We start from the raw sequence: 72,089 nt of genomic DNA, 5'->3' as shown, positions 1-72,089 counted from the left end.
TAGACCCATTTGGAGTCTATAGCACACTTTCCTTTTGGCAACTCCTCAAGTGACCAAGTTCCATTTTCTTCAAGAGCATTTATTTCTTTTTGCATTGCTTCTCTACACTTAACATCCTGCACAGCTTGATTAAAATGTTTCGGCTCATGGTTTGAGCTAACTGAAGTTAAAAAAAGCTTTGTGCGAATGGCTAAACCGATCATAAGACAAAAAATTAACCATAGGATGTACCGTTGAAGGTTGTTGATTGGTGGTGGGTGATGCATGGTCTACCAAAGATGGCAAGTCCACAATGAAGTCATCGAGATATTTGGGTCCAGACCTGCTTCTTTTATCTCTCTGTTCTTCAGTGGGTTGCATTTGATCAGTTGTGTCTTCTGTAACATGATCTGCTGGATCTTCAGACAAGTTTAGATCAATGGTGGTCTCGTCTCATCACATGTACCCAGGTCTAATTCGGGTTCGCTCAGTAAACCTTGATCAGCCTCCCTTCGTGTCAGTTCATCACTTTCTTCGACAGTGTTGCCTAGAAAATCATCGAGCCTTGCTTCGCTATTATTCCTTTCTATATTATCAGTGAAAGGAAAAACATTTTCCACAAACTTGATGTCTCTAGAGACAATGATCTTTTTATCGGTAAGGTCAAATATTCGATATCCTTTCTTTCCTTGTGGATATCCAATGAACATGGTCTCCCCCTCACTTCAAACTTATCTCCCTTGGTTTCCATGTTTCTTGCATAAACTAAGCATCAGAAGACTTTCATGTGGTCATAGTTAGGTTTTTGTCCAAAACAGGACTTCATATGGGGTCTTATTTTTAATGACCTTTGAGGGTAATCTATTGATAATGTACATGGTTGTGAGAACACACTCTCCCCAAAACTTGATTGGCACATTGGCCTCAAACTTCAACGCTCTTGCGATCTCAAGAATGTGTCTATGTATTCGCTCCACAACCCCGTTTTGCTATGGGGTATATGGGCATGTGGTTTCCAATATGATTCCTTCCTTAGCATAAAAATCTCTCATGGAGCCTGATATGAATTCACATCATTATCTGCTCTTATTCACTTGGTTTGTTTTTCAAATTCCATTTTCAGCATGTTGTGAAAGTCAATTAAATAGCTGCTTGCTTCATTCTTGTATTTAAGAAGATAAACTCAAATAGCCCTACTGAAATCATCTACGATGGTAAGGAAATAAGAAGCACTGGAAATCGAAGGAGTATGATACTTGCCCCAAACATCAACATGTAACAAATCAAAACAACTATTTGTTTTTATTGAACTAAGAGTAAATGGAAGCCTAGTATGTTTAGCTTTACACATGAATCACAAACTCTTTCTTTTAATTTCCTAGAATGATTCTCCAAAAAATCGACTTGGCTCAACTTTGATTCGGAGGCATGACCCAACCTCTTATGCCACAGCTCAACATCAACAGTTGTCATCATAACACTCTTCTTTTCTGCTGCCAAGCCCATTCGGTAGAGACCACCTTTGCACTCACCCGCGCCAGTCAATTTCTTCGAGTGTAAGTCCTGCATGTAGCACAAATCAGGAAGAAAAGTTATGGCACATTGTAAATCTCTAGTCAGTCGACTGACTGATAATAAATTGCAATTGAATTGTGGAATATGCAAGACTCCTTCAATTTTGATTCCATTCTGTAAAGTGCAATTTCCTTTTCCATCAACGAAAACAAGATCTCCATTGGGTATTGTAACTGATGGTTCCAATGGGTTTCTCGTGTTGTTTTCTAGCAAATATTGTTTATATGTTATATGTTCAGTAGCACCAGAGTCAACGACCCAAGAGTCAACGACCTTGACCATACCAGCCATGTTTACTGTGGGTATGGTGTTGTTGTTTCACCCATCTTTAGAGAAATGTTTGATCAGGTTCTGGTATTGCTCATTCGATAGACCTGGAATAGGACTAGTTCCTGAATCAACGAATGCTGCCTTTGTTTTATTCTTTTCCTGTTTCGCCTTATTCGGCCACCAATCGGGATACCCAATTCTTTTGAAACATCCGTCTCTGTTGTGACCATTCTTACCACAGTGGTTGCAGTGCTCTACCTCTTCTCCTGTGACCTTCTTAATGTCTTTTGATGCAGACTTCTTCCTTTGTTGGCTGAAATTTGCAGTAATTTCTTTCTTTCCTGGAGTGTAGGTCTAAAGTGCTGCAGCCTCTGTTCTTGTCTTCTTAGATACCGAAACTGCCCTTTGCTGTTCGTCATGGCAAGAATTTGTGTCTTGATTGTAGAGTATTCACTGTCAAGGCCCATGAGGAATTCATAGAGCTTTTCTTTTTCTTTGAACTCATTAAGCCTTTTGCCAATATCACAGGTACAATTGGAGCATGAACAGCGTGGAAGAGGTGATATGGTCTGGATCTTGTCCCACAGTCCCCGTAGCTTGGTGTAATAAGCTGAAACCGATGTTCCTTCTTGTCTCGTGATGGTGAGTGACTGTTTCAACTCATATGCTCTTGGAGCACTTTCTTTTCCAAACCTCTCCTCTAGATCATCCCAGATCTCCTTCGATGTGTATGCATATTTGACGCTTGTTCTGATATCCTTTTCCATGGCTGTAGTTATCCATCCCTTGATCATCGCATCTGCACGCATCCAAGGCATGTATACGGCTGAATCTTCTCCTGGTTTCTTAATTGACCCAGTTATGAACCCAACCTTGTTCTTGGCGAAAAGAAAGTTCTTCATCTCCTGGCCCAGTCATTATAGTTGCTATCGGTTAGGATGTCGTTAACGTGCATCTGCCTGGGGTACTCTGACGCATGGATGTAGTAGGGAGAATTAGAATTGAGGGGAGTCCCATCAGGTTCCTTCAAGGATTCTGGTTTCTCACCGGTCATCTCCGGTTAGGTTCGTCGCAAGCCTGTGAATCCTGCTTTGATACCATGGAAATTTCAGTGGATTAAAAGGTTTTCGTCTATTCAACTATCAAAATGGTTTAAATACAAGGAGTTCTTGATTAACAAGAAAACAAAGATAACGACAAGCTAATGGATAATAACCAAATAATCTAACGAATAAATCAGATATTCCAGGAGAGGATAACTCTCTGTTTTTCAATTCCTTTAATATTATGATTCACTTTGTTGTTTTTAAAATTTTTGGTTTCTTCTTCCAGGTTTCTCATTTCATCAAATTCAACAGAAGGGAAAAATAATACGACTTCTCTGTTTTCTCTTTCCTTCCTTTCCAATTTCTCAAGGTATGGTTTTTTCTACTTTTCCTTTACTGATTTTTTATTTCTATTTGATTTCTTCCTACTATCGCCTCCAAATTTTTTCCTTCTTAAAAACCTTGGATTTTCAAATGGTGTTTGTTGAAGATGATCTGTTTGGGCTGGCGTATCGGAAATGTTTACCAACTAAAGTGGGGTTTCCCTCTCCTCTCCGCTCCAATAACCTCATCTCTCTGCCCTGGAATCGAACCCTGATTACAGAAATGTCAACATGTGTGATTGCGTCTTTTGTTTTTTAACCCTTCTGTTATGTTTATTTATGAATGTTGTAATTTTTTTCTGCTGATTTGCCTTCTTATTTAGGGCTTATCGTCCCATTTCTGACAAGCTTCTTTTGCTGGTAATGAAAAAATATCTTTTTTTACTGTTAAAAGTTGGTTTAGTGGAGAAACGGGAACGAAAGTGCTTTTGTATTTTTTTTCTACTGCTTTGCCTTTCCAAGCCTTTCCATTTTGGGCTCATCATGCAATTGTTAACAAGCTTCTTCTACAGGTAATGAAAAAAACTCTATTTTTCCCTGTTAAAAGATCATTGAAATTTAGTGGAGAAATGGGAACAAAAGTGGTTTCTATTCTGTCAAATGAAATGCTCACTTGACGTGGTGTTTGGGATCGGTTTATTTGGTCATGAGTACTACACAGTTATAACATAGGTAAACTCCACATTTTAGCATTAAATTAAAACTATAACTCACACATTTATGATTTTTTTCTTTCTTCTACTACAATTTTGTTCCTGCAATGGCAGAAAATGGAACTGGTGCTGATTGAAGATATAAAAATCAAACTTTATGTATGTATATGGTCATTGAGTTTTGTTTCTCTCTCTTTTGAGATTATGTTTAATTACATTTTTACGATGGTTTGAGGTATTTTGGATTTTAATTGATATGGTTTTGGTGTTGTTTTGGTTTTGATTTATAGAGGAGTTGGAAATATGGATCTGGTGGATTTGGAAAATGCAAAGACACGCGATGAAAAGAAGAATATCGAGTATATTTAAAGTAGACTCAATTTCAGACTTCGTTCAAATAAGTAATGACCATATTAACCTTTTAGAATAAATATCATATTTCATATATAACTAGATTTATAAGTTTATGTTTCTATAATAAGTTCTACCTTTCTTTGATGTCTTTAGGACTATATTTGAAGTGCATATTGATGGGTTTGAGGAAAAGCCATGGAGACTTCAAGATATTGATTTATCATACTTTTCCAACTTTGGTATGAATATGGAACGCTGGAAGGACAAGTCCTAAAAACATTATTACTTTTATTTGGAAATTTTTGTTTGTATTTTCAAGAAAGAATAAGGTTCGTATAATTGGAATAGCCATCAATAGAAAAAGATGAGCTTTATGCATTACGTATTAATCAAACGAGATAAAACAATATAATTCAGGATAGTAGCAAAAGATCCGTGAGTTTGTTGTATTCCTATAATAGCATAGTACTTATAGCTTTTAACCATAATAAGAACCTACTTTATAGGTATGAATTTGTTTGTATTTGTCACACCTCCAAACCGGAACGGCAGAAACGTTCGGGGGTAGAGGACATCATGTTTAGTATCACAACACATGCATCATAGTAATCAAAGTAACAAACGACCATTGCATTCATATGACAGTGTTTACAATGTATGTGATTCACAAAAGTTAGACTCCAAAAGTAAATAACAAAACAAGACATAAAGCTACTATACTCCATCTTCTGAACGCCAATACGCGTACCTGCCTACTAGTTTCCTGAGAATACAAGTTATTTCGAAAGAGTAGATCAGCATTTAAGCTGGTGAGTTCATAAGTATTTAAGTGATGAAAAGTAAGTTGTAAGTTCTTTTTAGAAAAGTCCGTCTGTTCCTACAGAAAATCCTATATTTTCTGATATGATGAATGAAAGTAAAAATGACTCTACAATTTCTTCTATAAGTACTAAATGGATATAAGTTATATACAATTTAGAGTAACCAGACAATCGATTGTGTGAATCTTCCCTAAGCCTACAACCAAACAAGGAACAGGAAATGAAGCGGAAAGCACACATTCCATTGTTTGTTAGATCTTCACTGTATATAACCCTGACGTATTCATTTGGTACTTACGGAGTAAACTGTCATAGTTCTTTATATTTGATGAAACCATTCATTAAGAAAATCATATTCATATATTTCCTTTAGTAAAAATGGTAACCACAATAGTTCCTTCTATAATCACTTAGTTTATACTATATATATATATATATATATATATATATATATATATATATATATATATATATATATATATATATCTAACATCGAACGGAAGTTAAATGGGTGAATCTGCCTTAAGCCCACAACCAAACAAGGAACAGGAAGTAAGGCGGAAAGCACACATCCAACTGCTTATTGGATATTGATTATATATAACTCTGTTGTATAAACTAAGGTATTATAGAATTAATCACTAAGGTACTTTAAGTTATACTGGTTTAATAAAATGAATTAAACCCTTCTACTGATAAGTTTCTAGTTTAGTCTACTAAATGTTCTATCTGAAAAGTATGTTTTTGTACGAGAAAATGGTATATTGAATTTGTATTCTATGACCTGACCCGTACCTGGTACTCCTTATGATTACTTGGTGTATACGGAATATATATATATATATATATATATATATATATATATATATATATATATATATAGCTAAGATCGAATAGATAGTAGACTGGGTGAATCTGCTCTAAGCACACAACCAAACAAGGAATAAGAAATGAAGCAGAAAACACACATTCTACTGTCTACCGGACCCAATTAATATATATCCTTGATGTATCTACCGATGAATCATAAAGTTAGCATTATAGGCCCCCTTCTAACTAAATGTATTAAGACTCGACTGTTCTGCTTGTCTTTTGTAATGATGTAAGTTTTTCCCAAATTTAAGATTATCTTTACTAGAAAATAGTTTGCATTACCTTTTATGTGAGAACATCACTATATGAATGTAATGGGAAAATGAAAGTATTTAATAATATTGTATAAAGTAATTACTGAAACACTAACTACCTTAAAACCAGTTTTTTAATTAAGGTTAAGATGTAATGAGGTTATAACCATACTGATCAACAAGTGTTTAACACGACGACCTGCTGGCGTCGAAACTGATGTGACATTTGTCACCCCTTGGCCTGTCGGCCAAACTGTTGCGAACAGTCGGGATGCGGGCTTGTTAGTCCCGTATAGATCTATACACACAATGTCCGTTCTCCTTCCAGGAGACTCTGGTTACAAAACGCGACCTAACAAGTATATTGCTAAGTCGTGAAGTAGTCTGACATAAATGTTATCTTGTTCTTGTTATCGTATGTTCCTTTCTGTTCTTGTTATCATATGTTCTGAACTCCTAAACTATACTTGTTATAGTTTATTAGTATCTTTGTTTTGAACTGTCTCTGATTTGTAGAAAAGACTCGATTATCTACTGAGTTATGATTGTACTTTAAAAACAGAGCTTTATAAACAACAAAGTAACATAACTTTCAAAGAGTTTTTGAAATGATTTGATCACTTATAAAGCATAATAAATCCTTTAAATGATGATTATCACAGATAAACACTTACACAATATCATTGTGTTCAATTTGTATTCCCCCGCCCCCGCCCCCGCCCCCCCCCCCCCCCCCAAAAAAAAGCATTTAAAACATTTAAAAGATTGATTATAGGGGTATGAACTCACCTTATGTGGGTGATTCAACTGAAGGTTCGTGTAAGGATGAGAAGTTCCACGAATGAATTCCCGAGACACAAACGAGTCCTAAATGACATATAATGGCATATATAGGCATGTAATTAGTGTTTAAAACAACTAACATGCAAGGAAACAACATTAGGGACTAGGAAACATTTGCAATGAAGTGTTACAATCACATGTGATTGTATGAAAGGGAGTTTACGGCCACATTAAGTGTGTTTACGGACACACACTTGAGTTTACGACCTCAAGAAGTGTTTACCGCCATAAACACTTGAAGATTATGCATTTTAGATATTGATTCATGCTTATAGGGTGTTTGTATCATGAGGATACAAGAGTTTCTAACGGATAACAAGTTGATAGAAGAGATACTCACACTTTGGATGAGTTTAGGGTGTTTATGGCCCAAGAACAAGTGGGTGTTCTGGGTGAAAAGATGAAGATTTGAAGATCTTGAAGGAAAGTGATGAATTCAAGGATGTGATTCATAGGATTCATATGATCAAGAAGATTAACTAGCAAAATGGAGGAATTACTTACGTTTTTGAAGAGAAATGATGGTTCCCTTGATGATACTTGAGAGAGTTTGAGTGTTCTTGGTTGAAAGAGGTGAGAAATGAAGGATAAATGAAGGAAATTTATACTGATCATGGGAGTTCACGGCCACCAAGAGTTTACGGCCGTAAACTCTAGTTTGCGGCCGTAAACTCCTTGTGATGGAGTTTCCGGCTCTTTTGCAACCCAATGAACTTAAGCTGACACACCCATACACACAATCCTTAAGTGTACTAGGCTTGGAACACTCAAACAGACCCTTAACAATGCTAAAAGATAGCAGAAATAAGTCTGACATTTGATTGGATTGATTGGCTTTACCGGATAGAAATTTTCGGGTTGTCACAGTATTTTTCTTCTACATTTAAAGAAACATAGATAAAATACTATTTATTGGCAAAGTACCAATGAAGCCAACCTGACCCATGCAGAGCATGTGTCTTTTCCCTAGTTTGACTTAAAAGTTAAAGTATGTTGCTTTTTATGTTTAAAAATATAAGTACATTATTGTTTTAGGTTAAAAATGGTTTTTCATTAAAAATAATTTGTTGTTTTGTTTTAGAAATATAAATTCGTTGTTGTTTCGGGCTACAAGAAACCACCGGAGAGAAAAACTACATCAAACAAAAAAATTCAAACAATTTCATTAGTCTACCTCTTAAAAACACATCCATAGTTAACTACCTTGAACTATTGACGACTGGTTTAAAAATCGAACCGGTCGGACATCAAACATACAAAATCAACCACTGCTAAAAACTCGAACCGGTCGGACATCAAACATACAACATCAAGGATTTTAGATGAGTATATAGAAATTAATACAAAAATAAGATAAAAATTAATATCAGAAAGAAAGAAAAACTATTGGAGACTTTGAATAACATAATCTTGACATTTAAGCCTCCTTGTTGGTACAAACTACATTTATTTTAATTTTATTTTATCTTGGTATAGTTCTTGATCTTGGTATAATTTCTCTAATTTTCTCTCACACGAAATACCAAAACCACCCTACTTTTGAAAAATGTTACATAAAACATCCAAATTTAAAAAAATTGTTATAAGAACCGTCTAAACTCCATAACCATTATAGCAGCCTTTTAAATTTGTGCAGGTTTCCTATTTGAGATTTCCAAAAAATGTAGAGTGGTTTTAGGGTTAACCGATCATATTAAATATATTTTAATATATGATGTGAAAATATGTTGCTATTTATTGTAGTTTCCCCAAAGAATGCCAAAAAATACAAAGTCCACAACTCCACATTGTGCTACCACTTTGTTTATTTCTTAATAGCAGTACACCAATTTAACAATCACTAATGTATAAGAATTTTATTATTTCTTTCCCCATCGAAGAGTACATACCAACCCTGAAGCTTGGTAACATAGAACTTGTATGATCATGGTACATGTCAAGATAACACCGATGTCTTTTTTTATTCATATCAAAATTAGAGCTTTCAATCTTTCCTTGACCGGTATTCTTACCTATAGGAATGATTCCATGAGAATTCCAATATTACATACATCACTATATGTATCTTGTATCCAAACCAACCAAAGATCGGATATATTCATGGTTTTTGTAACCTTAAACCTTCAAGGTTTTAGCTTAATACATCTACTATTAAAACACCACCGCTTATTTATACAACAATCGTGTGTGTGTGTGTGTGTTTGTGTATATATATATATATATATATATATATATATATATATATATATATATATATATATATATATATATGCTTAAGTTATTTTGTTTTTACTAACTATTGTGTACCATAATGCACAGATCTAGACCATCAGATGCAATATAATCAATGGTCCGAGAGTCTATCATATTATAGTAAGGTAGCATGTACCATATAATCACATAATTTTCAGCATAAGGGTATTTTGGACAATTAACTATATTTAAAAAAGGAAATTTTCATAAATTTAGGGATAATTAATTCTCCTAATTTTTAAAATTTGAATTTTTTAAAGTACTTCAATATTAATTGATTTAATTCTAATGTGTTTTTTATAATAACCGAATTTCTTCTGTCAGAATGACCTTTAGTTAGAATGATATATTCTATGAGAATGCCAAAATTCGTATTAAATGCTAGAATACATATTCCTATAGAATGAATAACAGCTCATATCTTGAAACATTCTTTTATTTCAGGTCATTCTAACAGAATATATTTATGAGTATCTTGAAACATTCTTGAACCATAAAAGAATAAATATTATGACAGAATACATATTTTGACGGAATGAACTTCTTGAAAAATAACAAATTCTTGAACCATCAATTGAAGAATAAAAACAAAAATTACACTAATTCTTAAAGAATATGGGTAACAATTCCTAGGAATTACATTTATTGTTAAAAAATAAAACTAAGAACGGTTGAAAATTGAAAAAAAATCAAAATCTAACAAAAGACACTAATACATTCTAAAAGAATATTGTTGTTGAGAATCACTTTCAATTCTGCAGTCCGTTCTTCAAGCATCTGTGAAACGAAATCCAATTGTAGTTTAGAACCCAATAATACATTACCAAATGGAAAATAAAAAAACTAAAGTCTTTTGTACAAATCTGAAGACATGTGAATTGCATCAAAATCTATAACCAAGAATTGTAGAAAATGCACAAATTAGTGATGAAATATCATGATTCCATTCCAACAGAATTGAAATTCTTTATTCGATTCTGACAGAACTGGATTCAATTCTGGCAGAATGACCCCTCACTAATATTATATATCAATGCCAAATGAAAATTTAGAATGTTAAACAAACCAAAAAAAATAGATTCAATCATCGAGATGTGAGTGCAACAGAAAACTACTATATTAAAATTAAAAAAAGTGACCAGAATTTTATTGTGAATCATTAGGTAAAAAATGAATTCTTAATGTAAAATCATTTTGATAATAAAAATAAAATTCATAATTTGAAGGATGAGTATTTAGCAGTATCGGGTTTATGAACGAAGACTATAAAGCTTCCATGGATGATGTTCAACAACACCTCGGGGGCATGGGTGTTCAACATCTAGCAACGGAACTAACATATTAACGATTTAGTGATATTACGCAATTTAACACTTTTGACAACCAAACAAGGCAGACCACCTAATTAAAGATGTATCAACACAAACAAACTTGTATAAGTAAATTGTTGCAGAACAACTAACGATTAAAGCACTATCACTTAAATCAAGACAACATGAAGAATACTTATTAGAAGGTTTAGGCCTCATATAGAGAAACTACAAAAAAGAAAAAGTAAATATACCTAGTTGCGATTGCGACTTAAGAACAACATATTCTGGACTCGTCGGTAGTAGAGTTGTCGATTAAGAAAGCGAGGGCAACCGGTGTAGTATCCGAACCTATAAGTATTTGGTACCTGCATAGTTTCTTGAAGCCCTTTGATTCCATGAAGAACGAAGAATTTGGTGGTGGTGTGTATGTGTGTGTGGTGATTGGCGATGGAGATGATGGTGAAACTGTGAAGACGACTCATTTGATTTCTTTTTCTTATGTAGGCGAAGAAGACGTGAGATAAAATAGAGAGATTAGGTCAAGCCTAATTATTTTGTTTCCTTAATTGAAGGGATTTATTAAATGATCACATTAATTAAATGTGTCAAAAACCCAAAAATATCCTTATTCGTTTAATAAATTATTTAATTTTTTGCTAATTTGTAATTGGTTCATTCATGCATACAATAATTGTTAGATACATTTGAACCTATATATATATATATATATATATATATATATATATATATATATATATATATATATATATATATATATATATATATATATATATATATATATGCAAAAGTTCAACAAGAAAACATTTTAAACCATAAAATCAAGGAACTATTATTTTTTCAAGTTTTAGATCTTATTATTTATCGAAAAAAATTCTAAAAATATAGAAATTTATAACTTTTTATCTTCTTTTAATTGATATCAAATTTGATATTTTTTTACTTTTTTTATCTGTTCAGATTCACATTATGAATCTCCACTATAAATTATTAATTTTCTATAAATTCACCGTATAAATCTGTATAGATTCACAGTGTAAATCTGTACAAATTCAGAGTGTGAATGTGTACAGATTCAGAGTGTTATAGTGTATAGATTCACAGTGTGAATGTGTACAGATTCACAATGTGAGTCTATACAGATTCACAGTGTGAATCTGAACAAATTCATAGTGTGAATCTGAACATATCAAATATTTTTTTTTATCAAATTTGATATCAATGGATGGAGGATAAAAAGTTATGAATATCTACATTTTTAGTTTTTTTTTTTGATGAAAATTTGGCTCTAAAAGTTGAGAAAAGATTGGTTCCTTGGTTCTAAGATTTAAAATGGTTCCTTGTTGAACCCAACCCTATATATTTTTAGTTATGAATATCGATATTTGTAGTTTATTCAAATCACATGTGATTCACATGTTAATAATATTTCAACTACATTTGATTTTTTGTTAATTTGGGAAAACTTTAATGAATTTATAATTTTTCCAAAAATAATAGGACTTTCCAGCTTAAAAACCTATGATTAATTATATATAAATCAAAATGAATTACACCTACATGTGAAGAAGATGTGATTCACATATGAATCATATTTGATTAACAAAAAAATAACACATATGATATACTCAAATATATGTGAATCACATATGATTAACAAAAAAAATCGAGTTTATTATAAAAATTTTGTGAGTATCATATTTAATTCTGAACTCAAACACATGTCAATCACATATGATTAACAAAGAAAATATCGAGTTTATAATATATAAAAACAAAAACAAAAAATTCAATCACATATAATTATAAAAGTATTAACTAGAAAAAAAAGTATTACTATGTATCTCATGTTGCTTCTTTTTATGCTTCTTGCTTCTTTCTTAATTCATCTTTAATTTTTTTTTGGACAATTTCTTTTGTCATGTTTTTCATTTGGAGCAATTTTCTTTTCACAATAAGTACAAAATCATGAATTCTTCCTAACATTTTCCATTGCTATTTCTCTCTGAGTTTAACTCTCTTTCCTGTTGCCCATCCTTTGTTTGTAATATCTTTTGGATTCTTTATTTTAGGTATATCTGGCTTTGATACTCTAATCTTTGAATCCAAATTTTGCTTTATTGTACGATTATCTTTTGTTCAACTTTTGTTCGAATTTCCTTTTGCCATTGAAGGAATTGAGCCATTGCTTCAGCATCATGTCCAATAACATTAATACAATCTGTGATTATAGAATATGCATCTTGTATCACTCTTTCACATCCACTAATATTGTCTGCAATACAATTGCAATGACTTTTTAGCAACTCCTCATGTCTTATTATATTTTTCTGTCATCTTCTCAACATATACTTTGATGGTATATTTCTTACAAAATTTGATTTCATAACACATAGTATATGCTTGCATAAAATTCCATATTGTTCGAATACCAAAAAAGTACATTTATATGTTTCTTTATTTGGAAAAACGTTAACCTGGAAAATATTTTACAAGACAGATGTTAATCACATTTTTTTCATTTAAATTTATACTATATTAATCATTTAAATCAAAAATTAATTACATGTTAATTACATTGTTTTTCATAACTTAATCAAATAACATTTTCATTTTAATAACAAGTGAATTAATTGTTCATCAGATTAAATTCACATTGTAATCACACATGAATCAGATTTGATTCACATGTAATTTATATAAAATATGAATAAGATACAAATCAAATGTGAATTACATTTCATTCATACGCAAAGTTATTTAATAACATTCATATCTAGTATTGAAATTGCTTTCTTTTGTGACTTTAGAAATAATATGAATTTTTGTTGAAGAATACGCTTATGTTTTGTCTATCTTCATCCATTATTTTCTCAATAATAAAGTATGTTTTATGATCTTAAACCCTCTCATATGGTGCGGCTGAGCATGTCCAGACAGAATCCTCTATTTATTTTTGAAATAATTTAAGTATATTATGTGTGTAAAACTTTGATCCTTGTACTTCAAATTGAAGATTTTTTTGAATTGGTGGGTTTTTAATTTTGCAATTAACGTCAATTGTTGATTAAACATTTCTTTGCACGTCCATTGCAGATTTAAACTTGCAAATAAACATAAGCAAATTGGATTTTTTGACATGTATCTTTTGAAGAAACTATTTACACTCTATGATGTTGATGTTGTCCTCATCAGCCCTGATAATTCAGTGTCTCTAAGAAAAACCTGGAATCCAAGTTGTTCGAATATTATACATCTTTTTCAGCAATTTGTTATCTTCTAGTTAATATCTTTTTATTAGATATTTCCACTTTTCTTCAAATATATCTAGATCTATACAAGAATTTTAAATTACACCTTGCAATCTTTTTCGAAAGTTAGTCTCATTTATTATTTTTGCTTAAACCTACAAAAGAAAAAGTTACATTTAATATACAAACGGAATACATGATATTTAATGTTCACATGTGATTATTACATGATATATTCATATATGAAGATAACATAACATATTCACATACTTTTATGTGTTATTCACATGTGAATCTTGTATACGATATAATAACACATAGGATCAAATCCACTTTTGGTGACAATATAGAGTAAGCTCTAAAGTATGTTTTATTTTCATATTTTGTCCCTTTTATACAACTTGATTTTCTTCCTTACTACATTATCAAGTATGTTGTGATTCACATGTAAATCACAAGTGAATCACATATGAATTACATGTGATACACATGTAAATTAAATGTGATTCACAAGTGAATCACATGTAATTCATATATAAATCACAAGTGAATCATATATAAAATACATGTGATTCACATGTAAATCACAAATGAATTACACGTGATTCACATATAAATTAAATGTAATTCAAATATGAATCACATTTATTCACATGTAAATCACAAGTCAAGCACATATGAATTACATGTGATTCACATGTAAATCATATATGAATGGCATTTAATTCACATGTACATCATAAGTGAATCACATGTGATTCACATGTAATTCACATGTAAATCACAAGTGAATCACATATGACTTGCATGTGATTCACATGTAAATCACATATAAATTACATTTGAATCGCATGTGATTCATATGTGAATCACACGTGATTCATATGTTAATCACATTTCAATCACATTTGTATTTTTGTGAGTGTTTTTTCATCAATTAATTTTTTTTTAAATTTGGAAGAAATTGGTCATAATACATTGGTTGCTTTCTTTTTTATTATTTTTATTGAAAAAATGGCTTATTTAAACAACTACTGCCCAAATTGCCCTTGTTTTTATTGAAAAAAAATACTAATTTTAGTAACCAAAGTGTTATTGAAATCCGCCCCTTCATATAGGTATGTATACATGTTTGTATACAATTATGTAAACAGATCCCAAAAGTACAATGCTTTCTTGTGACTGATTTTAACATTAAATAAAATACATATATTGCTTTGCATACATCTTGTGCATTTAGTTTAAATTGACTGATTATTGAATGCAATTTTTTTGTTCATATTTAAGTTTCTAAATAAATGGGACAGTAAAAAAACTTTTTAATCATATTATAAATGAAAATTTATTTAAATCATATAATACAATTTTACCTTATCTGTTAATTTCTGTCTAATGTGTCGCATGCAAAGACGATGAGTTGATTCTTTAAAAACGGTTTCCACAACTTTAGCCGTAGCTGAATCTTGATCAGTGACCACAACATTAGGTTGTCTACCAAAGCAATTGAGAAAGCATTTTAGCAGCCATGTATAGAATTCTGTTGTTTATTTAGCTAGGAAACCAACACCAATTGTGACACATCTTTTGTGGTTATCAATTGCAGCAAATGGAACAAATATCATATTATATCTGAAAATAATTAAAATATTCAACGTAAATACTAGAGAAATATTTTAATATGTAAATAGTAAAGAAATTAAGTATTACTTACTTGTTTGTTTTGTATGTAGCATCAAATGATACGACATCATATAATTCTTTGTAGTTCCTTTTTGCTATTGCATCTGCCCAAAACAGTGCCCTTAGCTCATCCTCCTCCAACAGGTAATGAAAAGTGAAAGAAGGCACTTTTTTACGTCGAAGTGTCAAAATATTTATCAACATATTTGCATAAGTATCTCCTACATAACAATTTAAGTCTCTTGAAAAAAAAATTGTAGTCGATTTTCTTTGCACCTTGTTTACTGTAACCACCCTTTAAACTAGTAACCATGCTATGTGCTTTTATTACTCATATATTTGATGTGCTTAAATGAGCTATAATTGTATTGTCATAATGATCCAACTTTCTTTTTGACTTTGACATGTGCACTGTACTGTTTGTGTAGAGCTCATGGTTGTGTTTTTCAACAAATGTATTAATGAAAAAGCGATCAATATCTTTTATAAATTTAAAACATATCTTTACTTGGCAAGACATCATTTAACTTTTGGTAATGAATACTGAATACCTTCTACTCATTTAAGGTAACTAAACATATATCAATACAGTCATAGATACATCAAATGGATTTGAGAACGAATTATATGAAATTAAAATAAGATGATCACTTTGTAAGATCGATTTTGTTTTGAAATCAATGACGATTTTGCGTTAACAGCGACAACCATTCGATCGATATGGAATTTATATGATTATCGTCGTCGATTTGATAATTTTGAAGTCAGAAGATGATATCTTGGAAAGAAAATCATAGAGATTTTTTTTAATGAAATGATGTTATAGTCATGTAATTAAATTAATAAAAAGGTGTAAAAGACAATCTTACCCTTATGATCTTAAATCCAATCCAACAGTCTACTTTTAGTTCTTGGGTTCTCAGGAAACTATAAGTTCTTAACCGATCTCAATGATATATATATATATATATATATATATATATATATATATATATATATATATATATATATATATATATATATATATATCATACCTAATAAAAGAATCCATTTTCTTATGTGGCAGTCTTAAGATCCTTAATTTACAAAGTAAAGTACCTATTTTGCCCTTCTACCGCTTAAAACTCAAAATTCAAATTTAAACTCTCCTAAAATTCATTGTCGTAATTTGCACATCGAGTATCTCTATATTTGTAAATCTACTAGATAAATGGATTGATTTGCATCCCTTCATATTCGTTCTTTCCATTCGTCTTCTCTCTTTCTGCTATTTAAATTACAAACACCTCCATGAGGATTGCTTGAAACTAGGAAGCAAATCATCTACTTTATTCAGTTATCGACGTCCTCTTATTTATTCTTTGTAGTTGATTATATTTCTAAGCTATCGGCAAAAATTTAAGGGCATCAGAGGAATGAAGAAAAGATCTGATCAAACAACAATTTTGTTATAGATGTTGGCAAGTGATGTCCTTTTGTCCCATAACCATTCAATTTGATAACCATTCATCATCTTTCTCTTCAAAATGCATTACAATGTCAACCATATCTTATTCAAGGTAAAAGCTTATACCAATTTCATTCATTTAAAATCATTTAAATGTAATACTTATTTTGTGTTCAATGTTTGTGATAAGCTTTGTTAGTTTTCTTTTTATATATTGATTCAAAGTCAAATTCGAAGGCACCTGATGATGCAGTTCTTGATGATGTAGTTCTGATCAACCATAGTTGTATTCACCCACAGATAGCATTGGATCTTCTGGTAATGTTTTCCAATAATGTTAAGGGTAAAATGCTTTCCGTAACATGTAAGTGTGTATTTCAGTATTTGGTATTTTCTGTAGGTTTTGATGCATGCCAAGTGTTTGATGAAATGTTTGGTTTAATAAACAGGGAAATAAGTCAAATGTGTTTTGTTTTTGGCATTTTTGTTATGTAACTTCAGTTTACTACCATATATGTATTCAAATTCTTTCAGGAATGGTTGTTAATGGGTGAGAAGTAATGGTTTAGTTTCCCAAATACACGCCTGATGCTGAAAGAATGTTACTTATCTATTCTTATGACATAAGTAGACATAAAAAGTTATGATTGTTCATCTAATATTGTTGCTGCTATTTTGGTTTCCGTCATAAGGGGAGAATGCTTAAACCAGCAGAAAATTTGAAGGTTGGTCATGGAGCCGAATCTTATCGAAGCGATGATTACCAACAAAATTTCATGCTATCTGGAGCAAGAAAGTTTTATTTTATAACAACAAAAATCTCATTTGCTACTGGTTGAAGAGCATTTTCACATTGCAGAAATGTCCATTGCCAATCAAGTTCCTTTTATAAAAGGATTATGTTTATGAAATAAGATTTTCATTATATGTTTGGTGTTATTTCTAATAATTTGAAATTTCAAACATAATGTTCATCATTCCACTAAATTTAGCAGAAGTTTTAGAATAGTAGAAAAGGAAATGTATAAATGCATACAGTAGGTGGTTATATCTAGATGGGGCTATATTTGTAAACTCTATTTTGTTATATTTTATGGTACATTTAGTTGGTGTTATGAAGAAAGAAATGTATAATTTCATTGACTAAATCATTGTAACTTAGAGAAAAAACTTGTATCTTTTTAAATTAGTAAAATTTTACAAATCTTTGATTAGTTATTACTATTTGAAATTAAATTGTGTTTTTCTTTTTCACTGGAAACCACGGATACTAACTTAGTCTCTGTGTGTGTGTGTATATATATATATATATATATATATATATATATATATATATATATATATATCTCCCTTTCTAATAAATAAATAGATTGCATATAAAACTGCCATGTGTCAAAGTGTATACATGCCACATGTCACCATAATAAACTTCAACAATTCGTTTACATTCATTCAATTCAAATTAAAATTCAAAATATACATTTACATTCATTCAATATTCAAAATCGGATATAACCTATAACCTATAACCGAGTATAATATCATTGATTCCATAAAATCAGGTCCTAAATTTTAGTAAATCAATTTTAATTTTACAAATTTACATGCATACAACTATAGATAATACAGATACAAAGACATGTATATCATATCCCTAAAAATCAGTTATTGATATTCCAATTTCCCTCTTTTAAACCCCTTTAATTCCAATATTCACTACCATATATACGATTTACCTTATTTTCCCGCTGATTCCTTGCTGTAAGTCTTGAAATTATCATATCAATTCTAAGAAATCAGCAAATCAGTTTTAATACTCCAGAATCTCACCTGCATTAAAAAACATTTGGTTTATACTTATAGATAGATATATAAAGAATATAAATATAAATAAGTCATATCCCTGAAAATCAGCAAATAATTCATGATTACTTTATATTTATACCTATAAATACCAGCAAATATCGATTGATGGTCATTGTTTTCTTTACTGTTGTATTCAAAACGTTTTCAGAGGCTAATTCTCTTCCACATCTCTGCATCTACATGGCTGCTGGTGATTTTACTCTCATACGAGATCTCGATGTCTTGAAGGACATCTTCACAATGAAGCTTCGTGTTATCAGATTATGGACACTTGACAATTACTACAACAAAAATGAACTTTTCTCTATTGAACTTATTCTAATGGGCGAAGAGGTATATTTCATATATTTTTTTTTATTATTTATATATTTACTTTTTATAGTAATCTTTATTTTTTTTATTAATCGTATTTGCACCACACTTTTTCTTCACACTTTTTCTTCATTCAGGGTAACAAAATCCAAGGTTATGTCCCTAAAGCTTACATTTACAAGTTCAAAAAACTTCTAAAAGAAGGTGAAGCTTTTATCATCAAATCTCCAAATTTAGCAAAGATGCAGGAAAGAAGCTTTCAACTTACCAATCAACTACAAAAGCTTGCTTTGAATCTGGACAGTATTGTTACTCCGTGTGACAATTTTTCGGGATCAGTAAATGGCTTTGATTTTGTTGAATATCGGGCGATTATCGATGGCACTGTTCCAGATAATATGTCATTGGGTTAGTATTTTCTATTTAATAATTTTTATATTATCTTTCAAACATGCACATATAAGACATTAACAATTAACAACTAACAATTACATATCGTTTTTATAATGACAGACCAAGACTAATTCAATATTAAAAACTGACATATTTAACTATATTTTTCAATATTGCATACCAATTAATCACCAGTAAGAATGTGTCACCTGTCACCTTTTTTTTTCACATGTTTGAAAATGCCCTGGTATGGCTTCTCCAAAACCATATCATTACTTTTTACTGCAATAAATAATATGGTATTTTCTAATTTACCTGTCTATTTACATATTTTAAACAAAAATATTATATTCTAACCTTCAAATAAATACTAATTTTATATGTTTATTGATATTTATGTTTATATACAGATGTTATCGGATTGGTGGTAGTAGTTGGGGAAATAGATGCTCGAAATGCAGATCGAAAAAGGCATAGGATCAGAATACAAATCCAAGATGTCAGGTATGTTTTTTTATAACCTACAACTATGTTGTGTATTAACTCTTAAATTGGAATAACATTTTTTTAAATGTAATTTCCGTCTTTTTTGTTAGTGGTTTGCAATTGGATGTTAACCTATGGGGCGATTATGGTTACACATTCTTACATTATATCCAAAAGAATCCAAACAATGTCCGCATCGTCATAATCCTTCAATTTGCAAAGATTAGTGTTTGGCAAGGTATAAAGTTTTTTTTATTATATTTTATATTGTAATTAATCTTAATTATTTATTACTCATTCGGTTTATATACTTTTTTATAGATCGTCGATCCGTCAATACGTACTATGATGTATCGAAGTTCATCATCAATAGTGACATTGATGACATAAATGTTTTCAAAAAAAGGTATAATACATGTTACTATGTTTATTATTAATAATAAATGACATTATATCTTATAATTTCTAAATATGATGTTAACTGACAGTTTGGATCAAGATGGTCCCCATGAAAACTCAAAGAGTACGTTCACCTATATGAAATCTAATCGAAGTTCTGAAAATGATGATTTCCTGCTTAATAATGATCTGAAAACAATTGCTGACATTTTCGAGCCACTTGAGGTAACACAAAATCTGAAAGATATTTATGGAATTATTGCATTTCGTTATTTATTTTTCAATACAACTTACATTCCATTTCTATCGTTTTATTTAACCAGGAAAAAAAATATGTTATTGTTGCGACAATTAAAGGAATTCTTCAAAATAAAGATTGGTATTACCCAGCATGTACAAACTGCAATACCAGGCATTTTCAGACACGCCTTCTAATGAAGACAATGTCATCGGATCATTTCAACACGCAAAATATGAATGTCGAAATCCAAAATGCACAAAAACTGTAACATCAGTTATTCCAAGGTTATTGTTTTTTGGTATACTCATTTTCAGTAAAATATAATTTTACATCTTATGTTGACTAATTTTGATGATTTTACAATTCCCATAGGTTCATGATTCCGGTGCGTGTTCAAGATCATACTGGAAGTATCACTCTAACAATGTTTGAACAAGACGCGAAGAAGCTTCTTAAAATTTCTGTGAAAGATTTAATTGCAAAGACAGCTCGGGTTAATTTTTTTTACATATATTCCTATTTTTTATTGTATTTATATATAATTTCCTCTATTTATGTTTTATTTGCAGCTTGGTTTTGGTACTGGCTTATACCCCTCTGAAATTAATGTCTTGAAAGATATGAAATTAGCTTTCATAGTTTCTATCTCAAAATACAATCTTGAAAGGAACAACAATCAATATAGTATTTTGAGGAGTAGTGATGATGACAACTTGATACAATATTTGGAAAAAAAAACTTTGTCGTTTTAGAGGTGATTATACTTCAATTTATTCTCATTATATACAATACTTAATAAAAATTGTGGTGATCTTCTTATATGTTTTATACAGGGATGTAATTCACAATCGTTTGATGTTGGTACCACTGATTATGAATCTCAAGATAACAAGAGTATAAAGGTGTTGTACAATTTATATAAACTTCTAATTTTATATCTTACACCTTCTTACCCTTTTAATAATAATATTTATTTCTTAAATTAGGATGCCATATCTCAGACTGATGATAATGTTACACTGACCAATGTTTTCAAATCGACAGCCACAAGTCCAAAAAAGAAATTTGACACATCAAAGGGTTTGAAGCGAGCTCTTGAGGACGTATTTGTTTTGGATGTGAACGACAAGATGTCGTCATCAAAGGCTACAAAAGTTGGAGGGGAAGATGGACAGGTGAAATTTTTGAAGGTGAAGTTGGAAAAGTGATTGATTTTGATTGTGAGAAGAATAATTGGTTTTCTTAAGTTTGTTGTTGCGGGTATTAAGACATTTTCTTATTTTCCTTTAAAATTCCATGAATTTGGCTGTTTTTTGTTTAAATTGTTTGTTTCTAAACTACTTTTCGGATGGATTTATGTTATGTGGATGAATTTGATGGTTTTTCTTTTAAATTGTTTGTTTTTTAAACTAATTTTTATTTATGATGGAATGGAATCATAATGAATGGAATGGACAAGGGAATGTATCATTACATTCCTTTACATACCAAATTAATTTCAAACCAGTCCATTCCATTCTTCTTTATAATACCATACTTTGGATTTATGTTATGTGGATGAATTTGATGGTTTTTGTTTTAAATTGTTTGTTTCTTAAACGAATTTTCATTTATGATGGAATGTAATCATAAATGAATGGAATGGACAAAGTAATGGATCATTACATTCCTTTATATACCAAATTAATTTCAATCCAGACCATTCCATTCGTGTTTGTAATTCCATTATATCATACTAACTCATCACTTATACAAATGAATGCTTTCAAACAAAAAAGTATAGAAATTGAAGTATTTTTACCTGTATTTGGTTATCTATAATCAATCCCTTGACTTTTTCTGTACTCCAGCTATAATGGTTTTGAAAGGATTTTCCATATGAATGATGGATTTAATTACGTAGTTGAGTATACACCATCTCCACTACTCGTTGCAAATAAATGTCCACCAAAATGTTTGCTTTAACATTCCCGAAGTTCTCCAAACAAGAAGCAAAATGACTGTAACAATAAATATCAATTCAAGATTAAAACTTCTTAGATTACAATTACATTCTAAATATAAAATCAATTAAAATTAAAATATTCATGTTAATATGAAATACGAAATCAAATATATTACAAGGCTATATATCTTTATATTTTGGAGAAACAAATATTAACACATGAACTTACACCGTAATTAATACAAATGATTTTGTGTTGTATAAATTTTCAATAAGTAAAGTAGCCAATCATTCTAGTAGCATGTGTTCTTCTGCATTTATTTTTATTCTACAATACAACATATTAGCAAATTATCCTATAACATACATGAGATATTTCTGAAAACACAAAAACTTAAACCATGCAGAATCATGTTATGTTGCTGACAAAACTGATAAACATTACCCACCATACAATCGTATATCATTTCTATCTCAACATAATCCCTGTCATTAATAATTTTTTACTAAAAATTAATAACTTTGACATTTTTTCATAAACATAAAACTCATACCTTTATTATTTTAAATGAGAATACAAATATAATAAGAACAAATATTATATGATTAATGTTAAAATTATATCTCATTAAGATTAAAATTAAAGTGAACATGAATTTGTCAAGATACATTTTCTCGCCTGTTTGTTCTTCCCACTGATAAAAGAGGAAACATTGATCAATTATGGTATAAAAACAAATCAGTGATTTCGTTAACAAAAGCTATAGGAAATCAGTTACAAGTTAAAGTCGTGATTTAATTGGCAGAAACGAAATCATCACTTTTTTAAAAATTTTAAATACCCTACATATTAACACATAAATCGATTTTAATACCTTTTTTTTATAAATTATCTTATTAGATTTTTTATTTTATTTGAAGTTGTTTCAATCAAATCTCATTTTCAGGCTTCAATTTAGCTAACCATATATAGAAATCAGTTACTTATCTTTTTTACTTTAAGGTTAATCACGTCTGACTTTTCCATCCACTATTTGACTTCAAGTTTACGAAAAATCCATCCTGTGAGGAGCGTCTTTATTTCGTTGCTAAGTTCCTGATTTGGGTATCATCTAGAAGAGTATAACACCCTGCAATTTAATCATGTAAGTTTTTGTTTAATTTTACTGTCATATTAATGACAACTGCACAATTACTCATTTTTTGTTGTTGTTTATAACTATAGAAATGAATACACATATAACTTTCTATCTGAAACTATACATTCAATAGAATGACTGAATATGTAACTTTGAACGGTGTCCTACCTCGAACTGATACACTCTCATAATGGTAAGAGCAGCAACTGGGTCTTCAACATATAAACCCTAACTTCTTCATCCGTCTTGATGACCATCGAAACTTAAAGTAATATCCTCCTTCTGTCTGCAAATTGTAATTCATTTCGAAATTTCTCCCCCAAATCATCACCGTCACCCGATTAAGATGAATCCAATGATGGATATCAACATGCACGTCTATTGAATGGAGTTTATGGATTATTCGTAGCTTTCTTCGTGATTTATTGGGGATTATGTCGATGATTAAAGCTGTTGATCAGATGCATATATCGATTGAAGAATTTTGGTGGAGGTGGATGAGTTACGGTATGCGAGAGTTAGGGTTTAGATGAGATATTTTGATTTAGGGATGGATAATGTAAAGACTTTTCGTTTGCAATTTTGACTGATATTTTGATCTATTGCCGGCGAACATTATACCCAATAAAAAAAATATTGGGACAATATTTGTAAATAAAAAAAAGATATTAATATATTTTAATGTCATGGAAAAATTCCTTTATATGACCCATAAAACTCAAATTCTTACTGTTGAAGGACCATTTTTTTTCATCTATAATTTAAAACTACATTTAAAACCCTTGAATTTTCATATATTGAATAATAAAACACAATATAAATTTTGTAAATAATGACTTATTAAATTTGGTTATATATTATTCTTGTGATTGGCTTATGTCAAATTAATACATATTAAAGTTTAGATGTTTTAAATATGTTTTCATTTTATAAAAAGTGGAATATGTAAGATAACCTAAAAGGTTATAAAAATATTAGTTTATTATATATAAAAAAAACTAATTTTAAGATAAAAATACAAAATATACAATTCATGGATATCTTCATAATTATTTTTTTAACATAAAATAAATAAGTATAACTAACGTGATTAAGCTTTATGTATTTATAAATGGATTTACTTTTAAATTATTCATCATATTTTTGTTTTGTTTTATAACATTTCAATTAATTGTAACAATATACATAACTAATTATTTCGCATACAATTTGTATTTTAAATACAAATTCTAATTATATTTATTTTCTTTTTACAGATGATAATAGACTATAATATGGATTCTATTTCTGTTAAAGAACGAAGAAAGTTAAAGAAATTATATTTGGATAATAGAAGGATTAGAATATTATTTAACATATCAGCCGATTTGGGTATCATCTAGAAGAGTATAACACCCTGCAATTTAATCATGTAAGTTTTTGTTTAATTTTACTGTCATATTAATGACAACTGCACAATTACTCATTTTTTGTTGTTGTTTATAACTATAGAAATGAATACACATATAACTTTCTATCTGAAACTATACATTCAATAGAATGACTGAATATGTAACTTTGAACGGTGTCCTACCTCGAACTGATACACTCTCATAATGGTAAGAGCAGCAACTGGGTCTTCAACATATAAACCCTAACTTCTTCATCTGTCTTGATGACCATCGAAACTTAAAGTAATATCCTCCTTCTGTCTGCAAATTGTAATTCATTTCGAAATTTCTCCCCCAAATCATCACCGTCACCCGATTAAGATGAATCCAATGATGGATATCAACATGCACGTCTATTGAATGGAGTTTATGGATTATTCGTAGCTTTCTTCGTGATTTATTGGGGATTATGTCGATGATTAAAGCTGTTGATCAGATGCATATATCGATTGAAGAATTTTGGTGGAGGTGGATGAGTTACGGTATGCGAGAGTTAGGGTTTAGATGAGATATTTTGATTTAGGGATGGATAATGTAAAGACTTTTCGTTTGCAATTTTGACTGATATTTTGATCTATTGCCGGCGAACATTATACCCAATAAAAAAAATATTGGGACAATATTTGTAAATAAAAAAAAGATATTTTTATATTTTAATGTCATGGAAAAATCCCTTTATATGACCCATAAAACTCAAATTCTTACTGTTGAAGGACCATTTTTTTTTCATCTATAATTTAAAACTACATTTAAAACCCTTGAATTTTCATATATTGAATAATAAAACACAATATAAATTTTGTAAATAATGACTTATTAAATTTGGTTATATATTATTCTTGTGATTGGCTTATGTCAAATTAATACATGTTAAAGTTTAGATGTTTTAAATATGTTTTCATTTTATAAAAAGTGGAATATGTAAGATAACCTAAAAGGTTATAAAAATATTAGTTTATTATATATAAGAAAAACTAATTTTAAGATAAAAATACAAAATATACAATTCATGGATATCTTCATAATTATTTTTTTAACATAAAATAAATAAGTATAACTAACGTGATTAAGCTTTATGTATTTATAAATGGATTTACTTTTAAATTATTCATCATATTTTTGTTTTGTTTTATAACATTTCAATTAATTGTAACAATATACATAACTAATTATTTCGCATACAATTTGTATTTTAAATACAAATTCTAATTATATTTATTTTCTTTTTACAGATGATAATAGACTATAATATGGATTCTATTTCTGTTAAAGAACGAAGAAAGTTAAAGAAATTATATTTGGATAATAGAAGGATTAGAATATTATTTAACATATCAGCCGATCGACGATCGTACTTCATCTACCTCACAACCTTTTTACATTACCCAGAACGGTAATTATTTTCCACGTTATCTTTTTACTTTTTTGTAGAATTAACATGTTATGTGTTAAATAATATAAACATTTCATATCTATATAATTAGCTTTAATATTAATATTTTTTTCGTTATTAAATGTATTTCAAATTATATGTAGTTATTAATATACATGAAATCTTCTGTTACATTGCAATAATTATATGAATAACAAGTTATCTTTTTTTTTTTCCAGCTTCTTCTACCAATCATCATAAAAGTCGAGCACTCTCATCAAATCACATACCATATTATACATTTTCAAATGCCATCAACTCAACCAATTCATCAACAATCACTCACAGTTATTCATCCAAGCAGTTTTCTCCAGCAGTGCACAACTTAAAAGGAAATTTTGCAAATGTATCTCCTATACGTATATTTGACCTAACAATAGATGATGCTATTAATGCTCCCAATCCACAGATGGAGGTAATCATCATAAATACAAAGATAAGTTAGATACTTAAGTTATATGTCTTTATTGTTTAATATGTTTTTATTTTATGCATCCTATTTTATATATGTTTATCAACATATAAATCAATACTTAACATGTTGGATTATTTTTTTTAACTTAGGGTTATAGATAAAAATTTAATTAAACTTTGTTTCTATTTTTTAACTTGTAACCGTAATAAAATTTTAATTAAACTTTGTTTCTGTTATAGATTCCAAGAGAAAAAATTATTCCACTTTAGCTAAAGAGCAACGAAAACTAAGGAAGTTATATTTGGATAATAGAAAATTCAAAAATAAATCTACCTTATCAAACGGTCAATCTTCGTCTGCAACGCCATCTGTTAACACGAGCCAGAAAGGTAATTATTTTGTGGGCTTTCATTATTTTTATTATCCATATATATGTTTATTTACATTACCCAATTGTGTTTAAGTTTCATTATTATTAATTAATTTTATTATTAAACAAATTTGTAATTATATGTAGTTGATGTCTTCAATCGTCGTCAACATTTAAACTCTTCAAAAAAGTTCACACATATTTCGTCTCAAAAGGAAAATGTTAGCTATGACAAGACTCCTCAACGTCATTCTACAAACTTCCAATCTCCTTCAAATCTGAATTCTAGGACTCCACTTCCAATATCTCAAATGGTATGCATATTAACTACATTATACATTATCAATTATTTTACATTAAATTAACTACATGATTAACAACTTATTTTTCCTTTAGCAATTTGTAACAGTCAACATAATGGTCGAAAACCCTTATTAAATAACCGACGATATCCTACATCTTCTAATTCCAAGAACTCAAAAAGAAAGTTTGCACATATATCTCCTATACCTATATTTCACTTAACGACTGATGATGATATTAATGGTAGAGATATTATCCAACCAACACATGTTGGTATATCAAAAGGTAACAATCATAAACAACATTTTATATATTCTAAGTTGTTAATTATAATTTTTATTTATATTTATATTTTTTTATAATGTTATATTTAACAGCTTATTTAGATCATGGTGATCAGAATGTTGTTTGTGAACTACGCCATGCTAAATTATGGAAAAACGAATCTTCAAGAGGCAATAAAACAGGGAATAAGATCTTTTCTCTCTGTTGTGGTTATTGGAAGGTAGAACTACCTCCTTTAAAAGAACCACCGCAAAGTTACAAACAACTTTATCATGCAGTAGATTCTAAAAGCAAATACTTCATGAAAAACATCCGTCGTTACAATTCAATGTTTTCATTTACGTCGATGGGTGGGAAAGTTGATTCATCAATTAATAGAGGAAACGCACCATACATATTCAGGCTTAGCGGTCAAAATTATCATAGCATCGGAAGTCTTCTCCCTTCAAATGGATGTCAACCAAGGTTTTCTCAGTTGTACATATATGATACCGAAAATGAAATCTCAAATTGACAGAAATGTTTATGGTATATATTTAGTTATACTCTTACTTTCTATGATCACTTTAACAATATTAATTTTATATAACTGATGTATATATTAAAATAATTTTATTTACAGGGGAAGCAATCATCCTTCTACATCAACTGATGATTCAACTAATCTTCAAATTATAGAAGATTTGAAGCTTATGTTGGATTCAAATAACAATTTGGTCAAGTGTTATAGGATGGTTAGAGACGTTTTTAATTCAAATCCTCATGCTGATCTAAAGTTACGAATTATTGGAAAAAGACAGCATGATGGAAGGACCTACAACCTACCAACTGCTTCTGAGGTCGCTGCTTTAATTGTAGGAGACATTGGTGATTTTGTTGATAACAGAGACATCGTTGTTCAAACTTCGTCTGGATCTTTATGTCGTATCAGTGAATTACATCCTTCTAACCTTGCTCTATAGTATCCTCTACTATTTCCATATGGTGATGATGGTTATAGAGTTGACATCCCCAATAGAGGTGTTACGTCTTCGAGCAATAGCAAGCGTCCAAACACTACAATGAGGGAATTTTTTGCTTAAAGGATTCAAGACAGGGATAATTCTTTCTCATTGATTTTGAATTCAAGAAGGCTTTTTCAAGAGTTTTTGGTAGATGGTTATACAATGATTGAAAGCGAGAGGTTATATTATGTACGAAAGAAACAAAAAGTTCTTCGATGTGAATCTTATGAGAATTTACGTAACTTTCAACATCAGGGGAATAAGAACATTTCGGAATTTGGCCAACGTGTTATATTACCTTCTTCTTTTACTGGTGGTGCACGTTACATGATGCAAAACTACTTAGACGCCATGTCTCTTTCTAAGTGGTTTGGATATCCTGATTTTTTCATAACCTTTACGTGCAATCCAAAATGGCCCGAAGTTCGAAGATTTCTTAAGGACACTACGCTTAATCCAGAGGATAGATCTGATATCCTATGTAGGTTATTTAAGATCAAACTTGATGCGTTGATTAAAGACCTACGCGAGAATTCAGTATTTGGCATGGTTAAAGCAGGTATTTAAATTTATTTATTCATACTAACCATATTATATTATAATGTTGTGTTTTATTTAAAATATAGTTATATTACATACATTATTTAATTTTTTTATTACAAATTTGTTTATTTCGATATATGCATTTGTGTATACAATTGAGTTTCAAAAGCGCGGGTTACCTCACAGTCATATTTGTCTATTCATGCAACCTGATTACAAGCTTCCTACCATGGAACACATTCATCAATTTATTTCAGCTGAGATTCCAAGTATTCACCAAGATCCTGCTTTGTATTCACTTGTGAAGGAGTTTATGATACATGGTCCATGTGGTGCTCAAAATGTCAATTGCCCTTGCATGGTGGATAACAAATGCTCTAAAAACTTCCCAAAGAATTTCTCTGAACATACTTCAATTGATGAGAATGGTTTTCCTACATATAGGAGAAAAAACGATGGATCGTTTGTAGAAAAATCTGGTGTCCAGTTAGATAACCGAAATGTTGTTCCATACAACAAATATCTGTTGAAAAGATACCAAGCACACATAAATGTTGAATGGTGCAATCAGGGATCTTCTATCAAGTATTTATTCAAATATATTAATAAAGGCCCGGATAGAGCTACTGTTACTTTTGTACAAAATAACAATGGTTCTGATAAAGATGATACAGTCGATGAGATAAAAGAATACTATGACTGTAGATATCTTTCTGCATATGAAGCATCTTGGCGAATTTATGGATACGATGTTCATTACAGACATCCTTCAGTGATGAGACTTCCTTTTCATCTACCTAATCAACAACAAGTTGTCTATGGTGCAGATGATGATATCGATGATGTTCTTAACCAGCCTTCAGTTGCTTCGTCGATGTTCACATCTTGGATGGAGTGCAACAAAGTTTACAAACAAGCAAAAGAACTAACTTGTGTTGAATTTCCAACTAAGTTTGTTTGGAAGCTTGATTTAAAGACTTGGAAGCCTAGGGAGGTCGGATATTCAATTGGCAGAATTCATTCAGTGTCACCTAATCTTGGCGAAGCATATTTCTTAAGAATTCTTTTAAACAAAGTGAAAGGACCAAAATCATTTGAAGAAATCCGCATGGTTAATGGTGAAATATGTCCTTCATTTAGAGATGCATGTTATGCTCTCGGCCTCTTAGATGATGATAAAGAATACATCGAAGCTATTAAGGAGGCAAGTCAGTCTGGATCCGGTTATTACTTACGTTTCTTATTCGCCACCATGTTATTATCTCACAGCTTGTCTAGCCCGGATGTTGTGTGGGAAAACACATGGGAATACTTGTCGGATGGAATTCTTTACTATCAACAACAAAGATTAAAATCTCCAGGTACTATAATATTCTTTACTTATTTATTAAAATACATTTTTAAATCAATATACAATATTAATTTATTGAAAAGAACACATTTGTTTATATATTTATTGGTTAATATTATACCAATTTTCTTTCAGTTTTATCACTTAATGAAGATCAAATTAAGAACCTGACTTTGTTTGAGATTGAACAAATTTTACTTCATAACACTTCAAGTCTCAAAAATTTTACAAGGATGCCTTTGGCCGATGCTGATTCTGTATCCTCTTCAAACAATCGTCTTATTAGTGAGGAGCTAGATTATGATATACCAAATTTAAAGAATGAGTTTGATCAGCTTTCTATTGCATTAACATCTGAGCAACAAAACATTTTTGATGATATAATGACTGTAATAAACAATAATGAAGGAGGTGTTTTCTTTGTCTACGGTTATGGTGGAACGGGTAAAACCTATCTTTGGAAGACATTATCGACCGCAGTTAGATGTAATGCTAAAATTGTTTTAAATGTTGCTTCGAGTGGGATTGCTTCTTTATTATTAACCGGTGGAAGGACAACACATTCAAGGTTTATAATTCCTTTGGTTCTTACTGAGGTTTCTATTTGTTCCATATCACCAGATAGTGAACTCGCCAGTCTATTACGAAAAACCTCATTAATCATTTGGGATGAAGCACCCATGATTCACAAGCATGCATTTGAAGCTTTAGATCGAACTTTGAAAGATATATTCAAGTGTCATAATCCTAGAAACGAAACTTTGCCATTTGGAGGGAAAGTAATTGTTTTTGGAGGAGATTTTAGACAAATTTTGCCTGTTATTCCAGGTGGTAGTAGACAAGACATTGTTAATGCTTCATTAAGTTCATCATATTTATGGCAAAAATGCAAACTCTATCAACAAACCAAGAATATGAGGCTAACTGTTGGAAGTGATACATCTGCTTTTCAACAGACAATGGATTTTGCAAAATGGCTTTTGGATATAGGAGAAGGGAAATTTGGTGGTTTTAATGATGGCGAAGCGATTATTGATATTCCGGACGATCTTCTGATTAATGATCCTGATGATCCTATAGGTTCGTTAATCGAGTTTGTATATCCTTCAATTCTTGAAGCTTCTAGCAATCCAGAATACTTTCAAGAAAGAGCAATACTTGCTCCAAAAATGAAGTTGTCGAAAAAATAAATGATCGTTTGCTTGCATTATTTCCAGGAGATGAAGTTGAATATCTAAGTTCAGATAAACTGTGTGAATTTGAGTTTTTCCATGATCACTTTGATGCCAATTTATACTCACCTGATGTTTTAAATGGTCTTAAAGTCTCAGGTCTGCCTAATCATAAGTTAGTTTTGAAAGTCGGGGCTCCAGTTATGTTACTGAGAAACATTGATAAAAAAATGGCTTATGTAATGGCACTAGACTACAGGTGATATCTTTGGGCAAACGTGTTATTGAGGCAGTTATCATAACTGGAAGTAATATTGGAAATCGGACATTTTTCCCAAGAATGACCTTAACACTATCTGAAACAAAAATCCCATTCAAATTCCAAAGAAGACAATTTCCATTAGCTGTTTGTTTTGCAATGACAATTAACAAGAGCCAAGGACAGTCCTTATCTAAGGTTGGTTTGTTTTTGAAAGATCCGGTTTTTACACATGGTCAATTATATGTTGCCCTATCTAGAGTTCAAAGTAGAGAATGATTAAAATTGTTAATTTTAGATAAGGATGGTAAACTTACAAATAAAACTTCTAATGTTGTTTATAAAGAAGTTTTTATAAATTTGTAAGTTGTTTGTAAAATTTTATTCCTCATAACATGTTTTCTTCTTATTATTAATAAAGATTTTGTTAATTTTTCTTTTATAATTTCTTATTTTTTATAATATACGTTTATTTTAACAACTTAAAGTTTTGATTTATTTACCAATTTTAATTTACTTCACTTATTGGGGTTGTTTTATTTTTACAATAAATTTAATATATCATTATATTATATCGTAACGTTTTTTTTTTCACAAATAAAAACTATATAACATATATTGAAAATTAATTTCACATACTTATTTGAATCAATGATTTTAATTTTACATAACTACATAAAATAAGTATTTATTAATAATTTAATTATATGATTTGATTAATAATTACGATATTTTAGTATGAAAATAAAATTAATTTCGCACCCGTGGTTCCCACGGGTTATAAACTAGTATATATATATATATATATATATATATATATATATATATATATATATATATATATATATATATATATATATATATATATATATGATCAAATGTGAATTACAATTATTGTATGAATGTATGACTAATTCTTATGCATTGGATTAAATAAAATGAAGGGTTGTAATCTTAGGTTACATGATATTAACATGGGATGGCATGTGCCATATAATTATCCTTTATTAAATGATATTTAATTAAGAGAGATACAAATGGAAAATACTACATTATAGGCCACTAATTTAAAGTAAATAATAAAAAAATCAAATAATGAAATATCCAAATTAATATTTAAAAAATTAAAGCATTTATCAAAAAACCACCAATTAAATGTATATGTTCCTCAAAAGTTTATACAACATTTTATGATAAATATTCTTAAAGAATATGAGATTTATATGTATATGATATGGATATTCTTGAAAAATTCAGATAAATGAGTCTTGAAAGAATATCCATTCTATAAGAAAAAGGGAAACATATTCTCTAATAATATATATTCTCTAGGAATACATATTCTATAAAAATACATATATCCTTATGCAAAAATATGTATTATCTGAGAATAAGTGAGAGTTTGTGAATTTTTAATGAATTTTAATTCTTATTTTGAGTTTTCAACCAATTACAAAGTGAAAAATATAATATTTTCGTTATAAGTATCAATACAATTTCACAAAACACATAGCATTCTACGAGAATATGAGTATCACATAATCTGATTCTTCATAAATTAAATTTATTTAAAAATAATTCTACATATTCCTATTTATTCATTAAAAATCAGTAAACCTTTTTGAAAGAAATAATAGTGATTCTTTGAGAATAGAAGAAATAAGATACATTCTTGAAGAATAACAGGAATTCCTTAAAGAAATAACATACATTCTTGAAAGAATAAAAAAACTTCAAAGAAATAAGCTACATTCTCTGGAGAATAACAAAACATTCTTGCAGGATAGAAAGCATAAGTAATTAAATCAAGTTCAAAAGTATAAACCTTAATAATAATAAAAAAAGGAATAAACAGGTGATTCCAATTGGCACAATATCAAAGTTTTTTTTTTTTTTACACTAATAACAAATTAAAGAATCTAGGAAGAAGTAGCAGATGTGTGATTTTCCCTCTTTCCATTCCTTAAAGGCACCAAAAGTAACAGATGTGTGATTTTCCTTCTTTCCTTTTCTTAAAGGCACCAACAAGGTGGATTTAGGTTTTATGCTTTTATCAGTGGTAACAGATTACAAAGGTTACAAAAGGGAATTCCTCCTTCAAATGCAGTCCCACCTTTTAGTGTTTGCTTTAATACAACCTGAAAATGCAATTTCATTAATTACCCCATATTCTATGAGCTTGGTCTCTTTGAAAGGGTAAAACTCAAACAAATTTGTAGATTGCATAATATACATCATCGACTAATAGAAAGTGGACTCAAGGTAGAAAAAAAATTACAAGAAAGTGGACTATGTTTAGGACAATATTACAACTATCTCTTGTGCCTCCCCATTAACAATAGTTAAAGACAATACTCATACCCATAAACTACATACAATTTCCAACACAAAATCTGAATAAACTCCATCAATTAAAAAAAAGATCTTATTGCAGGCCATAGAAATTACCATTCTACACCATCTTAATCTCTAGATACATTGTGTCATGTTGGAAGTACAAAGACATTGAGCATGTTAGGGCAAAAAATCGAACAGATAGAATGTTATGAAAAAAAAACACATCGTTTTCTAAGAATTAAAATGTTCTAAAAAGAACATAAGACCCATCACATTAATTCTAGAGCAAAATCTACACCACAAAAATCAAAATCTATCGAATACAATAACATCAGAAATTGTTAGTCGGCATGAAGAAAAATCAACAACAAAATAAAAGGAAAAAATGACTTGCAAATCACCACATTTTCACATCTCCAATAACGTTGTAATTTTTTACTTCAAACACCTGCCAAGGCTCCAAGATTAACTTATTTGGAATCATTTTTTTTTTCAAAAGTGAAGTGGGGGACGGTAGAATAATGTTGATTTTAGGGCTTTTATGTGGAACAATAAAAAAAACTTAGGTTTTGATCAAATAGATTACGGATTCATCGTAGATGAAGAAGAGAGAAAGAAAGAAGATGATCGAAAGGTTATGTAAAACCTTACCAGAGGGTATTGGCAGAAGGTGTTGATGGCGAATCTTCGTGGTTGTGAATATGACATTTAGGAGGTGGCATATGGTGGTGATATGTGACTGTAAGTAATTCTGATTTCTGGTAGTGGAATACAGAATCTGATAATTCCATGATGGTATTGTGTGTGTCGTTCTTCCTCCATTTCTTCTCATCTGTGTGAATCAATTTTACCCTAAAAGAACCTCCTAAAGCTATACCGGTCTTATAGTTGTTGGCAGGGATCGGTCCATTGTTTTTTACTACCCGGGGCGAGAAAAAAATTTCATGCCTCTGTATATGTACTGTATGATAAAGAAAACATATATATAAAAAAATTTATAAAGATAAAAATGCAGTAACTTTTATAAACAAACAAATAATACAACAAAATCTACAAAAATCACGTAAAATGATGTTTTGGTGCATTTTATGAATCAATAAATCTTTTATTTTAGAATAGTCAATATTTTTAAAAAAGTCACTTTCAATACTTAAAATTGATAATACATTCAATCATTTTAGTCATCGTACTTCAAATATATGATTTCAAAAGTTTCAAATTTTAGCACATGATGGTTGGTTGTTTTCGAGGAAGCATATTAAAAACTTAACAAATTTAGTTATAAAAGCTAAATAATGAAAGATACAACATAACTAGATTTTATGAAATAAGGCCTCTAGAAATTAGATCTTTGATTAGAAATGATCTTTAGCAACAAAATCATAAATATAGATCTTCTTTCACATAACATAAACAATAACACAAAAGTTTAGAAATAATATTTAGACAACAAATATTGAACATAAACATATTTCAAAATTAAACTCACCAAAATCTAAAATCTGGTTACTAATAGTATATATACAAATTTGATTGCTGAAACAATAGAATAATCAAATACAAATCCGATTGCAAAGCTTAAACTAAGAGAAATCAGTAGATAAATCACCCAAATCTGATTTCAGAAACGCTAGAGAAATGAGATACAAAAAAACAATAACTATAAATCTGAGAGAAGAAATCATATATATAAGAAATAAATAAGATTTCTGAAACAAAACTACATTAAAACAAATTTGGAGATTAAAACCTACCTAAATATGATTTCTGAAATAACAATATCGAGCACAAACACAATTAGAGAAGTCGGATTTGATTTTCTGAGAAACTGAAACAATCAAGTAACCAACTAGTTTCGAATGATTTCAGAAACAAAAATATGATTTCTGAATCATCAAATTTCGAATGAATGATTCAACTCTTTCAGACTTTGAGTAGTTTTTCCCTGTAATGAAGTAGAGAAAAAAAATCAGATGAAGTAGATTTCAGAAAAAAAAAAAAGCCTAAATAAACACAAGTTTCGAATGAACTCACCCAAATAGGATTTCAAAGCAACTAAAAACGAGTCAAACCCAAATCAATGAATAACTAAATTAGAAATTCATAATCGATTTTTGGCGTATCACATTAGCGAAAATCGGACTGGAATCATACCCAAATCAAAATTGCTTTTTGCTATATAATATCGATGTTAACTGCCGATTGGAATGAGAAAAAAGAGAAACTTCTTCTTACTTTTTTTATGGGAGATGTATTCAAGGTAGCATTGATTTCTCCCATCGACTGCAACGCCAACGAGTTTCTAGGCAGATGCGTTTGGTTTCTCTATGAGTTGATGATCGATGGACGACGATTATGCGTCTAACGCCTTCCCAGCTTCACGCAATCACGTTGTAAGCCGATAACAAATATGTGGGCTAATGTTTTGGGTAATTATTATATATACTCTGGATTATTTTGATGCCCTTAATAATTTGATGCCCTGGGCCTAAGCCCAAGCCGCCCATGTATTGGGCCGGCCCTGGTTGGTGGTTTCGAAATCAAATAACTTGTTAATTTTAGTTACCATAATTATAGGATAATCATTTAAGTTAATTAATTGATTTATATATTAAGTCACGGATATACCATTATGAAATGATTGGCTAAGAATGTGTCATACATTCACACAATAGTTATATGTTATATATGAACCTAAGTCTATATATATATATATATATATATATATATATATATATATATATATATATATATATATATATATATATATATATATATATATATATATATATATATATATAACATTTAATACCAGTTCATTAAAATCAAATGAGCTAGCTCTCATTATTGATATGTAAACTATTTATTAACGACTTCACCAAAAGACGTTAAACGATTTTAATTTATTTTAACAAAGTACGTATAAAAATTCAGTTAAGTAAAAGGAAAGCGCGAGTGACTTTCCTTGGTAAGATCGAAGTCTGTGGGTCAAAGAGGCATCACGTACGCGGAGTGCTCCGACTATGGAGGAATAAATAACGGAGGAGAAGGGAAACAAATAAACTAAAAATCTTCCCAATCATGGCGAGGCTTAGAGGTCGACGAGGAGTGAGAAATAAGAGAATCCGAATTTCAACTGAAGCCGACGAAGGTCTTCAAAAGACCGACAACAGCAGCCATGACCTGAATGTTGAAGCTTTTGATGTTCACCAAGGCGAAAATCTTTCTGCAGATGCTAGTGGTGAAACAGTTAACGGATCATGCACCCAAGAGGATGCTCAAATGATCGTTGACTTTTTCAAAAGCATTGAGGTTGATGATGATGACGGTGGTATAGAAATTGAAAAAGAGGTGTTAACTTTTCCTCCCAGCTGGGATGATCTACTTTTAGATCCGAGCTTCGAAAACCCATATTTTGTTAATGGTGCTGGGGATAAAGATGACCACGATGTTAAAAATGAAGATATGAACGTAAGCTACGGCTTTGTTGATCAAGGTATTCGTATAAGAACGAGAATATCAAATTCTGGATTCAATGGAGTTCCTCAAAGTTCTGGATTCAGTGGATTTGCAACAAGACGATTACGTATGCAGTATAAAGACTTCAACAGGAGCTTTGTTGGTGAGGATTCCAAAAACAAAGAGTTTGGGCGTGAAACAAATAGACTGGATTACTTTAGTGTCGCTGCTTTTGATGTTTATGGAGACGATCATCTCACTGGGGCTGCTAGTTATGGTGGCGGTGGTGGTAGAAGGGATGGTGGCATAGTGTTAGCCCCGGAACAGGAGAGAGGTGGTGCCACTGACGTTGCAGGTGAAGCGGTAGTCCAAAGATTGGAGCAGGAAAGGGGTGGTTGTGGTGATAGTGGCGGTAGAAGGAGTCGTCGTTTAATGATGGGGACGAGATTGGAGGAAGAAAGAGGTAGTGCCACTGCCGGAGCAGGTGGTGGTGATCGGACTCGAGAGATTCCTGGTGGGATTTTTGGTAATAGTGGTGATGATGGTGGTGAAGTGATAGTCAAGAGATTGAAGCAGGAGAGGGCAACAGTGGCTGTGCCGGTGGTGGTGGTGCAGGCAGTGGCAGTGATGATGATGGTGATGGTGATAAGGATGGTATTGGTGATGGTGAAAAAGGAGGTTTGGTGGTAGGAAGAAGGTGGGAAAGCATAGTGGGCCTTGTGGAAAATAGTTTGAGATAATTGTTTAAGTGTGTTAGGTTTCTGTTTGTTTTCATGCTGTTTAATGATGAATTATTATATTAGACACAGCAACATATATATTGGTTGATTTTTTTAGGGATATTGTGGCTTCTAAACCACCACCAATCGGCTTCTATTTTTTGGTTATAGAGGCTATAGAGGCTTAAAAAATGCCCAATCAACCACAAAAATGACATTTACTTTTTGGGAAGAACTATGACCTATATCATTATTTTTTAAATGGTATTATTTTAATTGCTTTTAAGTTTTTATAATGGTATTATAAAAACCTTTTTTATATGGCCTTTATGTATAAGACCATTATTATAACACCAAAACACCTTTTTTAAATGGTATTATTTTAATTGCTTTTTAGTTTTTATAATTATTATTTTATATTTTAAAATATTAAAATATGTTTTAATGTATTTTTTTTAGTTTAGTGTGGTTGAAATTAAAATGAATTTTCGTGTTAGTTTTACAAAAAAATGGTGTAATTACAGTGATTACATTGGAGTTGGTCGAATATGATTATAAGGTGTGATAATAAATGGTACATGGTCACTAAATCCGATTGCCATCAAGAGGGAGGTGCATGGTTTTTTACCGCGAAATTCCACTAGAAATGGCCCGAAAGACCGAAACTGATAAGCAATCTCTTCAAAAACTCTAGGAGTTATGAAAGCATAAGTTTGGATTCTCCTATAACAATAGAAGAGGCCAAGGTTGCTATTTGGAACTATGGCGGTGAAAAAGCACCAGACCCCGACGGTTTCACGTTTAAAGCTCTCAAACATAATTGGGATACCATTAAACATGATGTTTTTTATTTTGTGAGATTTTGAAGCCCATTGACAGATAGCTCGAGGTTGCAATTTCTCGTTTATCATTTGAATACCGAAAATCAAAAAACCACTAGATATTGGTGACTATCGACCTATTAGGCTCATAGGTTGTCTTTACAATATCATTTGCAAGATTCTAGCATCCAAAGTCAAATCAGTGGTGGGAAGTGTGTGTGCGAAGTACAAACTGCATACAAAAATGAGAGGAATATCCTTGATGGATAGCTAATCATAAATGAAATATATTCATGGGCAAAGAAAGTTATGAAGATGAAACACCCTATTTCAAATCATTTCATAACTCGGGGCTGTGACCCGAAGATCATTTATCACAAGGCTTAGAGCCTTGGGGGAAAGAGAGATTTAGACCCCTTTTGATGTGGGTAATGTAGATTAGGTAATCCAAGACTTCGGTTGGTGCTTTGGAGCCCATAGGTATAATTGTAAAGTGATAGTCCGGGAATTTTATGAATTTTGTATTTAATTTTGCTAAGTTTTAAGGCAAAGGAGAGTTGGTAAGGTTGTAGAGCTTCTCATTACCTTTCCGTAGATGTAAGGATCGTGAAAATCGGAGTTGAAACGAAGAAGTTATGACCGTTTAGAATTAGAGCAGTTTTGGGTTAAGCCGCGTACGTTGGGCATCCCTGAGTACGTTGGGCGTACGCGATTAGCCCCCAAACCCTATTTTCATGGTTTGAGCCATATTTAAGCTCCTTAACTTCCTCAAACCCATTTCATTCTCAGCATCCATCTCTCCAACACCCTCCCTTGAAACCCGAACCCTATTTTGAGCTTTGTAAGTAAAAAAGAATGTGTTTTTAAGTGCTTTGGAGTGTTCTTGGTGTATCTTGGAGAAGAAGGAGCTCATTATAGAAGTGTTGGTTGCATTGGGGCTTGTAGATCCAGACTTTGTTCACCTTGATCTTTTGGTCCATATGACACTTAAAGACCGGATCTTCATTGTTTGGACCATTCTAATGGATAAAGTTGGAAACTTTATCCATTATGAAGCTATTAGGAACCATAAAAATGTAATATTGGTCCTTAGTTTTCCTCCATGCATGTTTTAGGGTGTCTTAATAAGTTAAGAAGTTAGGGTTTTTGGTATTGAGCCCTTCCTAGCCATGCAAAGTCATAAAGTCGGAAACTTTATGACTTAAGATGTTATTTCGGGACTAGATCTGCCTTTGGTTGAAAAGGCTTAATGGAATAAGCTTTCCAAAAGAAGAAGTGAAGTTAACCAGTGCACGTTGCGCGTACATTGGTGTATGCCGCTCTTACGCGATGAAAGGCCCGATTGTGGATCTTAAGTATGCAAGGCGTATAAGCTGAGTACGCTGGTCGTACTCCACTGAGTCAACGCGAATGACTTTTGACCTTTTGAATTTTGACTTTCGACTTGACCTGGACTTTGATTAAGTTAACCTAAGGGTATTTTGAGTATGTTGAGTTGGTTTCTGAGTTTTGGTCATTATTTATTGTAAAGGTGATCGACATAGTTGGTGTTTGGAGCAACATATGATTGCAACTTTTTCATCTGACTGTGAGGTGATTCTCCTCACTGTTTCTGTGGGTCGAAGGCACCAATGCCGGTCCACTAGGATCTGTTATGCTAGTTGTCTTTGTGACTCTGGCATAGTATGTTGGACTAGGCCCATTATATGACAGGTTGGGCCCATTTGTATGGGCTAGGCCTATGGATCAGGAAGGGCTAGGCCCAATGTATGTGATGTAGGATGCTAGGTGTCTCTGTGACTCTTGTATGGTATATCGGGATGGGCATATTGTATGAGGGATAGCCCCATTATGGTGGGTTGGGCCCAATGTAAGCACTAGTACTAATTTTATGTATGGTATGTGGTATTTTGGGGAGCTCGGTAAACTTTGTGCTTACAGCTTTTATGGTTATAGTTTCAGGTACTTCCGGTTTGAAAGGGAAGGACCCGACTTTATCGCAGCGCATCCACCCATGTTTTAGCAACTTGATGATTTTGAGATTGTGCTCTGATAATTGTTTTATTATGATATACTTTTGAATGTTTGGAAAAAGATAATTGGTGTTTTCTAGTTGAATTAAAAATGAAAATTTTACCTTATAATTTTTGGGACGTTACAAGTTGGAATCAGAGCCTTGGTTTGAGAAATTCAGACACACTCTCGGGTGTGACTGAACTCAAAATGAGGAGTTGTTAACCTTTTAAACAAAAACACATTTCTAAAAAGATTTTTTTTAAAGAAAAAGGGGGTGTGATGCGTGCAATCGGCTGAGCTCAAGTAAGTGATTCCCAGAATAGCGATACATTGTAACGACGTGATAATTTAAAACAATTTTTCCTTTTACAAACAACATAAAACTCATTTAATATTTTCTAATCTCATGTTCAAAAAACGTCATCATAATAAAACCTATCCCAAGATCACAAAATACAATCCTCTGCCAATGTGTACAGATCATGCCAGCGCCTTCCCGCGATCCTCGCTAGTGCCTGAAACACATAACACATAACACTGTAAGCATAAATGCTTAGTGGGTTCCCCAAAATACCCCATACAACACATATTAGCCACTCGAGGCTATAACTCTATATGACCCTCTAGTCAATATGTCTCAGTGGGACCCTCCAGTCTCATAACTTTGTGGACCCTCGACGTATAGATTGTTTTCCGTACTCCGGGAAGGGAAACAATTGATTTTTCAATCAGCTACCGAGTCGGTATGAGTAGTTTTGCATGGGTTTTGATGAGTAGAGGATGGGGTTTCAAATTGTCGTCAACGCGTTCTCAGTCTTTGACGATTCCTTCGTGCTTAAAATTATGAGTTGGAGTACTTTGAGGTTTTGAGTTGTGTTGGCAAAAGATCAGTGATTGTAGCAAGCTATCGTGAGACTCTGTGATGGTGTATCGGGGTATCCGAGTATGATGATCTAAATTGTTAGGTTATTATGAGGTTTGGGTTTGTCGGATAGCAATTGGAGCATCAGCCGACTATATTTTCAGATGTGAGACCATCAGTTAATTGTCGGCTGGCGGCGATTGTACAAAGGTGTAACTGTATTGAGGAAAGTGCCATGTCTACGAGAATTTTCATCAAGAGTAGTGATGCATACTCTAGGCAGGTGTTTGCACCAATCTATGTTAGACTATGGAGCAAGAGTTAGTGAACTCAGTATGGCGATGAATTGATGATGAGATTGTGGGGTGATAAGAGAGCGAGTGGATTCGGGTCGGATTAATCACTTAGGACTGTTAGGGAAAATCATTGGGTGAGCCCACGGCGAGTAAGAGAGTATCGTATGACTGCAGGGAGCCGTAGCATGCACGAGTTAGTGAGAGTGTATCGTATGACTGTGGGGAGTCGTAGCATTCAAGAGTTATTGAGAGAGTAACATAAGACGGTAGGGAGCCGTATCATTTACGAGTCGGTGTGAGAGTAACATAAGACTGCGTGGAGCCGTAGCATTCACGAGTTAGTGAGAAGGAGTATTCTATGACTATGAGAATCGTAGCATTCACTAGTCAGGGTGTGTAACGCCTGTGTTTCTGGGCTTGTCATTAATGTTAATATAATGGTCTAGGTTAACCTTTATAACCCGTTTTGAAATAATAGAAGTGTATTATTTGAGTATTATGTGTTTTGTGCTTAATTACTTAATTATGTGATTTGGTTAATTAAGAATAAAAATAAGCGTCAAAATTTAAGTGTAAAAATAAACTTGATATCTTTACGTAAAGTTGTAGTGGCCAAAACGAGGTTTCTGAATATATAAAGAATGCTGAAATCCGAGTTATAACAAAAAAGTTACGACCTGTCGAAGTTTCGCGACAGAACCGGTAATGCTGAATGACGTAAAAAGTGAAATTTATGTTAGAGCGATGTTTAGCCTTAGTGATCTAAACGAAAGTCGTAGAGTTTGTTAAACCGAGAGCGTGCACAAAAAGAACGTCCGAATCTGACTTCGTATGAGGAAGTTATGATTTTCTGAAGTTTCAACTTAGCGGTATGCAGCCCGAATACTCGATTTGAGATCGAGCGGTTTTTAGCCGAAACAATCTAAACAAGAATCGAAGATCTCGTTAGTAGTTGCAAATCGATAAAAAGATAGGTGAGAACGGACATCGGATAAAGAAGTTATGAATTTATAACGAAGTTTTCCTGTCCCGGCCTACTAAAAATAAATAATAAAAATAAATTCAAAATTAGCGGACGGAGTCTAAACGAAAGTTGTAGAGCGTAGTCTCACCTACGCGTGGATATAAAGAACGTAGAAAACGGAGTTCGTATGAAGAAGATATGAATTTTTGAACTTTGTTAAATAATTAATATATAAATTTAATTATAAAATCCGGCATTATCCGAAGGGGAGTCACTGGACATATCCGAAGTACGCCCAGCGTACAGCGAAGTATGACGACCCTCGCACTCAAGTTCTTCGGATGACGCATGCAATGAAGATTTCGGAGGAGTACACCCAACGTATTGCGAGGCCTTAGCCTCCTATAAAAGGGATGCCAGGGCAGCCGGCTTATTTGCTCATGTAACATCCCAAAATTCAAGGCCAAAAATTTCATTTTTAAATACATTATTATATAAAACCATCAGTAATAAAACATTCATATTCATATCTCATGTCAAAAACAAAGTGTCAATAATCAAAGCATTTTATCGTAAAACCATATCAGAGTGTAATCCCAAAGATCTCTTGTGCGGAAAACATAGTGTGATGCGCTACGATCAAGCCGGCTCCTTCCTTTGAAAACGAGTACCTGAAACCAAAACTGTACACCGTAAGCACAAAGCTTAGTGAGTTCCCCCATCATACCACATACCATACAATCATATAATGAACAGCTAGAAGATACGGACCTCGCCCACACTCATGGAGGTACGGGCCTCAGCCGCACTCCACAATCTTTGAGATACGGGCCTCGCCCACACTCAACTACTAAACCATAACATACAAGTATATACAATCATATACTGAACAACTAGGAGATACGGGCCTCGCCCACACTCATGGAGATACGGGTCTCGCCCACACTCCGCTAGCTGGGAGATACGGGCCTCGCCCACACTCCACTATCTCTGAGATATGGGCCTCGCCCACACTCAGCTACTATCACAAATATCATAACACAAACATACTATCAAACATACCTGGGGTGTCCGAACTACCCTTCCGTCCTAACAACCGAACTTGGGGACTATTCCCCTCCTACTACCACTATCACATATAACATATCATGCCAACATATAAACATATCATCACATGCTGTCAGACATATCTGGGGTGTCTGACCTACCCTTCGGTCCTAACAACCGAACTCTACTACTATCACATATAACATATCACGCCAGCATATAACATATCAGGTAGTAGCAAACCTAGATGATATCACAAAGACAATCATCTAACATACAACTCCTACTGGTGGGCCGACATTATGGCCGTAGACCCACCGCTACTGGAAGGTAACTCACCTCACACTGCTGAAGTCCTGAAAACACAATCCTACACTTGCTGAAGTCCCGCAGACTCGACCCCAACTGCTGGCTGACAGATTCCCGAACTGTCAACACCAAAATAACACCCAATTAATAATCGGGTCCCAATACATAACCGTAAGTACATTCTTTGGGTAATTACTACCTTACCCCTAGCTTGGCTTATTAAAGTCAAATGCCCAATCCGTAGGCCCAAAGTCAACTAGGAATCAAAGCCCAACACATGGCCTAATTTTCCAAATTGGGTTTAGGCCTATGCATGGTCTCATTCTAAGGCCCAACATCATATAATCATTAAGGCCCAAACTATGGCCCATCTTGTTGGATATAGTGTCTAAGTCCATAACTATATTTGGTATGTACTTGACCCGACCTGGCATGGTCCATTTGGGTTGCACTTCACCCGAACAATTTATGGATAATCTTTTGAGAATAGTACAAGTTATGCTTTATTAATATATTATAAGTTCTAATATATTAATATAAGATCATATTATTTAATTAGTATTGATCTATAATTAATCTAGGATTAATTTAGAGATCAAAGATATTACTAATTAAATATGGGCCTCTATATTTATATAGTGTGGGCTAATGCTTATTTGGAATGGGCTAGGCTTGCATGGAAAGTCCATGGATACTCCATGGAGCTTTAACCCATGGATCTCATGGAAATGAAGAGACATGGGTATTAGGGTTTACATGGATGTAACCCCAATCCACCACACTATATAAAGGAGGCTTTGGTTCTTGAAATCACACTAGTTTACACTAGTTGAAACTAGTTGAGTGAGAAAAGCAAAAGAGCCCATTTCAAGATAGTAGTGACTATTCTCTCAAAGTTCCAAGTTTGTGGTGATTTCTGATTTCCATTTGAGGCATCCACACTATTGGTGCTAGGCTCTAAAACTCCAAGGAATCAACTACAACTACAAGGTAAGTATTTCTACTAGCTTGATTTGATTCAAGTTCCCCATGCCATGCCAGTTAGGATATGAACCTTGGAAAAATAATTATTTGCATGTATCTTAGACAAACATAGATCCAAGGTTTATTAGGGTTGCATGTACACTTAGGAAGTGTTAGAATGCTCAAAACCCATCAGTGGTATCAGAGCCTAGGCTTGTTTGTTTGATACTTGATGCAAAATATTGGAAAAAGTCGAAAAACTTGTTGTCTGCCTGATGAACTCGCCGAGTCCATGGGGGGACTCGCCGAATTCATGTGTATCTTCAACCTACTCGTCGAGTAGGTTCATGCATTCGGCGAGTAGGAGCCACAGAGTGCAGATTTTCGACTTTAGTTGCTGGAAATGGACTAGAAACATTACCCTAAATTGTTTTAGTACTTGAAAACTTGTTTTAGATGGTGTAATTTCTTTGCTAATCCATTTACAACAACTTGTTATCAAAATTACAAAGTTTTATGTGTAATTTTTGATTCATGAAAGTGTTCATATTCATGTTCTTGATCTTATGATGTTTAGATGATCATAAGAATTATTTGTAACCTATGAGGTAAATTAATTCATGATCATTATGTGTTTTAATGGAGTCCATAACTTGTGCTCAAGTTATGGAAAACCAAAAGTCACTTGAATTAAAACCATTAAAAGAACACAAGGGTTAGAAAAATGAAGAGTCTTCATTTTTATTACTCTATTTAACTCATAAGTTACAAGAAATGAAAGGTTTTGAAAGTTTACAAAACTTGCCCTCAAGTTTTGGAGCAAGTAAAGTCATATCAAAAACTTTAGTTCTAACCTTTAGAATTTTAAAAGTTAAAATTCAACCCTTATACTTATAATATTATTAGTAAATAATATATATATATATATATATATATATATATATATATATATATATATATATATATATGTATAAGATTAAAGTCGTCTTACCGCTAGTACGCCTCATTCACGAAGCTGGTCTATAAGGTGGGTATAAGGTTGTTGCCTATAAACTGGCAACTTAATGGGTGTCCACTCTCACCCACCACTTGCTTGACTGGTGGAGGGTCGTTAGCCAAATGGGTAAGACAAGGACTTATAAATTCTCATTAAAAGTATGATGAACATTATAAAGTAACTAAATGTTTATTAAATTCCCAATCTTAGATACTTTAGGAAGAATGTGAATAAGGTGCTAATCCATGAAATTACACTTTACACTTTGTCTAAGTTGTTAGTGGAGCGTCTGTGGTTAAACGGCACACTAACGTGGACTTAACAAGGTAGGTAAAGGGTGACTTAATATTTATCATAGTATCGATGGAGCGTGTGTGGTTAACCGACACATCGATAGAGGGGTAATTTATTAAGGGTACCAAGTAATTTGCATAGTTACTTCACACCTTGTTTTGTGATCCTCGGCATCCCAGTCACAAAACTTGGAGGGCACACTCGAGATTGAAACATGCCTTTGAAAAGTTCATTAAATCTCAAAAGAATCTAGGAATTTCTAAGAACCAAATTAAATATTTTTAATATTTCGTCTTTGGTGGAAATTGGTGAATCGTCATTCACCTACCTTTCAAATATGTTATTACTTAGATTACGGCATACCTCTTCTAAGTATAATATATTGTGATTGGGTCCTAGCCTTAATACTACATTTGGGTGTTTTATTAAGGACTATCTCTATATCTAAACAAATCCTTTCTTTCTTCTCTTTCTAGATGTCTGCAAACAACGCTGCTTCTGGCTCTAATCCTAGTGGCTCCTTTTCTCTTATGAATTTGTGTGGGAAAGTCACTTTTGATGGATCCAACTTTAATAAGTGGACCAGAAACATCAGAATGATTACTCGCTACGAGGACAAGGAATATGTCCTCGATAAGGAGCTTAAGGAGATTGATGAGATAGTTGCAACTCCTCAAGAGATCGCTGAGTTTAGGGCACATGAAAGGGATGCCAGCAAACTGGCATGCATCATGATGGCCACTATGACCGCGGATCTCCAAAAATCCTATGAAAATTCTACCCCTATGAGATGCACCAAGACTTGATGGAAAGATACCATCAAAGTGCTCGTCAAGAGAGGTATGAAATCATCTTCTCCATGATAACAACTCGCATGAAGGATGTGAACCCATCAGGGGCCACATGCAGAAAATGCAAAGATTTGTGGACTGTTTGCTGAAGCTAAATGTGAACTTCCCCGAGGAGCTTGCAATAGATATCATTTTGCACTCCTTACCTTCATGTTATGATCAATTCCGCATGACATACCACATGAACAAGGAAGAGGTCACACTCAACAAACTTCAAGGACTCTTAAAGACTGCGGAAAGTGGTCTTAAGGGTAAGGCAGTTGTTACTACTCCTACTCCTACCAACTCCGCCCCTGTCTTGGCAATCGGGAAAGGACGAGGGAAGAAGAGAAAGAGTTCTTCGAAGGGTAGCAAGGTTAGGACCCTTGATAGCTCTTCTTCAAGTGGAACCAAGAAAGGTTTCATCACTCCTTCTTCTGACCCAAAAGAGGCTGAATGCTTCTATTGCCATGAAAAGGCACATTGGAAGCGGAACTGCCCAAAGTACCAGCAAGATGTGAAGGATGGGAAAGTTAAACCCAACCATGCAGGTATTTACACTATCATTTCTAATAACTTACCCAATTCTAACTCTTGGGTCCTTGATACCGGTTGTGGTATTCATATATGTTGTGAATTGCAGGGACTAAGAAGAAGTGAGAATGTGGAGCAAGGAAGGATAAACTTAATCACGGGGAATAGGAAAGTTACACCTGTCACCAAGATTAGAGTTTATTCTTTGTCGCTAAGTAGTGGGTTAAATTTAGATTTGAATAAATGTTGTTACTCGCCAGAAATGGCAAGAAATATTATTTCCTTTCATGCATTGTATAAACAAGTGTTTACCTTTTCATTTAATAATGAAGTTGGTTCTATTGATGCTTTCTTTAATAATGTTCTTTATTTTAAAGCATTACCTTGTGATGGTGTGTATGAAGCTGTGTCTGTTGTAGACAACTTAGGAAATAATGTGATGTGTATTAATTCTATTAATAATAATAACTTGAATAAAGCATCATTATGGCATTGTTGTCTTGGACATATAAGCAAGAAACGCATAGGCCAACTCCAAAAGGATGGAGTCTTGGAGTCGTTTGACCTAAAGTCAGATGATAGTTGCGAATCATGCTTACTTGGAAAAATGACAAAGTCACCCTTCATAGGCTCTTGTGAGAGGGGAGAAGGTTTGTTGGACCTTGTACACACGGATGTGTGTGGACCATTCAAACATGCCACAAGGGATGCTAATCATCATTATTTGACTTTTACTGATGATTACAATAGATATGGATATGTCTACTTAATCAAGCATAAGTCAGAGACTTTCGAAAGGTTTAAAGAATTTAAACAGGAAGTCAAGAATCAATTGGGCAAAAAATTTAAGATGCTTCGATCCGATCGAGGTGGTGAGTATCATAGTTCAGAGTTCCTCGACTATCTTAGGGAATGTGGGATTGTCTCACAATTGACACCTCCTAGGAGACCATAGTTGAATGGTGTAGCTGAGAGGCGTAATCGAACCTTTTTGGATATGGTTCGTTCCATGATGAGTCGAGCTTCACTACCAATCTCATTTTGGGGGTATGCCTTAGAGACTGCCGCCCATATCCTTAATCTAGTCCCTACAAAGAAAGTTGCCAAAACTCCTCACGAGATGTGGACTGGTAAAGTACCCAAACTAGACCACATCAATATTTGGGGTTGCGAGGTTTTTGTGAGGCACAAGACTCATGATAAGCTAGAATACCGAAGCGAGAGGTGTATTTTCATCGGCTACCCACAAAGATCCTTTGGTTACTTCTTCTACAGACCTAGTGATAATGTGGTCTTTGTAGCAAGAAGAGGAGTCTTTCAAGAGAGAGAGAGAGAGTTTATAAGCCAAGGAGACAGTGGGAGGCAAATTGATCTTGATGAAATTCAAGAGTCAAGTGGTGAAGGAACTTTAAACCCTAGGCCTCAACTTGAGGAGGAAACTCCTGTTGAGCCAATTGATGAGTCTGTACCTTTGAGGCGTTCCACGAGAGTTAGGAATGCACATGAGCATAACTATGGTTTCCATATTACTGCAGAAGGTGAGACACTTATTAGTGATGAGACACTAGTAGGTCTGGATAAGCCTAACAGCTACACGGAAGTCATGGCAGGCCCTGAGGCTGCTAAATGGAAAGAGGCTATGGATAGCGGGATACAGTCCATGTATGACAATCAAGTTTGGAACTTGGTTGACCATGTACCTGATCGTATGGTAGTTGGGTGCAAATGGATCTTCAAGGAGAAGACCGACATGAATGGTAATGTACACACTTATAAGGCACGACTGGTTACAAAGGGCTTCTCTCAAACTCCAGGATTGGATTATGATGAGACCTTTTCTCTAGTAGCCAAGATTAGGTCTATTAGGGTTATGTTAGCCATAGCTGCATTTCATGACTATTAAATATGGCAAATAGATGTCAAAACCACTTTCCTTAATGGAAAGTTGGCTAAAGATGTTTACATGGTTCTGTTGGATTAGTGTCTAAGTCCATAATTATTTTGGTATGTACTTGACCCGATGGTGCATGGTCCTTTTGGGTTGCCTTCACCAAAGCAACTTGATAGGATGAATTATGGAGAGAAAGGATTAAATATGATTTATTAATATATTATGAGAATAATATATTAAAGGAGAAATCATATTGTTTAATTAATATTAGTCAATAATTAATTGGTAATTAGTTTTGTGACTAAAAGAGATTAATTAAACTTAAGGGACTGGAATTGTAATTATAAGATAATTACAATTTGGGCCATTGATTGCCTTTTATTATAAGGTGGACGAATTCTATGTGGGAAGCCCATATGAAATCGTCCAAGGCCTTAAGGAAAGGGCTCCATGGGTTGCTTAGGGCTTAAGCATCCAGATTAGGGTTTCCTTGTTAGATAACGCTAATTGCCTCCTATATAAAGAGACCCCTTATGAACAAAAACGTGGAAAAGAATCCTCTAGGGTTTGTAGATGGTTTTTGGGCAGCCTCCATCCTCTCTCCTCTTCATCCTCTTGCTTATGGTGTTTGTGAACCATTAGAGGAGTGACACTTGTGACTCTAAGCCTTCCAAAGTCAATACAAGGAGATTTGGGATTGTTATTGCTACATAAAAATCAAGGTAACATCTTAAACCTATTCTCATGTTAATATGATTACTTGTATGCTAGAATTAGGGTTTATAGTCTTTGATAGCTTGCATGTACAATAGAGAAACCTAGATCCAAGCATTAGGGTTTGTATGAGCACATAGGATGTTCTTAGGACCAAAACCCATCAGTGGTATCAGAGCCTAGATTGGTTTCTATTGTATTGATGCTTTGTATGTTGAAAAAAATTCGATTTTTTGGTTTCTGGAGGTTGGACTCGCCGAGTCCATGCAGACTCGACGAGTCCAAGCTTGACTTGACGAGTCAACTCGTCAGATGGAGTATATTTCGCGATTTCTTGCTGTTTTTGCTTTGGGATAGTTACCTTATCATATTAGATCAATATAAATCCGATTTTATGATATATTTGACTATATTCGTGATCTAATTGAAGATATTTATCAATTAATAAAATATTTGTTTCCTTATGTGATAATTGATTAATTATTTTGATTAAATTGGTAAATTGTTTTGCAAGAAATCATTAAATAAATCAAATATGGATAATTATGTGATTAATTGTTAATTTAGATTATTTGTTATTTGATCCTTATGTTATGAAACGTTTCATATTTTTCCCCTTAGGTTTTATAGTTTAAATTTGAACCCAAAAGTTTTGTTGTTTTCAAATTTAAATAGTTAAAACCCTAATGTTTTGAAAAATGTTTCAAAACTTGCCCTCAAGTTTTGGAATTTAAATTTTGATTAATTGTTTAATTTTGATGTATATTTAAATTCTAAACCCTAATGTTTTGAAATATTTCAAAACTTTCCCTCAAGTTTTGGAATTTAAAAGTTGATTAAAAGTTTAATTAGGAATGTTAAATTCTAAAACCCTAGTATTGTTTTGAAAAAGTTCATATCACACCCTTATGGTTTTATTAATTAATTAAGGTGTAAAATTAAAAGAGGTTTAATAAATCCATAAAAGTTTTGGTTTACAATTTAATTGAATTAAAAGTATAATTGTTAAATTAGACCACCTAGTATTTTAAAAGTGTAAAATACACCTTATACTATATATATAAGATTAAAAGTCTAACATTATATATATATATATATATATATATATATATATATATATATATATATATATATATATATGTATGAGTAAAAGTCAGTCTTACCGTTAGTAGGCCTCATTCACGAAGCTGGTGTATAAGGGGTGTTTAAGGAAATTGCCTATAAAATGGCGATTGAATGGGTATCCACTCTTACCCACCGCACTCTTGACTAGTGGCGGGTCGTTAGCCAAACGGGTAGGATAGGACGAAACCTTCCATTATAAATATAATGAATTACTAAAGTAACTAAATGTTTTACAAATTCCCAATCTTAGTTACTTAGGCTAAAGTGAATTGATGCAATTCCATGAAATTACACTTTTTGCCCTTGCGAAGATGTTAGTGGAGCGTGTGTGGTTTACCGGCACACTAAATGGTTTTAAGAAAAGGTAGCAAAGGGTGACTCAATGTTTGTCATAGTTCGGTGGAGCGTGTGTGGTTTACCGGCACATCGAGTAGGTGATTGTAACATGTGAGGGCACCATGTAAGTTTGCATGGTTATTCACACCCGCTTTGTGATCCTCGGCATCCCAGTCACAAACTAGAGGGGCATATTGAGATTTACACATGCCATTGAAAGTTCAATGGATCTCAAAGGATCTGGGAGTTTTCATAGATTTAAAACTTAAATTTCTTTTCATTTTTTTTCGTGGTGGAAATTAGTGAAACGTCATTCACTTACCTTCAAATATTCTGCAATTAGGGTTACGACATCCCTCTCCCGAGTTGTAGAATATTGTGTTGGGTCCTAGCCTTAGTATCTAATTTGGGTGATTTACTAAGGACTCAATCAATCAACTAACTTGAATTCGTTTTCTCCCGTTTTGTAGATGTCAAAGGTTGATAACTATGGTCTTCTCAAATCCCGTGGAACTAGCATTCCACATGAAGATGGTATTCCACGATTCGATCGAGGAACAAGAAATCATGCTTCACTTCCTCCACCTCCTCCAATTTTTCTCCCTAACCCACAAGTTCAAAGGCTTGAAAAGTTCAAGATCACTCAAGCCCTTTTAGCAAGTAAACATAAAGAAGGAAAGTCGGTGTGTACACACGTCCTAGCGATGAAGTCACACATTGATAGGTTAAGAATGTTGGGATCCGTTGTCTGTGAGGAAATAGATGTTGATTAGGTTCTTCAGTCACTTCCTAACTCATATAGTGTGTTCGTAAGAGAGTACTATATGAGGAACCGCGACGTGACCCTTATAGATCTCACCTATATGCTTATTGTTGCTGAATCAGCAATGGTTTGGCACAATAGAAAAGCAAAGTTTATTGGTGAATCTGCCTTCAAGACCCCTATGGATATAGACAATGGCAACGAAAGACATGCTATGATCGAAAAGTTTGATCATAAGAGAAAGGCAATGTCTGAAGTAGTTCCATGTCCTGTTCCAAAAGAGTCAATTTGCTTTTATTGCCACGAGAACGGGCATTGGAAATGAAGCTGCCCTATTTACCTAAGAGATCTAAGAGATGGGAGAGTCGAAACGTATGGCTCTGCTTTAGGTAAAATCCATTGACTAACTCTTTTAAGCTTCTATTCTATATTCTTAATACAAAATGTGATAAGATTACAATTGATGTTTTGTAGGATCGAAGAAAAGAAAGGAAGCTTAAGGGAAGAAGTGAGCAAAATCTAACCGTGAAGAAATGGATTTCGATCGCATTACTTGAAAATTAGATTATTGAGCTACTACTTGGAGTTAGAATAAGATTGCTAAGAAAGATGTATTAGCATAGTTTTTTCAATGAATTGCATTGTAAGGACAAATTTTTCCGCAATAAAATAAATTTTGATTTTAAATTTTATTTATTTATCCTTGCAATGGCGTGTATGAAAATTGATGTTAAAATGTTTCTATTGTTAGCAATAATGAAGTTGATTCTTAATTATGTTGTTTGTGGAAATGTCGAGAATTTACCAAATAGGGAGAGTTTCTCATCGCCCAAGTTTCAATTGGACAGAAACTTGGAATCATGCAACTTGGTTGCACAATGAATGAGAAATTTCATATTTGGAAATTAGACTATTTCATTGACAAAGTGTCAAGTGAAGGACTAGGAGATTGAGTACACAAAGTTGTGTGTTGGTCAAAGTCCACCATAAGAGTAACAAAGATATTCATCATGTTTTACTAAAAGTTTAGTAAATATGATTATACTTATGAGATTAAGTGTAATTCTGAATTGATTGAAAAAGTTTAAATCAATAGCAGAACGAATAAGAAGAATCAAGTAGGCGGAAAGATAAAAATTTCTCCATTCTAAGAAGAAGGGAGAGTACCTTTTATGCTTTATGATAGGTCTTAATAATTAAGAACCACATCTCAATTGATCCTCTAAGTGAGTCTTAGTACAAATGTATGTCTAGGAAGAAGAATCAAGAATTGAAGAAATGGTTAAATCAAAAGGTCAATCATACTTCGTTCCAAAACAAGTCTTAGAGTTAAGATTGTGACATTGAGTGATAAGTATTAAGAAGGTTTATAGCATTCATCAAATATGGAAAAGTTGTGATGTCTTGGATAAGATAAAGACCAACTAGGACCAATTTATGAAATGTTTTCATAAAAACTACGCTAACTCTTGAATATTTTTTTTGTCAAGAAATGGTTATTGACAAGAGAATATTATATGTCAAGGAGTAATTGGGAGTCTTAATGGTCTTGAAAGGTTTCAAGAACAAATCAAATAAACCTTATCGATTATGACTAGCACACGAGTTGAGGTTTACAACCTATCGTGTTGACATTAGTTTGAATCTGTGCCAATCCAATCGAGTTAATTATGCATGTGAGTCCTATGAGTTCTCACTTAAATGCATAAAAGGCAAGGACCTTGATCAATGGAAAATACATTGATAAGAAAAGGTGAGCTGCTTAGCTACTTGGAAGACATGGTGGGCAGTTGTGCTACCATAAGTGATAGCTTCATTTTATTTACTTCTTTTTATAGTTTATTTTAGTACATTTCATTTGCATTTTAGTTAACTTCCATACATATTTTCTCTTTTGTTATTTTTATGACCATTTCGGGGTACTTTCTAGTTTCTTGAGCATTATTGCAGATTTTCTTGGAAACTAGCGGGGCGGCACTCTTGGGAGGCAATTGGGCTTGAAAGGAATTGGGGATTTCGTGATTGATGGCTATGAAGGTGACTCATGGGGTGGACCTGTCAATTGCTTGAAGACTTGGAAGAATTGAGCTTTAAATTTGAAAGACGTGGGAGAATTCTTGAGTGTGCAAGATCAATATTTGGGAGTTTGCGGAAGTTTAGAGTGATGTGGATAGACAAATTGGGCTTTAATTGAAGATATATTGAAGAAAAATGGGCTAGGAGTTGATTGAATTCGAACTGGGCCAATGGATTAGCTGTAGGGGCCCAAAACTTGAAGAAGCCCAAAATTACCCGTCAGAGCCCACGGCCCGCGTAAGATTCCCCGCGGCCCGCGTGGGTTCCTGACTAGGGCAATTTCGGGATTTTGCTAAGAGCTTTATTTTGGGAAGTTTGGTGTGCCTCTTTAGCCTTATCTTGAAGGTTCGATTTTGAGACTTTCTCTCTGGAGTTTGGAGCATTTTTAGAGGCCAAGAACACTTGAAGAATATCTTTTTTTCATCTCTTGAATCTTGTCAAATGTTTGGTACAATCTCATCTCACTTTGTTCATTTGAGTTTAGCCATGCTTGGCTAAGCAAATCTTGGTTGACTTTTTGTTGAATCCTTTGAACTTTTGTTGGATGTTGAAGAATCCATAAACTTGTTCTTAAATCTTTATGGAATTGTTTTGTGTTTTATCATATTATCACTACTAGTATGTTTTTATTTATGAGTTTAAATATGTTTGTGGTGATTAGTTGGCTAATTTCTTGATTAAGTAAATGATCCTCAAATTAGCAAGCAACAAATGATTTTTGTGTTGGTTTTGCTTCACACAATCATAAAAACATTTCCTCCAACATGGTGGTGAAAGCATTTGACCCCTCTTGGATTTGGTGACTTTTTGGTTCTTAATGCTAGTTGACTTTCACTAATTACATGCTATTTGGAATTAGTGACTTTGACTAAGGAAATTGTTATGAGCTTCTCTAGCCATTTCAACAATTAAGAAAAGTCTAGGTAATCTCAAGCTCCTTGGATTGCTATAGCCAAATTACGGATTTAAATCAAAGTATTGCACCATTGGATTCTAATGATATGTTCATCAAAAGTCAAAGTGAGGAAACTTTAAGTCAACCATCTCTCCTTTATTGATTTTGCATCAAACTCTTATTTTTGTTGCATTTGTCTATTTAAATCATAGTTAACTCTAGTTTGTTTCAAGTCTTTCGAAATACCAAAACCCCTAATTTTATTTTTATTGTCATTTTACAAGTATTTTTACAAAGATATTTTTCATAGAGTTATAAATTGAACCAATCTCCGTGGATTCGATCCCTTTACCACTATACACTATTTTAGTGTGTAATATTTAGGGTTATTATTTGTGTTGGCCTCGACAACCACCAAATTTTTGGCGCCGTTGCCGGGGATTGGTTTATTTTTAATCAATTTGTTTCTCTATGCCTAGATCTCATTGTGCAGGTACTCTAGTTTAAAACTAAAAAATTGAAGAAAAAAAGTATGGTTCAAGAATGAACACTCCTTGTATTGAAGATACACTTTCTGAGCTAGCTCAGTTAGTTATGATGATTGAAAATGGCCAAAGTGTGCAACCCTCACCTCTTCTTTGTGATTTTTGTGCCCAAAATGGACATCAATCCGACATGTGTCCATATTTACAAGGAGAATGGGAAGAAGTGCAAGAGCAAGGAAGCTACTACTGGTCAAACCAATGGAGTTATGATCAACCTCAACATGATCAATGGTGGGACAATAACCAAGCTTGGGGATACAATCAATACCAAAGCCCATACCAAGATTGGAGAAATGACCAATACCAACCAACTCCACAATTCCAACATCCATATCCCCCACCTCCTCAACAACTTGAAACACCAAGCATGTCCTTAGAGGAGATTGTGAAAAACATTGCCACATCTACCCAAATTTTCCAAGAAACAACCCAAGCTAGCCTCAAAAGCTTAGAGCAACAAATAACACAAATTGCTCAATCAGTAAGTATAATGGAATATCAATACAAATTAAAATCTGAAGAGAGCCCATGGCATAGCGCATGTGCCATTCCTTTGAAAGATGAGAAAAGTTTTGATGGCCCAAGAGTGTTATGTGGAGAAGAGGAAGACGGAGTAGAAGTGGAAGAGGCTATCAAGGAGGAAGAAGAAATTGAGAAAGATGTCAATGAAACTATAGAGGAAGTTTTCGGTGTTAACAAAAGAGAGGTTGAGCCACCCATTACCATTGAGAAACTAACTCCAGTGGTAGATGAACCACAAGAGCCGAGAATGATAAATATGTCGGACCCTTTAAAGGATACATATGTCGAGAATGAAGATGCCCAACCGGTCACCAACATGACCACTATGTCAAAGATGGAAGAGTTGGTCACCTTACTAAACAAGTACAATAAAGAATATGGTTGGATGCTTTCTATTATCAAAGGTCTAAGTCCGATATGGTTCTCCCGTAAAAAGAAAGTCAAATACAAGAAAAGAGTCCCAATGGAGATGTGGAAACTAAAAAATGTCGACACGGGGCAAATTTTCAATGTTAATGGACATCGGTTGAAACCTTTCTATGAAGGTTTTGATTCAAATGTCCAAGATGTCGTCCATTTGGATGCCCCAAAGTGTTAAAGTGAAGTTTGGAGGCGTCTCGCCAAAGACGTTAAAGAAGGGCATTTTTGGGAAGCATTGTGCTTTCGTCTTTTATAAACCGAATGAAATGATTTTGAATTTTTTTTTTGTTTTGAAAATGTTCATTTTTGAAAAATTTCAAGTTTTATTCTCACCTTTGGTCCAAACCTTTTATTGTGTTTTTGAAACCGGGACTTCGCGGGAATCATTTAGGCCAAAAATCAAGTTTTTTTGAAAAATTTCAAATTTTAAAGTGCAGGAAGTCACGCGGCCCGCGTAAGGTCATGTGCGGCTTATGTGCGGCGCATTCCTTGTCCGCGTAAAACAATCATCTCTAGCCCTGTTCAGCTCACGCGGCCAGCATGCGGGTTCCACGCGGCCCGCGAAGCTGGTTTCAACACTTAGTATTTTTTGAGCTTCAGTTCACGCGGCCTTTACGCGGCCCGCGTGTTTTGACCCAAAATTCTTCTGAACCTTCTTTGAACTCAAGAGGAAACCAAGAATGTTACACGCGGCCTCTACACGGCCCGTGCCCCGCCCGCGCTCCACACAAAAACTCGATTTCCCGAAGATCTACCGGTCGGAATCCCGCGAGACCACCACCATTATTCACCATTTTTCCTCCTCGACAAACCCTTATGCTCTACCCAACCCTCCGTTTTAGGTCATTTCCGCCCTTTCCTTAAGCATTGAGGACAATGCTTGTTCTTAAGCTTGGGGTGGGGCATTTCTCTTTCTTTTTAACTTTTCATGCATTTTTCTTTAGTTAGGTTGCATAACATATTAGTTTAAGTTAATTTGCATTCATTTTTTATTTTATAAAATTTCAAAAAGATTTTATTTTCTTCTTTTCCACTTTTTATTTTTGCATAACATTTAGCCTAAGGCATTAGCATTCATGCATTTTTGTTGTCTGTTTATTCTTACCTCTCTTGGATACCATGGAACAGGTTCACAGTTATTGTATCATTATTGGTCCAGGATCTTGTTGCTATCTCACCCATCGAACCGGGAGCATTGGCTGTAGTTTGGGATTTCATAATTAGGATCAGATGCTGGTAGCTTAAAGGGGTAAGTGATCATGGCTAGGTAGTTTCATGAAAAATTATGCATACAATACTAACAACTATAGGATATACTATAGCAATGGATGTTCTTAGCCTTACGGTCACTACCGCCGAGAGGATCACACTTGATCATGTTTGAACTGTTAGGATGAAGCATTGGTGCTTGTCCCCGAGTAGAATCCATATCCGGTCTCTTTACATCACCATATCTTTTTGCGATTTTCTTAGAATTTTAGAGAGTCTTTTACTCCACATTTGGACATTTTCATTATCTTTGAAAAACCACAAGTTTGAAAAGGAGCTTACATTACATCTTTATGCTCCACACATGGTCATTTTCACACTTAGGTCATTCAGATTATATCATTACCCTTTCGGTTCCACTTACACACCTTTGGAAACCAAATATTGAGTCAAAGGGTTTCTTGTTAAAAATTTCGATAGTTAATAAATTACCTTAAAAAAAACAAAAAAAAAACAAAAAAAAAAACAAAAACAAAAAGAAGCATGCAAATTTTCAGTTGCAACTATCTTAGATAGGTGGCCGGTTCAATTATTGAACAAATTTTCCAACATCTTGGTCACCCGGCGTTTGATATTCATTTGTATAGGTCTGTTTTATTGTATATAGATCGAGTTGTTCTTTTTTCGCAAATGGGTGATGTTATGGAGACTGTCGAGTCGGATACTCTGGGAGGTTTGGGCCAACACTAAGTGAACCGATTCCTACAACGGTGCCCGAGCGATTAAACCAAGTTACACATGAGAGAAACCGGCAGACATGAGATCAGAGTGTGCACTTAAAGAAGAGCTCCACCCGAGCCCATCCAGTTGCTTTCTCCCTACTACAGATGTTCTTCATTGTATGCATGTTCCATTAAGACTACGACTGACCATCCTTCCTTATTCACCTAGAGGAGTTGTCCTAGCTGTGGTTTATGCTCCCATTGTCATCGGATGAAAAAGTTGTGAGACAGCAGCGAGATCAATTCTGACCATGTTGACTAACATCGAACAGGTTCCATGGTTCTATCCATTCTTTTTATTTCTAGGGTAGTTCGTCCCAAGTTCGTTTAGTCTTGTCTTACTTGAGGACAAGTAAGGTTTAAGCTTGTGGTGATTTGATAGCTTCATTTTATTTACTTCTTTTTATAGTTTATTTTAGTACATTTCATTTGCATTTTAGTTAACTTCCATACATATTTTCTCTTTTGTTATTTTTATAACCATTTCGGGGTACTTTCTAGTTTCTTGAGCATTATTGCAGATTTTCTTGGAAACTAGCGGGGCGGCACTCTTGGGAGGCGATTGGGCTTGAAAGGAATTGGGGATTTCGTGATTGATGGCTATGAAGGTGACTCATGGGGTGGACCTGTCAATTGCTTGAAGACTTGGAAGAATTGAGCTTTAAATTTGAAAGACGTGGGAGAATTCTTGAGTGTGCAAGATCAATATTTGGGAGTTTGCGGAAGTTTAGAGTGATGTGGATAGACAAATTGGGCTTTAATTGAAGATATATTGAAGAAAAATGGGCTAGGAGTTGATTGAATTCGAACTGGGCCAATGGATTAGCTGTAGGGGCCCAAAACTTGAAGAAGCCCAAAATTACCCGTCAGAGCCCGCGGCCCGCGTAAGATTCCCCGCGGCCCGCGTGGGTTCCTGACTAGGGCAATTTCGGGATTTTGCTAAGAGCTTTATTTTGGGAAGTTTGGTGTGCCTCTTTAGCCTTATCTTGAAGGTCCGACTTTGAGACTTTCTCTCTGGAGTTTGGAGCATTTTTGGAGGCCAAGAACACTTGAAAAATATCTTCTTTTCATCTCTTGAATCTTGTCAAATGTTTGGTACAATCTCATCTAACTTTGTTCATTTGAGTTTAGCCATGCTTGGCTAAGCAAATCTTGGTTGACTTTTTGTTGAATCCTTTGAACTTTTGTTGGATGTTGAAGAATCCATAAACTTGTTCTTAAATCTTTATGGAATTGTTTTGTGTTTTATCATATTATCACTACTAGTATGTTTTTATTCATGAGTTTAAATATGTTTGTGGTGATTAGTTGGCTAACTTCTTGATTAAGTAAATGATCCTCAAATTAGCAAGCAACAAATGATTTTTGTGTTGTTTTTGCTTCACACAATCATAAAAACATTTCCTCTAACATGGTGGTGAAAGCATTTGACCCCTCTTGGATTTGGTGACTTTTTGGTTCTTAATGCTAGTTGACTTTCACTAATTACATGCTATTTGGAATTAGTGACTTTGACTAAGGAAATTGTTATGAGCTTCTCTAGCCGTTTCAACAATTAAGAAAAGTCTAGGTAATCTCAAGCTCCTTCGATTGCTATAGCCAAATTAAGGATTTAAATCAAAGTATTGCACCATTGGATTCTAATGATATGTTCATCAAAAGTCAAAGTGAGGAAACTTTAAGTCAACCATCTCTCCTTTATTGATTTTGCATCAAACTCTTATTTTTGTTGCATTTGTCTATTTAAATCATAGTTAACTCTAGTTTGTTTCAAGTCTTTCAAAACACCAAAACCCCCAATTTTATTTTCATTGTCATTTTACAAGTATTTTTACAAAGAGATTTTTCATAGAGTTATAAATTGAACCAATCTCCGTGGATTCGATCCCTTTACCACTATACACTATTTTATTGTGTAATATTTAGGGTTATTATTTGTGTTGGCCTCGACAACCACGAATAAGGCAAGAAATCAAGATTAAGAAAGTTCGGTCCATATAAGTTTGAATTTGTCGTAAACTTTGGTTTTAACAAATTCACATGGATAGGAACAAATACACCGTTGACATCTAAGTGTCATAAGATTTCCTCCTTCATGAAAATGATTGTAAGGAAATGCTTTCACTAAGAAAGATTTTAAGAAGATAGTGATTGTAAAATTCGAATTCGATCATGGTTACGGTATCCCTTTCCATGATTTGAATTGTGAGGTTTGGCAATTAGTCTTAATTGTTTAGACACACATATGAACTATCTAAGGCAAAGGTGTATAAGTTCAAGAAGCCTTGATAAAAGATTATCAAAGCATTAAGTATTAGAAACATGGACTTAAGAAACTCAATAGGTATTGTCTTTCTGGAAGTTAAGATGTTTATGAATACATGTCAAAGCTAGTGGCAGCATAAGTGTTATGTTTTATAATAATCATCATGATAGTGGGAGCATAAATGTTATGATTGTATGATTGTTAAGGCACATATTGCAAGTTGGCAATATTAATAATAGAAAACAAGAGTTATACCTTGCAAAGTCGTAAGGGTTGAATAGTTGTTTTGCTATAATTAAGGGAGAGAATATTATGCTTCATTTCAAATCTAAAGGATTAGGTTGAGAAATGTTAATAAATTTAGTCTAAGGTAAATAGTGTGTTCTTAAAATTTCGATTATGATTACGGCATTCCTCTTCACAATTCGAATTTTGAGAACATAGCAAATAAAACATTATGCGTCGTGTCCCATACGCTTCGGGTATAGGATCGACTGCAAATGCTTTAATATTTGACCATTCTAAAATTTTCCAAATGTCTAGCGCATTTAGAGTGAAAATGGAATAGAATCGGTTTTGACTAAAACAATTAAACAACTATCAAAGAACAATCCAAAGTTCGACGAGGATTGGTTGCTTGTGAGTAGTTGGAAGCATGGTATTGAATGGACCATATCGACATTATTTTGAATAGAAAAGATTCTATTAAGAATGAGTTGTCATATGGAAAATATCGAAATGTGTCCATATTGGATGGACCATATCGACATCATTAGGAATAGATGAGATTCTATTAAGAATGAGTTGTCATATGGAAAATATGGAACTGTATCCATATTGGGAATTGAATATTGAAAATCGATGTCTAGATTAGAAACTTTTATGAAAAAGGATGTTCAAAGGAATGTTATTTGAGTGAGAGACATCATATCTAAGGAATTCTATTGTAAAAATTTCCGATAGAGGACTTTGTAATATCATTGGCAATAGTCTTTGTGACTTTGGTGCAGTGATATTACGAAAGGATCATTGCATAAAATGTTAGAATCTAGCACATTCTATAAGTAGCAAGAATTTGATATTCTTTCACTTATGAAAAAAAAGGATTTGGAGTTGTGAAATAAGAATGATTAGAAATGTGTTCAATGTGATCTATTTCACAAAGTAAGAACCATAGGTAAACATTGTGTGCATGCTAGGAGCATGGGACAAGTGTTGTAATTCAAGTAAGAAGTTGATTAACCGAAACGACAAATAATGAGTAATCGATATGGTGATAAATAAAAGGTGTTTTATTTATACTCAAAGGTTTGAGGCCATATGGGATTAGTATTATTCTTGTGTTTCACATTTGCATGTTTTGACTTCCAGAATAATTGAATTTATTATGAATAATCGAATTATTCAAACGGGCCACAGTCATTCATATGTTGGAAGTAGGTATGAATGAAGACTGTCGTGAATTGGTGTGTGGATTGTCTAAAGAGCATTAGACATAAGCAAATGTTTGCTGCAACGTTCATGAGTGCTTATGAATATGAATTTCAGCATTGGATTAAACCCACGCTCACTTGGATCACTCCATGAATTGTATCACGAGTGATTGGTGAGACGATAACATCTTATATTCTTGAAACCGAGATGTGTGAGTTGTATCTTGCAAATCGGTTTCACATTGATAATATGTAAACGCACTACTAACTTGGTGTTATAAAACATATTGTTGTGTGTGATTCGGTGAGTGAGTGCAAGCAAGCATTGTAATAAAGTTTATCCGTTCCTTTTATCCAAAGTAGGATAAAAGTGATATCTTTGGGCCCCTCGATGATTTAGTGATGACAAATGTAAATGCTCGGCCGGGCTAGGGCTAATTTGATTTGTTCAATTAGTCAGTCGTCATAAATCGGAATCGAGATATAGTACAAAGAGAATGATTTGAAATCATATCTCATATGATATCTAGAATGGAGGAATATATGATCCCTTATCTAAGGACACGCGTATCTGATAGGATCAGAGTTGACAGCGGCTTTGGAAAGCTACGATTGCAGATCAGGATCTGAAGTCATACGCGTAATAGTTATTAGACTTATCCAAGTGGGAGACTGTTGGATTAGTGTCTAAGTCCATAACTATTTTGGTATGTACTTGACCCGATGGTGCATGGTCCTTTTGGGTTGCCTTCACCAAAGCAACTTGATAGGATGAATTATGGAGAGAAAGGATTAAATATGATTTACTAATATATTATGAGAATAATATATTAAAGGAGAAATCATATTGTTTAATTAATATTAGTCAATAATTAATTGGTAATTAGTTTTGTGACTAAGAGAGATTAATTAAACTTAAGGGACTGGAATTGTAATTATAAGATAATTGCAATTTGGGCCATGGGTTGCCTTTTATTATAAGGTGGACGAATTCTATGGGGGGAAGCCCATATGAAATCGTCCAAGGCCTTAAGGAAAGGGCTCCATGGGTTGCTTAGGGCTTAAGCATCCAAATTAGGGCTTCCTTGTTAGATAACCCTAATTGCCTCCTATATAAAGAGATCCCTTATGACCAAAAACGTGGAAAAGACTCCTCTAGGGTTTGTAGACGGTTTTTGGGTAGCCTCCATCCTCTCTCCTCTTCATCCTCTTGCTTATGGTGTTTGTGAACCATTAGAGGAGTGACACTTGTGACTCTAAGCCTTCCAAAGTCAATACAAGGAGATTTAGGATTGTTATTGCTACATAAAAGTCAAGGTAACATCTTAAACCTATTCTCATGTTAATATGATTACTTGTATGCTAGAATTAGGGTTTATAGTCTTGGATAGCTTGCATGTATAATAGAGAAACCTAGATCCAAGCATTAGGGTTTGTATGAGCACATAAGATGTTCTTAGGACCAAAACCCATCAGGTTCAGCCAGAGGGTTTTGTTAGTAAAGAGTACCCCAATAAAGTGTGTAAACTCGAGAAATCCATTTATGGATTGAAACAGGCACCTCGTAGATGGAATCTTTGCTTTAATGAGAAAGTCAAGGAATTTGGCTTTTCAAGGAGTGAAGATGAATCTTGTGTCTATATCAAGGCTAGTGGGAGCATAGTTAGTTTTTTGGTACTGTATGTGGATGACATACTACTCATAGGAAATGACATCCCAACCCTGCAAAAAGTAAAGTCCTGGCTTGGGAAGTGTTTTGCTATGAAGGACCTTGGTGAAGCTACCTATATCCTAGGGATAAGGATTTTGAGAAACAGGAGTAAAAGACTAATTGGACTTAGTCAAAGCACCTATGTGGACAAAGTGTTGAAAAGATTCAACATGCATAACACCAAGAAAGGTGATTTACCCATCCAGAGTAATGCCAGATTGAGTAAGACACAAAGCCCTAGTACTGAGGTTAAGATAGCAGAAATGAGTCAACTACCTTATGGTTCAGCTGTAGGTTTGATCATGTATGCTATGACGTGTACTCGACCTGATGTAGCCTTTGCTTTGAGCATGGTTAGCAGGTATCAGGGGAACCCTGGCAAGGCACACTGGACTACGGTAAAGAATATCCTCAAGGACCTGCGAAGGACTAAGGACTGGGTCTTTACCCTTGGTGGGAGTGATGACTTGAGAGTTGTAGGGTACAGTGATGCTAGCTTTCAGACTTACAGGGATAATTTCCGCTCTCATTCGGGCTGGGTTTTTACCTTAAACGGAGGGGCAATTACTTGGAAAAGTTCCAAGCAGGAGACAGTGGCTGATTCCACTTGTGAATCAGAGTATATAGCAGCAAGCGAGGCAGCAAAGGAGGCTATATGGCTAAAGAACTTCATCGGAGATCTTGGAGTTGTACCAGCTATAAAAGAGCCAATGGAGATTTTCTGTGACAGCAATAGTGCGGTTGCCTTAGCCAAGGAACCAAGAGATCATGGGAGATCCAGACACATTGATAGAAAATATCACTTCATCAGACATCGAATAGAAGAAGGAATCCTCATGACAAAGAGGGTATCATCAGATGAGAACCCAGCAGATCCCCTCACGAAGGGTCTGAGTAGGGTTAAGCATCTCCAACATGCTTGTAGCATAGGGCTGAAGGATGATATAAGTTTTAGTAGTTAGATAAATTATGAAATTTGTAAAGTGTATTTGACATTAGATGATGAATAAAAGGTGTTTTATTTATGAGTAAAGTGTTGCTATCTCTTGTCGATCGTTTACTATATTTCCTTTGCATGTTTTGACTTCCAGAATAATTATGTTTGGTATATCATATTATTCAAACCTCCACAGTCGGTCATATGTCGGAAGTAGGTATGAATCAAGACTGTCATGATTGGTTGCAGAGGTCTAAGGTGTTGGACATGGCTACAACAATCATGAGTGCTCATAAGTTATGAGCATTGGACTCAACCCACGCTCACTGGAATCACTTCATGGAATTTATCTCGAGTGATCGTGAGACGGTAATATCATATAAGTCTTCAAACCTAGAGATATGATTTGTTACTTACGAGTTGGTTATGCATTGATTGTACGAAAACGCATTGGTAACTCGATGTTATAAAACGTGCCTTTGTGTATAATTCAATGAGTGGTAGAACATACATTTGAGTCGAAGTTTATCTGTTCCTCCTAGGATTAGAAGCGATATCTGATCCCCTCGATGATTTTGTTTTGACCTATGTAACGGGCCCGGTCAGAACTAAATTGATGTGTTCAGTTAAGTTCTACGTCAAACAAATCGGAAATCGGGAAACAAATGCTGGACACTAAGTAAGACCATGTTCCATGTATTTGTCCGGCTGATATCTAGAACAGAGGATTATATGATCACTTATCTAAAATGGCGTGTTCTAGTTCAACAGAGTTTAAAGAGCTACGATTGCTGATCGGCTCGTGAAGTCATACTTGTAACTATAGTTATTAGATTTATCTAAGTGGGAGACTATTGGATATAGTGTCTAAGTCTATAACTATATTTGGTATGTACTTGACCCGACCCGGCATGGTCCATTTGGGCCCAAACAATTTATGGATAATCTTTTGAGAATAGTACAAGTTATGATTTATTAATATATTATAAGTTCTAATATATTAATATAAGATCATATTATTTAATTAGTATTGATCTATAATTAATCTAGGATTAATTTAGAGATCAAAGATATTACTAATTATTTATATAGTGTGGGCTAATGCTTATTTGGAATGGGCTAGGTTTGCATGGAAAGTCCATGGATACTCCATGGAGCTTTAACCCATGGATCTCATGGAAATGAAGAGACATGGGTATTAGGGTTTACATGGATGTAACCCTAATCCACCACACTATATAAAGGAGGCTTTGGTTCTTGAAATCACACTAGTTGACACTAGTTGAGTGAGAAAAGAAAGAGGGCCGATTTCAAGATAGTAGTGACTATTCTCTCAAAGTTCCAAGTTTGTGGTGATTTGTGATTTCCATTTGAGGAATCCACAATATTGGTGGTAGGCTCTAAAACTACAAGGAATAAACTACAACTACAAGGTAAGTATTTCTACTAGCTTTATTTGATTCATGTTCCCCATGCCATGTTAGTTAGGATATGAACCTTGGAAAAATAATTATTTGCATGTATCTTAGACAAACATAGATCCAAGGTTTATTAGGGTTGCATGTACACTTAGGAAGTGTTAGAATGCTCAAAACCCATCACATCTATGGCCCAATTTTCCAAATTGGGCCCAACTCCCTTACATGGGCCTTAACCTAGGCCCATTAGATTACTCTAGACCATTTGCTTGATCTTGAATAGTCCATTTAATAGCCAAAACATCGAGGCCCAATAGAAATGCCCAACAATAAACCCAAGTGAAATTAGGGTTTCACATAAAATGATGATTAGGGTTAAGTTTCCTACTTAACCCATTAAGGACTTAATCCATTAAGGACTTAATCCATTAAGTCCATTATCGCTAAGATTAATCTTTGCCAAAGTTTATTATTTAATATCTCAAGTTATTAAATAATTCTTGTGTGTCCCGATTAATTCCCCCAAATTAGGGTTTCATGGCATTAGGGTTTTCCAAACCCTAATTAGGGTTTCCAACCCCATACTAGTCCATTAATTAATTTGTTGGGCTTTTATATCAATTAGGGCTTTATTGGGCCTATTAAGCCCACTAGAATATCATTAAGCCCATTAGGGTTTTATTAGGGTCCATTAAGGTTATATTAAGCCCGTTTTGTCTTATTGGGCCCATTACGGCTTTCTTGGGCCCATTAGGGTTTCAAACCCCCCAAACGAATCAACACAACCGAGACAAGGCACATTGCCACCCGACACGGCGGCCGGTAGCGGCAGCCACCACCCTAAGGTGGTGGTTTTTAATTTTCTTTCATTATTCAAATATCCGATTACATTTTACAATGTTTAACCCAAAATAACACATCAAAATAAAATGCACACATAGCCACCTAGCGGTCGCCGGCGGTGGCGAGTGGCGGCAGCCACCAGCCTTGGTGGGTTTCCTTTATGCTTTCCAGCCTTATACAAACATACTCATATAAGGATCCACACACACAACCACAGAAAACACACCCACACCCTTGTATTGCCCGGAACAGGAGAACCTCTACTCTCTTGGTGGTGTTTGGCGATGGTAGAGTCACGGAGAGGCGGCAACGACGGGGTTTTAGCGATGACAAAGGTGGTGGCGATGTTTCCTCTTAATCTTCTGCCCAGCCCATCGATACATGCGAGACACGACGTGAACGGCGACCTTCAGTCTTCCACTTGGAGGCTAGCATCGGAATAACGGCTGGAGCGACAGTGGCGGCGTAGCAGCAACACATAATGGAGCAGAGAGGAGAGGAGATCAGTCGCCGGGAGTCGTTGAGGAAGAACCAAGCGATGATGGCAGAAGCTTCCAGCGTCGTCGTCGTCGACGGCGGTTGAGAGGGTTTTGGAGTCGAACGAGGAGGTGGATACTGGTGGTCCTTAGCATCGTCGCTGATCGGAAACATGAATCGGAGGGAGGAGCGGCTACCGAAAGTGAAGATGGGGAGGGTGACGGCTAGAGAACCTCGACGATGGCGGCTGAAACATAAGGGAGGGTTTAGGGTTAGGGTTTGCCCGTTAGAACAGTTAGATACCCGGTACCTCACATATCTTTGCCATAATGACAGTTTCGGCCCCTCCTCCATAAAATCCTTTCATTGGAAGTCTATAAATTACCATTTAAACCCTGCCCCTTCACTTCCTCTACAATTTAAGTCCAAATAATTACCATGGAGTCCCTAACTTAAAAAGTTCTTTATAATAAATTCGGAAATCATATCTTTAACCCCCTAAGCTTTCAATTATTTATTTTAGGGCTATTATTCGCTCATTATTTTATTTATTGATTTAATAAATAAACGGGGCTTTACAACTCTCCCCCACTTAAATTAGATTTCGTCCTCGAAATCCTTCCTTACCAATCCTTACATACCAAGCCACTCTAGTAACATAGTCATCTTCCTGGGCACACCCTAGCCTTCCCAGGGTAGCCGTGACCAATCTTCACAAAGCCCTACAATATGTAGGTGAACGAATTCCTTGCAACAAGACCACATGTAACCTATCCGAAATCTGCTATCTCGAGATGGTTTGAATCCCCGACAGACCACTCATACTAAATCATTATCGATGAATCTAGTCTGTTCATCCCTCAACTGACTACTTAACTTCTGATAGCATGTGGTTCCCGCCATAAACCTAGGTGACAAACCCAATTACCTCTGCAGATCACTTATTCTCGGCTAAGGCTCAGCTAATCCCACTGTGGGTGACTTGTCACTCCCCAATAAACCAGCTATTCTGTGTGCATATGCAACTAAAACACACATACTATCAATGCCCAAACGTTGAAACTGCTCGAACACTGAACTGCCTGAAGCGGTATACGCTGCTACATAGCTGCTTACCAAAAGCTACCAAGACCTCCTGGGTCTTAATTCGCTTGCCAATCCTCTGAAATATTGGGTTTCCACCCGGTTACGGAGCCAAAGGACTCCCCACTTAGTCGCCTCACACGACTTCTGAACGATCCTTCTCTGGAACTAGTTGCCACTAGTTATCATGCTAGTGTGACTATACTACTTTCTGATCTAACCGATCGGGTCCATACGTTGAATCCTGTCATCATCAAATCCAAGGCTAGAAGTGATTGCTACCTGACCAATGGTAGTCTTATCTCACACACAATCTTGTACAGTCCGTTGCTTTCCTGATCCCGTAACTGTAGTGATGCTCCTACAATCCTATCACTGGCTCAACCAGATCTAATCCATCTGGGTAATTCCGAAATCCAATCCGTGGATTTCCTTATCCTTACTGCTACACCCGGACTGGTGGGTACTATTGTTCCTTCTACGTCCTAACAACGCGCTCACACTATCTACTAACCTAGTGAATGCTGCGGCTACACCCGCAGTCTCACAACACTCTATCACTATCTGACCGCTAGTGAATGCTACGACTACCCCGCAGTCTTACAACACTTTAATACTATCTGGCTGCTACTGAATGCTACGGCTACACACGTAGACTTACAACACTCTAACACTATCTGCCAACCTGGTGAATGCTACGGCTACACCCGCAGACTTACAACACCCCTCACACTATCTGCTGCTAGTGAATGCTACGGCTACACCCGCAGACTTACAACACTTTCCATACTATCTGACTGCTAGTGAATGCTACGGCTACCCCCGTAGTCTTACAACACTTTCCCAATCGGGTCGAACATGCACTCGACCTAACCCTCAACTGAACTCGAGTCCTAACCGGACTTCTAACCTGGTTCCCAAAACCTGCTATCACGTAACCCCATTGTATCAGTACCGCACCCATGGCTGTGATCAAAATGTCACAGTAAACCATGAAATCATCTACACCTTCTTGCAGGGTGAGAATCAGTGCCTCGTACAACCGCTGTCTGAGAGTCTCGAAGGCTGCTTGTTGCCTATGCCCCCAACGGAAGGCCACCAACTTCTTGGTCAGTCGGGTCAAAGGAACCTCAATCTCGAAGAAGTCCTGTATAAATCTCCGATAATAATCTGCTAGGCCCAGGGAATTCCGAATCTCGGATGGAGACCTCGGAATCTCCCACTGCGTTACGACCTCTATCTTGGCCGGATCAACTAGAGTAACCTTCTGGTTGGCAAGGTGCCCAAGAGATTGCACCCATGCAACCACAACTCACATTTGGAGAACTTTATAAAAAGTCTCTCCTACACTTAGATTCAACTAAGTCTTCACAGCACGCGAGAATTGAGGGATTCCCAATCCTTCTCGCTTTCCATTATTCGCTTGATGACAAGCTGTACTTACCAGTGCTAACGATCCATCACCAATCAAACCTTAAGATCGCCCATCCTCTAAAATCTTGAAGAGTAGTCTTGAAATCTGTTCCATTATGACACCTCAATTAATATCCCAGGCTGACCACTGAAGACCTTAATCTTCACTCTGGCTGATGAATCCTCTTTCTCATTTCCAATCTTGCAATACCACTGAACTCTGACCGAACACAGCTCATGCGATAATATAATTCTCTTGATCATCCAGAACCTCTTATGCATCTAACATCCGCGACTGTCACTACCCTCTTCGTGTCACAAGTTCCGTCCTAGCAACGGTAGTGCCTTGAACTCCAAAGTTCATCCATAAACAATTTCCGACCATACCTGAACAATGATAGAACCTCTGAACGTTGACTTCATT

The 72,089-nt window shown here is 33.9% G+C and overlaps 2 protein-coding genes and 1 long non-coding RNA gene across 3 annotated transcripts; 1 reads left to right on the top strand and 2 right to left on the bottom strand.

Annotated features, from left to right (window-relative positions):
- Positions 1–1,872: 1,872 nt before the first annotated feature.
- LOC111913720 (uncharacterized) lies at positions 1,873–2,726 on the bottom strand. Its single transcript, XM_023909428.1, has 2 exons — positions 2,218–2,726; positions 1,873–2,137 (listed from the first exon to the last, which is right to left on the bottom strand). Exons 1-2 carry the CDS (start codon positions 2,724–2,726, stop codon positions 1,873–1,875), a joined length of 774 nt encoding a protein of 257 aa, XP_023765196.1.
- Positions 2,727–18,966: 16,240 nt separating this feature from the next.
- Positions 18,967–23,394, bottom strand: LOC128133929 (uncharacterized). Its single transcript, XR_008232250.1, has 3 exons — positions 22,512–23,394; positions 19,460–19,575; positions 18,967–19,112 (listed from the first exon to the last, which is right to left on the bottom strand). It is a non-coding gene; the product is annotated as an uncharacterized LOC128133929 (long non-coding RNA).
- Positions 23,395–29,778: 6,384 nt separating this feature from the next.
- LOC111913721 (uncharacterized) lies at positions 29,779–32,117 on the top strand. The gene is made up of 2 exons (XM_023909429.2): positions 29,779–30,937; positions 31,063–32,117. The coding sequence occupies exons 1-2, from the start codon at positions 29,779–29,781 to the stop codon at positions 32,115–32,117; spliced, it is 2,214 nt and encodes a 737-aa protein (XP_023765197.2).
- The last annotated feature ends 39,972 nt before the right edge of the window (positions 32,118–72,089 follow it).

Source organism: Lactuca sativa, chromosome 4, assembly GCF_002870075.4.
Source record: "Lactuca sativa cultivar Salinas chromosome 4, Lsat_Salinas_v11, whole genome shotgun sequence".
Taxonomy (NCBI): domain Eukaryota; kingdom Viridiplantae; phylum Streptophyta; class Magnoliopsida; order Asterales; family Asteraceae; genus Lactuca; species Lactuca sativa.
This window is presented reverse-complemented; position numbering and strand designations above follow the sequence as displayed.

Excerpts from the sequence above, each read along its gene's own strand:
- LOC111913720 (XM_023909428.1), bottom strand. The coding sequence starts at position 2,726 with ATGAAGAACTTTCTTTTCGCCAAGAACAAGGTTGGGTTCATAACTGGG. Across the intron at positions 2,138-2,217 it reads AACAGCAAAGGGCAGTTTCG|CCAACAAAGGAAGAAGTCTG; the intron begins GTATCTAAGAAG and ends TGCAAATTTCAG.
- LOC111913721 (XM_023909429.2), top strand. The coding sequence starts at position 29,779 with ATGCAACCTGATTACAAGCTTCCTACCATGGAACACATTCATCAATTT. Across the intron at positions 30,938-31,062 it reads ACAAAGATTAAAATCTCCAG|TTTTATCACTTAATGAAGAT; the intron begins GTACTATAATAT and ends ATTTTCTTTCAG.